Source organism: Myotis lucifugus, unplaced genomic scaffold (assembly GCF_000147115.1).
Source record: "Myotis lucifugus unplaced genomic scaffold, Myoluc2.0 scaffold_40, whole genome shotgun sequence".
In the NCBI taxonomy this organism is placed as follows: Eukaryota; Metazoa; Chordata; class Mammalia; order Chiroptera; family Vespertilionidae; genus Myotis; species Myotis lucifugus.
The window spans coordinates 1579299-1642879 of NW_005871088.1; the positions used below are offsets into that span (position 1 = coordinate 1579299).

Below are 63581 nucleotides of genomic sequence, written 5' to 3' on the forward strand. Positions count from 1 at the left end.
CCGCTTGGAGGCAGATGTCTGAGGTGGATTAGCTCCCTCCCAAAGTGGTGGGGAGCTTGAGCCCTGAGGGGACAAAGGGAGCCATGGCCACCTGGCCGCTGTCACCCTTGAGGAGCTGGGATTCCTCCTGGCTCTCCTGTGCCCAGTTTCTAGCTCTGGGAAGGCTGAATACAAGTGACTGCTGGGGGTGACTGGGCCATTTCAGACATGTCTTGGCTGCAAGGGCCAGTAAAAGGAAAAGCCATCTGAGATATCTCTGTGGATGCCCAGGGCTGGGCAGGGTCAACGTGCTGGACACAGCAGGACCCAGGAGCCCTCACCCCAAACACAACCCCTTGGCAGAGCAACCTATATGAGCTATGTTCATTGTTCCCATGGCCTCCACCTCCCCTGGTGTACCATGAAATGGGGCCCTGAGGAACCCTGGGAGCCCACCTATGGGGCCTGGTCTGGCTATGTCCGCCACCCCCAACACCCCAGTTGTCTCTGCAGCCTGGGAACCAGGCAATTTTAAGTCTGTCCCAGTGGGACAGAGATGCAATCCCCATCTGCACACAGACAGCCAAGGGGGTTCAAAAGGACTCAATGGTCATGGAGCCCACCCTGACCCCAACCAACTCTCCCTCTCCAGGAATGTCCCTGTACCCTCACTGCTACCACCCATTCGGCCTTTGCCAAGGCAGGCCCAGTGAAAGGGAAGTTCCCCCATATTTGCCCCTGACTGCCATTGTCCCAGTTACAGGTGATCACAAATGAGGCTCAAGAGGAAAAGCAGTGCCAGCCCCCTCTCCCCACCCACAGCATCTCCCACTTCAGCTGACCTCCGGCGGACCTCCTCCTCCTCCTGGCAGCTCTCTCATACCCAGCTCCCTCCCAGTGTCCTTCTTTCTCACCTTTCCCTCCACTGGAGTTTCCGTGTCCCCTGAGCTCCACTCTCACCTCTTATCACTGTCCTCATTTTTTTGGATAAAAACATGGAGACCCAGAGAGGAGAAAACATTTGCCCAAGGCCACCTATTCATTTATTCAAAAAGCATTTATGGAAAGTCAATGCCGGGCTGGGAGCTGATCAGACCGATAGGCAGCTTAGAGAAGCCTTGTGAGGGCACTGCCAGAGCGCTGCATTACCCAAGGAGATGCCCTGGGCTTGGATGCCCCTAAAAGAATGAAAGAGTGAGTAGGAGCTCCTTGGGCAGAAGTAGTGAGGCAAGTCCTAGTTTTTGTTTCTATGGTGTTGTTTTGTTAAAATATATTTTTATTGATTTCAGAGAAGAAGGGAGAGGGAGAGAGAAATAGAAACATCAATGATGAGAGAATCATTGATTGGTTGCCTCCTGCATGCCCCCCACTGGGGACCAAGCTCGCAACCCCGGCATGTGCCTTTGACCAGAATCGAACCTAGGACCCTTCAGTTCACAGACGCTCTATCCACTGAGCCAAACCAGCCAGGGAGGTTTTTTGTTGTTGTTGTTTTGTTTTGTTTTTGTTTTCAGTCTAAACCAGGCACTGCCCTGGTGAGCATTTTCACCAGGGACACCCATTCTTGTGATTGGAATTCTTGAGCCTCTCTCCATAGCAACCGTTGGCCACATCATGCTCTCTGGGAAACTGACCTAGTCATCAGAAAGTGGTGTTCTGAACCAACGATCACAGGTACCAGACCAAAGGGGCTGGGTGCATGGCTGAGGTGTGCCCACAGCTGGGGCTGAGGCCAGGGACCACCTTCCACAACCCACAGCAGTGTGGGGACTGCCCACCACTGATCCCAGTGACACAGGGTGTGGCCACAGAGTTCCACAGCCACCTCAGCGGTCACCACCAGCGACCCCAGTTCTCCACTCCCTCTTGAAATGGGGAGTGAGCACACTCCCCACGGGAAAAGCATAGACAATGTTTCTGCAAGTGGCCCTGGGTCCCTCTGGGACATGTGCTTAGGCTGCAGATTCCTGTCTCCCCACATCAGAGTTTGAGAATGACACCCATAGAGCCTCCTGTCCTTTCATTTTCCAGTCCCTTCTCCACCCAGGCCTGCCCCTCCCACTTCCCTTATCTCTGGCCTTCTCAGTTCTCAGTCTTCCCTGTGCCTCAGTGCCCAACACGGGCAAGGGATGAGAAGACACTGGCCAAATACTTGCGTGTGTGTATGTGAGATATGATAACCTGGCTCTATTCTTAATCCTCAAATGAGTCTTGATTGAGTTTCTCTCTGTGCCTCGGTTTCTCTTTGGAAAAATGAACTGACACCAGCCTTGCCCACCTCTTGACCCCTCCATAGCCACTCCTCAGTGGACGGTTAGTGTCACACAAGTGCCTCCATGTCAAATTTTCCCTTCCTGAAGAAAACCACCAGGAATGTTAACAGTGGGGAATCCAGATAAGGCTCCAAGGGAGTTCTTTGTATGACTCCTACAACTTTTCTGTGAGTTTTAAATTGAACCAAGACAAATGGTTAAAAATAAAAACAGTGAAAATTTAAAAAGCAAGTGAATCAGATTGTAATAGGCATCCAGAAATTACCTAAGAATGAAGTTTTCTTTGGCAAATCATTTAACTGTGAGTTTGATACCACGTGTGTCACCGGCACAGACTAGCAGTGATTTTTAAACAACTGTTTTTCCTCAGGTTGGGAGCCTACATTCCTCCCAACCTGCCCCAACCTCACCCCTGGCCACCACAGCTCCTGGAGGACCACAGTGTGGTCCTGGCTCAAAGGACATCCCTGACAGCACTGCCTTTGTGCCGGGTGCCAGCTGCTTGCCGCTATGTAGCAGGTGCTCCTGGCTTCAGCCTCCCTCCTGTACAGGTAACAAAATTCAGGCCTCCAAAGGCTGTGTGATGTGCTCAGGTTTGCACAACTAGATGGTGGCTGAACTGGGGTTTGAACCCAGCCTGACCTCCCAGCCGCTCTCTTACCCCGAGGCTGTAAAGGTGCCGCCCTGTCCCACCATTCACTTCCCTGCTGCACTTCAGGAGCCTAATGCCAGCTCTCTGACCCTTGGAAGCAATGATGCCAACCTCTCTTGAGCATCACTCTCAGGCATGTGGGCTCCCTGGGTGTTCTGCTCTTGTCCTGGCATCAGTGGGCACAGTGGAAATGCATTCAGAGTCCCTGATGGATCCCAACCACAAGAACCCAAAGGCCCAGGGCACCACGTGAGCTGCAGCTCTCCTCTTCCTGGGCCACGGTCCTGTCACATACCATGAAGGCCTGGCGGGCCTCAGGGGTCAGCTCAGAAAGCAAGCTGGATTGCACATGATCTGGCACCCTGTGGGCTGTGGCTTGAAGCAAGATCCAGACCAAAGAGATAAGTTATCCATGGAGGCTGAGTGGGGAAGGGAGGAGGGCTCCCAGCATTGAGCCAGATTGGGGACTTCCCTCGGCATGCGACTGAGGACAGTTCAGGGACCGGCTGACAATGCTTAGGGTGGCCAGGTCCTGGGCCCACTGCTGAAGGCCCGTAGTCTTTGCCCGCCACATCTCAGGAGGCCACAGAGACACTACACAGAAATGCGAGGGGCACAAGACAGGCTGAGGGAGGCTGAGGCGAAGCGTTGGCTGCCCCTGGGGTCACTGCCCTCAAATTAAGGAGGAACTGAGGTACACACTGCAGGTGGTAGCTCCTTACTGAGTGGCCTCTCTGTCTCCCAAACTGGACTGTCATTCACAATTTCTTTCCAGGTTCCCTCTGCTCAGCTCTGGGTGGAACATACAGGAGCTTAGAAAGAACTGGGTGGAACATACAGAAGCTTAAGAAAAACTGGGTTTGTTCTTTTGGTCACAAGGAGGAGGTCAGACTCAAGCAGCCCCAAAGGATGTGAGGACCTTGACCTGGTAACTGCTGAGCTCCTTCTCCTACTTCCAAGCCCTCCTCCTCTAGGAAGCCTTCCCTGATCCTCACAGTCAGAGCTGCTCCCTTGCTTCTGGCACCCAGGGCCCCTTATGCTTATGCCACTCAGAGCTGCAGCATCCAATGTGGTCATTGGCCACCTCTGTCACTGACTTGTGAGTGTCCCGAGGGTTGAAATGAACAGATCTGGAGCAGCTGCTCTGTGCCTGACCCTGGGCTGGGTGTCTTCCATCAGCTCACTGCAGCCGAGTATGGAACCCCCAGCCAGGCCAGGGCTTCCAAAGGCCATACCAGGAAGGGCTGGGGCTGGGAATTGATGAAAGAAGGGGGTAGAGCAGGTAACATCTCGCCTCAGAAAGGGGTATCATCTGCTTCTTTCCACACTGGAGTGGCCCAGAGGTGATGAGGCAAACAGCACATGCACCAAGGCCAGCTGGTAAGCTGGCCCAAGGTCTGTGCATCTGTCCTGGCCACTTGCTTCTAAGTGGAAAGCAAGGCCTCTGAGCTGTCCTTGATTTTTCAGATGAGGCAGTGGAGGCCCCAGGGAGGTAGGACCCTCCCTCCCCAGCCTCCCTCCACAGCTTTATGTGAGCTGGTGAGGAGGAAGTGGGAACCCAGAGCCCCTCCCCACTGTCCAGGCCTATCAGCCTATGGGACCCTGCTCCCTGTCCCCAGCCAAGTATCAAAATCAGAAGTCAAAAAAACCATGAAACCAAGGCAAGACTGGGTCTGGGTGCCAGAGGCCTCGACCACTGCTGGGTGGGGTGTGAGGGCTCTTTCTTGGGGTTCATAGACTGTGGTCCTGAGATGCAGCTGCACAACCTTCCACATTGTCAAGACTGAGTGTAAATGGCTGAGTGAGAACACAGACAGTTTCTACTGAACTTTGGATGTCCCAGAGCCCAGGCGCACCCACCTCTGACTGCATCTGAGCCCCCAGCAGCCCTGGGTGGCAGGATATCTGGCAAGTCATCCCCTTAGACTGACAGAACGGCCCAGATGCCCAGCTTGGAAGTAGCAGGGAAGGTGGACAGAGGAAGAAGCTGAGCTTTCAGTCTCTTTTTGAGTTGAGATATCACTCTGTCTTTCCAAAGAGGACAGACTCTTGGCTCCCCCTGCCCCCATCAAAACAATCCAGCCACAGAGTCCCGCTGGCTGCAGATCCCGTTGATAACACCCAGTGACACTTGATTCGGCGCCTTCTGTCTGAGCAGCTACCTTCTCCGTGGCCCTCCAGGAGACTGCCTGGGACTCACAAGCAACCTGCGAGCCCCCTACTCTGGGTCTCAGTTTTCTCATCTATAAAATGGACACATGGTGAACTAGTCAATCTGAGATTCCCTGATTCTTAGGTCTGCAATTAATTCTCAGAGCATCCTGGCCCCAGACACATTCACCAACAATCAAACCCTCTTACAGAAAGAGCGAGAAGGCAGAGGAATCAAGCCAGCCTTCTTTGCCTCTCTCAGTCTCTTTGCTCACAGTGAAAAGCAGAAAACCAGGTGCACTGTCTCCCCAGCGGAAGCCCAGGGGTGATGCTTGGAGCGCGTGAAGATCATGGATGGGGAAACTGAGGCCCGGAGTTGTCCCTGTCACCATCCTTGCTGTCACCAGACTGGGCAGGGGCCCGGTGCCCCCTGCTGCCTCTCTGCCGGGCTGCCCCGACGGCGACTCGACAGCCCTACCTGGCACAGGTGCCCAGCTCTCGTGGCGGGCGGAGGGTCGGGCGGAGGCGGGGCGCGGGCTCCCTCGGCCAGGCCAGGCGGCGAGCGCGGGGCGCGGGGCGCGGCGGGGAGCGCGCAGGGCGGCGAGGAGACACGGACTGGGCTCCGCCCGCAGGAGAACAAACAGGTTTTCTCCGGCGCCCAGAGCCTCGCCCCTCGCCCCTCCCCTCGGCCGGCCCCCTTCCTCTGCCCTCTCCTGGGGTAGGTAGATGGGCCTGGCACATTCCGCACATTCTCCTGCCAGTGTCCTGGCCCGCCCGCCCCTTCCCGGACCCGCCCTGCGGGGCTGTAGGAGAAATCAAGGCCGGGGCTCCCCGCACCGAGCCCAGAGCGAGCTCCAGAAAGCTCTGCCCCTGTGGAAAACTTCCAAGCAAATTCCTCCAGGCTCGCGGCCCCGGACTGGGAGGCCTCCGCCACGTGAAGGGCCCCGGCTGCCTAGTTGCGCCCCTGCCCGCGCCTGATGTGATCTGGCCCCTGCTCGAGGCCAATGACTTCCACAGATGCCGCGGGTTAATTCTGTTGAGAACTACTGTTCCTAGATCCATTTTACAGATGGAAATCCCAGACAGGGGCGGGGAGAGGGGCAGGGGGGGAACGGTGGCTGGCGGCTGAGATCATGCAGGAAGTCCCAGAGGCTGGGAAGAAGGAGAAGAAAGTGAGGCCACACTGGGGAAGTTATCCTGGAAGGCCATCCTGGAGGGACTTGGAGCTCCCAAGGCACAGCAGCAGGGAGCACTCCGTCAGCAAGCAGGGCCATGGCACAGGCTGGGCAGGGAGACACATTCAAACATCGGGGGTTAGTGCAGTTTGATCAGTGTCATCCATTCGTGCTTTTTGAGTATGTATCATTCAATCAAGCTTAGTGAATACTTGCTATATGTGCAAGGCACTGGATGTGGGGTGGGGTGAGGGGGCGGAGCTAGGATGGAGGGAGCATCAAAAGAAGCCGCTAACCCTACCTGTAGGGAAGTGAGGGAGGTTTTCCAGGCAAGGGATAGTTAAGCCAGTCTAAGAGACAGTAGAGTTGGTCAAGAGTTGCCCTATCAGAATGACAGAATCAAAAGGATGGACTAACAGGTTCTCCTTCATCCATCCCTAACAAGTCTATGTCCCAAATGGCCCTCCAATCCATGCATTTCTCTCCACGCCCACTGCAACCATCCTCACTGGTCTCTCTGCCTCTGATCTAACCTTCCTTCCTATGTAGTCTCCACACAGAAGTCTCTGTAACAGTTACACGTTGCTCCACATTTGCAACTGTTTGATGGCTTCCCATTGCTCTCAAGATAAAAGCCAAGCCCTGACTGGTTTGGCTCAGTGGATAGAGTGTAGGCCTGTGGACTGAAGGGTCCCAGGTTCAATTCCGATCAAGGGCATGTACCTTGGTTGCAGGCACATCCCCAGTAGGGGGTGTGCAGGAGGCAGCTGAATCAATGTTTCTCTCTCATCGATGTTTCTAACTCTCTATCTCTCTTCCTCTCCCTTCCTCTCTGTAAAAAAATCAATAAAATATATTTTTTAAAAAAAGATAAAAACCAAACTCTTTCAGGGGCCCAAGGAGTCTGCTGCACCAACCTCTCTGCAGGCCCAGCCACTCTCCCCCCGGATTCACTACATTCCAGCCATGCTGGTCTCCTTCTGCCTTTGTAATGCATCACAAGTCCCATCTCCTTGGGGCATTTGCTCCTGGCACTTAGACTCCCTTTATGTATTTTGTCCACTTGTCTGACTAGTGAACTCAGTCATGCCACAAAACTTATCTCAAGTGTCCATAATCCTTCCCTGACTGCACAGGCCACTCAGTCAAGTTGATCATTTCCTTCTGTGTGCTCCCCTAGTTTCCTCTGATAACATCCATTTAGCATAGTGGCCACCATCCTTTCTTGTCCTAGATGGTGAACTCCGGGTGGGCAGGGCCCTGTCTGAGTCATCACTGGGGCATGGAGACCAGCACAGGGTGTCAGAGAGGATTTGCAGAAGACAGGGTTGTTGAGATTCTGGAAGCTGCCTTTATTTTTCTCTTCCTGGAGGAGGTGACCCTGTGCCTGTGTGAATATGCGTGGTGGGTAAAGGTGGGGGGATTGTATATAAAGTCACTTCAATTCATCTCTGTCTCTTGCCAACAACCATTTTTCTGCTTCTAGTCTGGTGGCCAGCATCTATCGCCTTCCTGCCCGACTCATGCATTGAGCTGCTGGTGGCTGTGGATGTATCTGGCTTGGCATCCTAGCTCCTAAACATACCTACTATATGACTTAGAGTGTGTTGCATCCCCTCTCTGGGCCCCATTCCTCTTCAAGAGACCCTATCTTAAAGAGATAGAATGTAAAGGACACAGTGATGGATTTGATGTAGGGGTGAGGAAGAGGTGGCCGTCTCTCCCAATGCCACCACTGGGAATGGGCAAGTTCGCTCTAGAGCCCTAAGTCTGGGTGGGCCAGCTAGAGAGCACAATCAAGAGTGGTGTCTCAAGCCACCAATGGCCAGTCAGCAAGGGGAGGGCATCAGCTGGGTTGCCCCAGGGCCTCAAGCTCTTCCCATGTCCCAGGTGATTCAGCCCTGCCCAGGCCAGATCTGCCACGACAGCGTCAGCCAAAGGGACCAGCCTTTCCTCAACTCCTCCCTCCCTGCTACTCTGCCAGGCCCTGCAGCTGATCTCACTTGCAAACGGGTTTGACTCGAACAGTCACTGCCCTGCCCTACCCTGCCCTGCCCTGCCCACTTGTTCACTGCCCCAGTAGAACGCCCCCACCCCTGCCAGAGCCACCCCAGCCACCTCATCCAAGCTTCAGGGCCCCTGCCAACTTTATCAACCTCTTCTTTGACTCCTTGCCCTCAGGCACCTGGATCCAGACACACCAACTGCTCTCATACCACCAGGCCCCTCCAAAAGATGTCCAGTTTGTGGTGACCTCCTCCCCATTCTCAGTCACAACATTTGCTCCTTTATAAATTCTCCTTGGCCTACAATTTGAGGGCCAAGACCCTGGTGGTTGCTGTCTGCCCCAAGTCTGGGCTCTAGCTACCCTTGCCTGGCTTGAACTTGGCCCCATTCTTGTCTACTCTCAGCTTCTCTTGTGTCTTGGCTCCTATCTCCAGCTTTAAGGCTGGCCAGGCTCTGGCAGAATCCTCCTGAAGCCCACAGCTCAGGCAGTCTCCCCACTGGCACGAAGGCCCTTAGGTGCTGCCTCTAAGTAGGGTGGGCTTAAGGGTGGAGCTAAGTTTGACTGCCTGGGTAGGAAAGAGGTCTGGAAAGTAGAGGCAGGGGTGGAGAGGTCCCCTATGCCAAGTGAGGCTGTAGCCCATGAGCAGACAATGGAAATAGATTCTCTGGGAAGCCAAGTTGAAGCAAGCAGATGAGTACAGGGATAGGTGGCTGTTTAGAAAGAACTTGCCAGCAGTGCTCACAAGATCCAGGAAGGCCCCTCTGATCTCCAGGGCTGGGAACGATACTCAGGCATGCCAGTCTAGCTGAAGAGTTCCCAGGCTAGGGAGGGGGATGATGGATGGGGCACTGAAAGCTGTCAGGCCTCAAAGCCAACCCAGGCAGTCTCTCCACACCAGAAGGCACTGGAGATGAACAACTGACCCAAACTCTGCCATTGTGTAATTTGGGAAACATAAGTCCAGAGAGGGATGGCATCAAGCTGGGGTCACATAGCCAGCCTGAGGCATAGCTGGGACTAAAACCAGGGCTCCAACTGTTCTGAATGGAGCCCCCACCCAGTCTGGGTGCTCAGGTTCATGTGTGGGAAGGGCTGGGCTCCTGTTTGCACCCTAATCCCTTCCTTCCCTCCCTTCTAGGGCCCGCCCTGCCGCCTCATCCTTCTAAGCTCTTCAACCAGTTTCCACTTGCTGGGTGACTCCGCAGGCTCCAAGTAGGGTGGGTCCCCTGGGGGGCAGGGGTCCCCACGTGTGGCTGCACCCACAATGGCCCCAAGAGACCTGAACCTGCAGGGCCAGCACACTGAGTGAGACCCTGCCTGCCTGGTATTGCATTTAGAGCCCCCCTGCCCCACCATCAGCCTGCACTTCTGGCTAAGGGACTGGTCCCCCTCCCTGGCACTCACACATACTCTCAGTCACCAAATGCCCCCTTTGGGCCTCCTTCCTCCAACGCACTACCACCCCCAGTCTTGGCTTGGAACAACTCCCAGTCTGGTGCAGAAGGCAGACCAGTTCAGCTCCAAGGAGACGAATCCATGCTCTGTGGACAGTGGCTCCACTGGGAGCAGGGAGGTCATGCAAGCAGGCCTCCCTGGCCACTGGGACATCTCCCACCCCTGCAGCCTGAACTTCCCGCTGCCTTTTGAATCTACTACTTTGAATAAGCCCAGGAACTGCTCCACCATCAGTCTTGGCCTGTGTGACCTGATGCCCCAGAATGCAGACTGCTTTTTGTCTTTGGCTGTGAAGCAGCCCCAGGCCAGGCCTCTGGAGGACGAGTGCGCAAGCCGAGCCAAGGCCCCGCTGGCAGATAATCCCCACATGCCCTGAAGAATGGCTTTTTGCTGCTTTAAGAATCATCCACAGATCGGAAAAAGAATGTTCTAATTGGAAAACCTCCCCGCCATGGTTTTCCGGAGTTTTAGTACAGTTGGCCGGCACAGAGGCTCCTGGGATAAGGAGGAAGGGAAGGAGGAGACAGTAGGCTCCCTGCCCAGCGCCCCCTCATCCCTGGAGCTCAGCCACTCCCGCCAAGGGGCCATACTGAGGGTCTAGTCTGTCGGCAGCCTGGGGAATCAGCTGGCCCTGCTGGGAGCCATGCCCCTGAGTCTGTTCCAAGCCCCACCCCTGGGGGGCCCCAGCTTGTCTGTCTCAGAAGCAGCCTGGGCTCCAGGACCCTCTGATGCCCTCTAGGTATTGTGAGTCCAGGTCCAGAAGAGAAAAGGTGTGGAAGCCACCACCTGTTGAAGAAACAGGAAGCCTGAGTCAGTATTGGGGTTTGTGTGGTGCCCCAAGAACTGATTGGGGCCCTGGGTTGGGAGACCTGGCAGGGGGATGCAGTCTGCATGGGAAAATGGACTTCTGAACAGTTAGATCTGTCTGGAGAGGGAGGGAGTTTTCACTCAGGGGCCCTGCTAAGCCTAGCTTGGCAAAACCGCTGGCTGGGGAAGCCGAGGCCACAGAAACCTGAGGGTCTGTCCAACTCCGAGAGTTGCTGATTTGTTCCTTATGGTTAAGCATTGCCCTTGCACTTGGGAAATGCCCACCTGGGAAGGGGAAATGCAGTGGATCCCTGAAACTCCTTCACACAGGAGAGCCAGGCTACTGTGATTCACCTCTTACAGGATGTATGCTTCTCTGTTAGTCTTTTCTGGAAACCTCCCTCCCTGGGTGCTCAGCTGCCTTGATTTCCTCCAGCCTTTGAGAGAGTAGAGGGGAGAAGTGTTCAGAGGCTGCCTCCTTGTCCATCTGAGCAGGACAAGGGGCTGCTGGCCAAAGTCCCCCCTGGGTGGAAATTCAAATATTCTCAGCATAGAGGGAAGGACTGACTCTCATCACCTGGCCCCTATCCATCCCTCTTGGCCCCAGTAACCTGTATTTGAGGACTATGAACTCAACCAAATAGCTCTATAATCTCTGGAATTGTGCTCTCCTCCCTTCCCCCTCCTCCCCCACCTGCCCTGTTGTGACCTTGAGGACCGCAGCTCCCTAACCAGCACAGCTCCCTAACATATCTCTAGAACTCTACTTGCCTTTATAGTTGCCACTGGCCACACGTGACTATTTAAATTTAAATTAATTACAACTAAATAAAATGGAAAATTCAGTGCCTCAGTCACAATAGTCCAGTTTTAAGTGCTCAATAGCCCCCATGTGGCACAGCACAGATAGAGAACATTTCCATCAGCACAGAAAGTTCTGGGGGACAGAGGCACTCTAGCTGCTTCACTTCTTCCTTAACTGGAGCCGGACACCCTCCACTAAGCAAGGTACAGCCTCTCCAGGGGAGAGTCTTGCTTTTCCCACACCCCACCTACCTCGGATAGACTAATCTGCTCTTGGATGAAAACCTCACCTTCCTTGATGCTCAGGCTAACTGACTAACACATCCAACTTCCAGGCAAATCTTCACACTTGGCTCATTCTTCCTTTCCCTCCATACCTCACTGAATGTGAGGAAGTGATTGGGAGGGATGGGGGCAGGATAGCAATGAGTTGGAGCAGTGAATGTGTGACTTCAGCCTCCATGCCTGTGGAACATCCATTCACCCTCAGGCCTCCCAGTTCTTCGACCTTGACATCTCTGAAGACCTTGTCAACTACACTGCAGCCACTTTTTCCTATGGGTAGAGCCTGCATCCTGTCATCACCTCTGGAATGTCTAGTGCAGGCCTTCTACTGTCTGACTCCTACCTCCTCTTTTTCTTTCTTTCCCTCATTTCTCACATCCAATTAATCAGCAAGTCCTGGTTGCATCTCTACTTCCAAACTATACCCTACTACTTCTCCCTACTTCCATTGCCACCAGCATCCTAGTTCAAGCTAGTATCCTCTGTCAGCTCCTCCCTGGTCTCCCAGCTTCCACTCTTGCCCTGTTGCATCTATTTTCCATGAATCAGCCAGAATGATCTCCCCTTGTGTTCTCTGTCTGGGCAATAAGGTGATTCTATTCACCCAGCTGTCCAAGCTGGAAACTGGGGTGCCATCTGAGACTCATCTTTCCTTCTCCCTGACCAGGTTTGGTGCTTGCTGTGGCTCTCGTCTCTTCTCCAAACTCTCAAGCTCCAAGCTCCCAGCACACTGAAACCATACTGGACTTCTTGCTGATTCCCACATAAGCCTTGTTCTCTGTCTCCAAACCTTACTGTTGACTGAAGTCTTCTTGCCTTGGTTAACCCCTACTATACTCATGCATCTAGCAGGAAATCATCCCTAAGCACAAGACCCAGTTAAGTGTCTCTTCCTGGGCTGCACTTCTGCCCAGCACTCATTACCTGGCAGTCACTGTCTCCTGTCTGTCTCCTCCCTTCCTCCTGCATGTAGGAAACACATCTTGTGCTTGCCTGCTCCCCCAGGTGCCTGGTATGGTACTGAGTGGACACACAAGGGATATTTGCAAAATGAATAAGGGAAAGAATAAAATTTACTTTCAAATTCAGTGTATGATCAAGGTAACATTTAAAATCAGTGGATTAGAAGTGTATCACTCAATAGATGATGTTGCACTGACAGGGGGTGGGGGAGTGGGGTGCGCGGAACTGGATTTCCTACTTCATACTCCACACAGAAATAAACTCCAGATGGCTTAGAAATTTAATGTAAAAAATAAAATAAAACCATAAAAGTCCTAGAAGGAATCTTGGGGTGGGGACAGCCTTTCTAAGTATGTCATGAAAACCAGAAACCATAAAAGAAAAGAGAAATTAAAAACTTCTGTATGGCAAAACCCACCATAACTGTCATTAGACAAATGACAAATGAGGAAGAGTTATTTGTACCACATATGACAGCCAAAGGCTTAATCTTCCTAAAATAAAAAAGGGCTCCTTTCAAAGCAAGTAATAGGAAAATGGGCCAGCAAAACAGGGAACAGACAATTCACAAGTGAAGACTTACTGAAGTCCATTAATATATGAAGGAAATGCAACTATTCCTACCCCTCCATCAGATATGCAAAGGTTAAAATGGATCTGAAAAACCTGGGTTACGTGGGATGTGGGAAAATGGTTACTCTCATGTCCCAGGAGCCATAGGGGTGGGAGTATTAATTGTTGTGACCTTTCTGGGATGGCGAAATATGTAACAAAAATGAACAGAGAGGACTTCCTTTGACCCAGCAATACTGCCATTTAAAAATTACTTTTATTATCTGATATATAAATGGTATACATGGATAGTATATAAAATGTGATGTATATAAACATCTACCCACCAGCCAGCACCATTATCTATGACTTCCATCTTCAGTCTTGATACTCAGGATGACCTGTCCTGGCTTGAGATGAAAGGAAAATTTCTCTGCTTGTGCCCTTGATCACATCTCTTGCCACCTACTCAGGGACATCTGGCTAACATTTTTCCCTTTCTCCCGAGTCATCGATAATTTCCTCTTGGCTGGATCATTCTATAATTCTTCCCACCATAAAAAAAAAAGCTTGCTCTCGGTGTGCGACCTAGTTCACGGCGACATGGATTGGAATCGTCAGTAAATACGGACCCATTATGACACCTCCCTCAGGAAAATGGTGAAGAAAATTGAAATCAACCAGCACACCAAGTACACTTGCTCCTTCTGTGGCAAAACCAAGATGAAGAGGCGAGCCGTGGGGATCTGGCACTGTGGTTCCTGCATGAAAACAGTCGTTGGTAGCGCCTGGACCTACAACACCACTTCTGCCGTCACAGTAAAGTCAGCCATCAGAAGACCGAAGGAATTGAAAGACCAGTAGAAGCTCCACAGTTTGAAACATTATGAGCCTATAATAAATGGGTTAATTTATATAACAAAAAAAGCAAAAGCGTTTTCTTGATCCCACCTTCCCTTCCATTTATTTATTTATTTCCCTTTCCCCTTCTTAGTAACAATCCTGAAGATAATTATCTATACTCCTTGTCTCTGATTTCTTTTCTTTCTATCTCTTCTAGAATATCACAGAAATGGCTCTTGCCAATGCCACCAGTGCTCTCATCTTGTTAAATCCAATGATCAGGTTAAGTTCTCATTTTACTAGACATGTGAACAGCATTTGACATAAGAAAATACTCCTTCTGGAAACACTTTTCCCTTGGCTTCCAGGACTCCTTACTCTTCTACTTTCCCTCCTATCCCACTGGCCCCATTTAAGTCTCCTTTGGCCTCTTTTCATTGTCTGAATCTCCTGTCTTTAAATACCATCTGAAGGCTGGTGACTCCCAAACTTACAATTCCAAGTCAGCCTTTCCCCTGAATTTCAGATTCCTATTTCCCAAGGTCTATTCGATATCTCCACTTGCATACCTACTAGGCATTGTACTTGGTGTCCCAAACCAAACTCCTTACCAGCCCTTCCAAATCCATTCTTCCTGCAGCTGCCCCACCAAAATTGATAGCCACATATCCTTCTATATGGCTGGGGCCAAAAACCTTGGTGTGATCCTTGACTCCTCACTTTCTTTCACTCCTCACATCCTATCTGTCAGGAAATCCTCCAGCCTCACCTTCCCAATAGATCCAGAAATCTCCCTACTTTTCCCCAACTCCACTACTTGTTGAATTTCTAGTGGTTTTGCTGTTAACAACACTGCTCTAAACATTTGTGTACACATCTCCTGATTACATGGGCAAGAAATTCTCCAGATGAATGGTTGTCAAACTTTGGTGGGCATCAGAATCCCCTTGAGAGCTTGTTATAGTGCTAGGCCTCACTCCCAGGTTTTCTGATTTGTTTAGGAATCGTTTACATTTCTAACAAGATCCCAGCTGATGCTGACACTACTCGTTAGGAAATCACACTTGGAGATCCACTGCTCTAGGGGTATATGATACCCAGGAGTAGAAAGCCTGGGTCATAGGATACGTGCATGTTCAAACTGATAACAGAGCATTGATTTTCTTTCCTGTCAGCAATGTCTGAGAATGCCCAGTGCTCCATATTCTTGCGAACACTTGATGTTGTCAGATGTGTTATTGTTGCCAATGCAGTGGATGCAAAGTGTTAGCTCATTGCAGTTTTGAGTTGTATTACTAGAATTTATGCTCAGGTGGCAACTGCATGGGGTAGGTGAGAAAGACAAATACTAGATGCTCATTGCAATATTTTTATGATATTAAAAACTGGTAATGCCCTAGCCGGGCATCAGTTGGTTGGGTGTCATTCTGTGCACCAAAGGGTTGCTGGTTCCATTCCTAGTCAGGGCACACGCTTGGGTTGCAGGTTCGATCCCTGGTCCCTGGTACGGGGCATGCAGGAGGCAGCCAATCAATGTTTCACCCTCACATCAATATTTTTTTCTCTCTCTCCCTCTCCCTTCCCCTCTCTCTAAAAATCAATAAGAATATTTTTTAAAATGCTAACATTTAGGTTACATTTTTATCCATAGTGTGTTCAAAATTTATCACAGGTTAATATGCAGCTGATCAAGATGATGATTATAGGTCTCTAGTTAGGGACCTGGGAAATGCGTATAATATGTTCTTAAACAAGTGGGGAAAGCAGTTTACATAAGATACATGACAGCAGGTATAGCATTACTTCATTTCTGTAAAATTGTCCGAAGGCATTGAGAAACACCTTTCATAATGTTAACACTTGTTATCTTTAGGAGATGGATTTGGAGTTACTTTTACTTTTTAAAAAAATGTTTTCTGTAGTGTTTGGTTTTTTTAAGTATACATATCTCTTTTTCTTAAGAAAGTGATATTTTAAAAGTACACCCTTATATTTGTGTTTGTATATGCTAGAAAGTATCTGGAAGGTTTCATATAACACTGGTTTGAGCAGCTGCCGCTAGGCAGTGGGTTTGTGTGGGCTGAGTGGGAAGGTACTTGTACTTTGAGTTTTCTCTTTATTCCATTCTCCACTCTTTGAATTTTTATGACAGTATTACTTTCGTAATAAAAAAAACACACTAATGAAAACAAAAAAGAAAAGAGAGCTATTCTTAACACCCAAGCCTGCCCTGTCAACCCCTGCCAGCCCCTGCTGCTATTGGCCCAGCCCAGCCCACCAAGCCATGCTGAGGCCCCTGCCGACTTCACAAGCAGCCCACTCAAATCGTGCCAGACCTCCTCTGGCTGAGGAGCTCTGGAGCTGCGGAGCCAGGGCCAGTAGTTGGGCTGCTCAAGAGGGAGCTCCTCCTGCTTCTGGGTGATGCATTGAGCCAAGAGTAATATGTTACCCCCACAAAGCCTGCAGCTGTGGGTTCCCCCACTGTCTGTGCTGGAAGGAGAGGCCAGGCCCCCAGGGGTCCCAGAGAGAAGCCACTAACACAGCCATGGAACTGACTGACTGTCAGAGGCGGGAAACTCCAATAATGAACCGGTGTTTATAACAAAGCACTTTTAAGTCTGTAAAGGTCAGTGTTAAGAAGGAATAACTCTGCAAAATCAGAAAATGTAGAGATGGTGAACGTGAACTCTTCTACAACAAACTTGTACGGCAGAATCTGGGGTTACCCAAAATTGAGAAAGAATTAATTTGACCTAAAACAGAGACTTCACACAGAAGGAATTGGATGCACATGAAACTGTCTACAGCTTTTCTCAAAGGCCACTTTTCTCAAAGGTGAGCTTTCTCCTTACTGTAGCCCCTCTGAGCTATCAGCGATCGCCATGTCAACATATGTGCTCCCTTCACAGAACACATCATGGTTTTTCTCTGTCTCCCCCACAGCCCGTGACCTCTAGAAGGAAGAAACTGGCTCCCATTCCTCCCCTCCTGGCACACACTAAGCACTCAGTTCATGCTGGAGCAATGGAATGGGTTCCTCTCCAGTATAGAAATAAAATGGAGATGACATTCTGTAAATGCGACAGCTGTCCGAGAGACAGCTGGTATCTCAAGGTAGAGGATGACAACTGGGTGTCCCCTGGCATCACTGTCCAATCTGCAGTGGCCCAGCATGTCCATCAAGCAGGTGGCACACGGGGCTCACCTCACACTGCTGGATTCTAGGCCAAGGCAGTCTCCATGGACAAGTGGGTCCCTCCCCAAGGAGTAACTTGGAGGTGACAATCTCTTGGATATATTCTTTCTCGTTACTAAAACAGCTGCACAAAACAAAAACTTAAACCCAGTGGTGGCACTCGACCCTCCCCCACCCCATCACACCGTGGATGGCAGGGCAGCCAGCGTTTAGCTGTCCTCACACAATTACTACATTTGACCACTCTTAACATTTGTGTAATAACATTTATTCACAAGTAAATATGTGGTGTTTTATTTCTTTTTCTTTTTTTTCCATTTTGTTTCCTCTGACAGGATACAAGAGAAACACCCAGTTTGCTTGAGTTTTAAAAGGTATTTCCTTTGCCCTACATGAATGACCAATAGAGTGGGGCCTTGACTTATGAGTTTAATTCCTTCCGAGACCGAGCTCGTTAAGGAGCTCGTTAAGGAGCTCGTTAACTCAAATTACTCTATCAACTCAATGCAAAAAATCGCCCGAGAGACAGCTGGTATCTCAAAAAACTCGTTAGTCGGGACACTCGTAAGTCAAGGCCCCACTGTAAAGACATAAGTCCAACTGGCAAAGTAAAAAGCAGGTAATGTGGTGTGCTTTAAAAACAGGTTAAACTGTGCTTTTTAAATTTACATTTTAAAAGTCAAAATTATCAAAATATCAAGATTACATAAAATTCCATGAAGTCACCCCAGAAGGTGTCCCCTGAACCCCAGACCCTACTGTCTCCTTGTGATACAGGACAGAGGAAAATGACACCTGGAGGCAGGCTTCAGGTAGCCCATGTATATGTCCCAAGTGCCTGCCTGTGCCAAGCCCAGTTCCCAGGTGGTTCTGTCTGGTAGGGCAGAACAAATGCCCAAGAGGCTTAACAAGTCACTGAGTCCTGAGGGAAGAACTAGTGTCAGAGGGAAGAGGAGCCACTGGCATGGGGTGGGAACCAGTTGGGAGAGGGAAGAGGGACATTGGAGGAAAATTGAAAGAGATGGTCCTGGGAAGAGTAAGTGGGAGGGGAGCCTGGATATGGCAGAGACTGTACCCATTTAAAGGGGATTTCCATGATTCCTTGAGCTTCAGGTCTAAAGGAAGGAGGAGGCAGAGGTGAAAGGTGAAATCATGTTGTTCTGGAGTGGCTGAGTGCTCCTTTGGGTTACAGGTTAATGACTACAAAAAGGAGGGAGAGAGGGAAAGAAGGAGGAAATCTGCTGTCAGTGAAATGCCACCATCAGGTCAAGACTTTTTGTAGCTTATCCCTACATGTAAAAGTTGGATTCACAGCTTTTTTTTTTTCAAGACAAATGTCTTTATTCCTTTATTATATTTCCCCAGGGGGAAAGGCAGGGAGGGGGACAGAAAGTCAGCATGTGCTTTAAAATAGAGAAAAGAATATCAAATGCCATAAACCAACCTTAAAGTGTGGGGGGGGGGGGCTCTTGCTCCATGAGCTTGGGAAGGAGGGGAAGAGGTCAGCAAAATGGCATGGGCGGGGCCCCTCCCTATGAAGTCAAGACTCCACATCAAGCTAAGTAAACGTGGAGTCACATTTGTCTGTCTTCTATTAGCTCATCTTGTGGCCACTTTGATGTAGGTTTCTTGCACCAACAAAAATGTTCCTATGTGGCTGGAATATACTTTCATCTCCCTTTTCCCTGGCCTCCACTCCCAGCTTCGGCAAGGAAGGCCCCCACTGGCCCTCTCCTCCTTTGGTCTGAAGGGGTTAAAATGTTTGACCCATCCATAGAGAGAAGGATAGATGCTTGGTGTGCATTAGAACAAGGAATGGGAATGGGGGGGGGGGAGAGAGAGCCTGTTTGCTTTAGTTACCTGCACAAAGGTTTTATTCAGGAATTAGAGAAGCCATGGGAAATAACTGAGGAAGGGCATGGGGTAGGAATATAATCTGAGGGGCAGGTAATAAAATTGGTTTGGAAGATAATGAGACTCTCCAGGCCAGTGTGGCTCAGTGGTTGAGCATCGCCTTATGAGCCAGGAGATCACAGTTCCATTCCTGGTCAGGTACATGCCCTGGTTGCGGGCAGTGTACTGGCAGGCGGAAGGCAGGCGATCAATGATTTTCTCTCATCATTGATGTTTCTATCTCTCTCCCCCTCTCCTGTCCTCTCTGAAATCAATAAAAATATATTTTTAAAAAAGATAATGAGACAGAAGGACTGTTGAGGACAGAGGCCAAATGTGCCATGGCAGAGGCAGCTTTTGGTGGACCCTGAAGGCCACAGATGGCATGGCCTCACCTAGGCCATATGGGAAGGGTTGTGTGTCTGTAGAATGATAAGGAGGGCCAGGGAGGAGCCCTGCCCAGCTCCATGAGGAAAGAGCCTACAAAGAAGGGGTTAGAGATCAGGCAATAACAATTACATTTGTCAAGATTCATCTGGTTGCAAGGAGCAGAAACCTACTAACCCAGCCTGAGCAGGGAGCAGAGGGGAAATGGGATACCCACTGGGGATGACCTGCTTGCTCCCCAAATGATACCAGGAGCCATTCGAAAACAATTGTTCCCACTAAGAGTCAGGTACTTTTCGAATCCCTGGTTGAGAACCTGAGGTATTAAATGCTCTTACAGTCTAAAGACAGCCAGAAACAGTTGCGGCCAGATACCTTCCACCAGGATGTACGAAAGGTGGCAATACAGGCCTCAAAGCATCCCTATGAGATAAATGCTATGATTATTCCCATTTTACAGATGAGGAGACTGAAACCCACAGTCACACAGCTAGCATGAGGTTGATCTGACTCTGGCTGTCTTGCTTCAGAGCCTGGACTCCTAACTTCCATGTCTATTACCTCACTGAGCTCAGACTGCTCAATTAGCAGGTTACATGCAGAATCAGGAACCAGGGGGAATCTGTGGGAGTCGTGCTAGTCATACTAATAGTGAGGCTAATACTTATTGTAGGATTATTATGTGCCAGGCACAATGCTAAGTGCTTCAGTTAGTGGGTGTCCTGAGAAAATCCTTTAGGGGGCTTGGATCCCCTTTTTTTCTGCCACTTTGTAAGGAGGCTTTCTTCCTTTGGTCAAAATTAAATTATTGGAATCCTGCAGGCTTTAACTGTAAGAGAGGCTGGTGCAACCTGCTGCTTATGCCAGAGTTTAAACATCTGTGCAAGATACCACATTGGAAAAAGAAGCAAATGATTGGCTTTTAGCAGGATATTTCTAAACAGATCAGGGGATGACTTGCATTTGGGCAGCCTGACCTTGAATATCTGACTGTTTACAAAGAGAATGAGGACTACACCTCACCAGCCCCTCCAAGAAATGGCCCATGTCTGTCTGTCTTCGGTGAAGAGGCAGGGGGAGATGGTGGCTCAGCTCCAACTGAGCCCTCTAGCAGAAGCATTGCTACTTCTGGGAATGAGCAAGCCAGAGCTGACCCTGTGGACTCCAGGCTTCCCAAGGGAATCCACCTTTGTTCCCCACAGGTCTTCAGCACATTTTGGGCCCTTCTTGGAAGCCAGAAAAACAGTGACCCTTTCCTCTCCTACAGGCCAGAATGCTACCATGGTCAAGATGAGGACATTGGAGCTCAGAGCCATGAGGTCATTTGCCCAAGGTGACACAGCTGAGGAGTGGCTGAGCTGGGACAGCAGTCCAAGGCAGCCAGAGCCTTTTAGGAAAATAACTAGCTTGCCCAGGAGACACAGCTACCTGGCTCTGAAAGCCCTAGAAGGCACGAGATGTTAGGATAACTTTTGAAACATACACATGCCCAGGATCCTCCCGCAGAACTCTTAATTCTCAACTTAGAAATGAGGTCTAACGATTCCAATTCACATCTTTAGCAAATGTCCCTGAAGACTCAGATACGCGGCAAAGATTGAGGACTGTGGCTTTCAAGTGAGGTGGGGATTTTCAGGGAAGTAATGCAGGGGTAGAGCCCAAGCAGTTGTGAGGCCAAGAACCTTCCTCAACTCAGATTCTCAGCCTTGGATCCTGTGGCATAAAGGCATCAAAGGTACCAAGGATATGAAGGTAATTGAATGATGTGCACACTGATTTAAAATTTCATGGAGGGTGGGTGAATGGGAAGAGATCAACCAAAGAATTTGTATGCATATATGCATAACCTGTGGACACAGACAATGGGGTGGTGATGGGGATGGGCTAGAAGAGTTCAATGGGGGTAGGGGAAAAGGGACATGTAATACTTTCAACAATAAAAAAATAAAAAAGCATTTCATTAGAAAATTTGGCTATTGGTGTGCTACTATTCTCAAATTGAATTTCACCATTTACATTAAGGCCATTGTCCCTCAAAGACCTGGTTTGCAATTGCACCCCTGCACCGATACCCTAGGTTCTGATATAAGATCCTTTGCCTATGGTCATTTGGATAATATTTTTGTTTGCCTGCTTTGCTTTGTTGCTTTCTGCATTTATGCTTATCAGTGGGATTGGTCTGTCATTTTCCTTTTCCATTCTGTTCCTATTAGGGAACCTTCCTTCTTTTTCTAGTCTCTACAGAGTATTCTTTTTGTAAGACTGGAATCTTTTCCTTGAATGGTTGGTGGAATTCACCACTGAAACCATGTGGGCCTGGAAATTTTGTTTTGGGGGGAGATGTATCAGTCAGAGTTCAACCAGAGAAACAGAATCAGTAGGAGATAGAGAGAGATATATTGCCAGGAATTGGCTACATGATGGTGGGGACTGGCTAGGAAGCCCGGAGTCTATAGCACTGGCTGTGGAACCCTCTGGCAGGAGCTGAAGCTTCCATCCACAGGAGGAATTTCTTCATCAAGAAAACATCAGCTCTGCTCTTAAGTCCTTTCAATGAACTGAATCAGGGCCACACTATTCCAGGGTTATCCAGGATAATCTCCCTTAAAGTCAATTGATTATGGGCTTTAATCACATCTATAAAATACCTTCTCAGCAATACCTAGAAGAGTGTTTGATGGAGTAACTGGGGACTATAGGCTAGTCAAGTTGGCATGTAAAATTGACCATCATGGCCCTAACCGGTTTGGCTCAGTGGATAGAGCGTCAGCCTGTGGACTGAAAGGTCCCAGGTTCGATTCCAGTCAAGGGCATGTACCTTGGTTGTGGCCACATCCCCAGTAGTGGGTGTGCAGAAGGCAGCTGATCGATGTTTCTAACTCTCTGTCCCTCTCCCTTCCTCTCTGTAAAAAGTCAATAAAATATATTTTTTTAAAATTGACCATCATGAGGTTGGCGGAGGGGGGGGGGGTGGCGGAGGGGAGGCTTTTAATTGCTAATTAAATTTTTAAAGAGTTCTTACCAAAGAATAAATTTTGGTTTTGTCAATCCTCTCTGTCGTATTTTTTCTTTTTCATTAATTTCTGTCCTTACCTTCATTAATTCATGTTTTCTTTGGGTTAATCGCTCCTCTCCTAATTTCTTGAGATGGATACTTAGCTCATTAATTTTAGCCTTTTCTCTTTTTCAACCACACACATTTATGGCTAAAATTTCCCTCTAAGCATGATCTTGACTATATCCCACAAGTTTTGATATGTAGTATTTTCCTTATTAAAATACTAAAAATATTTTTAATTTCCCAATATGATTTTTGAACTGTAGCTATGTAGAAGCATGCTGCTTAATTTCCAAATATGTCAATATTTTCCAGCTATCTTTCTGTTATCAGTTTGTAGCTTATTTTATTTTTGTTAGAGGGTATACTCTATATGATTTCAGTCCTGTTCTCTGTCGACATTTTATTTTGAAATCTCATTCATTTTCTTAAACATTGTAAATGTAGCTCTTTTATAATATGCATCTGATAAACAATGGTGTTTGGGAGACATTGCCACAAGTGAACCTGGGAAGGTGGGTGAAAGTTGAACTGGGAGACAATACATTTTTGTTGTTTAAGCCATTCAAACTGCAGTAGTTTGTCACGGCAGCCCCAGCAAACTTATACAGGTACACACATTCAACACAATTGCATATATATGTTCAACAAAGACATGTGAAACAATAGCCATAGCAGCGCTATTTATAATAGCCCAAAGTAGCCACAGTGTCTGTCAGACAGAACAAGAAAGTTGCGGTGTCCTCATGTACTATAATACTCCACAGCAGGGAGAATGAGCTGCAAGTACAAACACACACAAGAGCACCAAATTCGGAGTTTCATTTTTCATATTCTGAAAGATTGGAAGAGAATTATGCAGGGATGGCCTTCCTTCCTTTGTTATTGGACAATGATGGCCTTTGTACCACAGATGATGTTCCAGCCCTCCTGCTGGGGCACACAGATGAGGGCAAGAGCCCCTGGATGTTGAGTAGAGGATGAAGGGGAGTTTGAAAGGAGTCAGGGTAACCTGGGACAGGGCTGTTGCTATCGTCCAGGTTTACTTGTGGCAGAGTCAAAGGCAAAACTCCAATCCTGGTCCCCTGATTCTGTGCACTACAGCCTGTGCAGAAGCCCAGTGCAAAGCCCCATCCCTGCCCCTCCTGCCATGACCTGCAAGCCTTGGTCTGAATCCCTCCCCACTCTGACTTGGGACAGGCTTCTGCCTCCAGGCCTTATAAGCAGCTACTTGCCAGTTCAAGTCTTGCTCACCCTCTGGGGTCCTGAACATAAAGGGCAGATAAATTCTTGTGTAAGGCAAGAGGTGCACAGATCCTGAGGGCCACAGAACTTGAGGGTCATTCTATGGAAGATTTGAAGGTACATCTTTTTGTAGGCTTTTGTTTAGAGCTGCCAGTAAGACCATCGCAGAGGTATGTAGTACACACACACACACACACACACACACACACACACACACACTCTTAATCACAGAAACCACTTGGATTGTGTGTGCTTGATTGGTGAAGAGTCCCCTACAGCTGGCCTTTCTGAAGCCTGTGGAGCTGAGGGGGGTTGGGGGGGCCTCCCTGACCAATGATTCGTGGAACAGTTGTGAAAGGCACAACATGTTACCACAAGACAAGGCTCATAGCCCAGCAGTCACCAGACTTCACTTGTGGCTAAATCTGGGCACAGAATGGAGATGATGTCACTATAGCTTCACATTATTTCATCCAATTAACCAAGATTTAATTAGTATGTCCAAAGTACTTTGAAGCTGAGGAGCTCTGTTTATTCATGACTGGATGGAAGCAGCAGGCCAGGAGAGGCAGCACAGGGGCACTGCCATTGGAATGGGAAGTTGGCCAGGCCTCTGCCTCTGACTTGCTGTGAGCCTACTAGGAGACGCTTGGGAAAGAGTCTGCAGATTGTCTTGGGGCTGCCACAATAAAGTGCCATACACTGGGGGACTTAAGACAACAGACATTTCTCCTCTCCCAGTTCTGGAGGCCAGGAGTCTGAAATCAAGGTGTCAGCAGGGCCACTCCTTCAGAACCCTCTAAGGGAGGATCCTTCCTGCCTCTTCCAGCTTCTGGTGGCCTCAGGCATCCCTTGGCTCATGGCCACATCACTCCAATCTGTGCCTCCGTCTCCCCATGGCTTTCTCCTGTGTCTGTGTCTCTGTTTTCTCTTCTCACAGGGAACCATCATATAGCATTAGGGCCCACCTGAATTACCTCATCTTAACTTGATTACATCTACAAAGACCCCATTTCCAAATTGGGTCACATTCACAAGTATCTTTTGGGGGGACACAATGAAACCCATAACACCGCCCATCTGATCTCCGGTGGCTAACAGTGCTTCATTCCTATGAGTTTCCCTCCCTCACTCCTTTCCTCAGCATAGGAACCTGGGATTAACTGAGAAGGCCAAAGGCTTCTAGAAGGAGCTGGACAGAAGACTCCAGGAGGGGATTGTCATTGTAATAGCTCTTCTTTCATGAATGGGCTTTTCTTTTTTTAAAAAAAATATATTTTTATTAATTTCAGAGAGAGGAAGGGAGAGGGAGAGAGGGATAGAAACATCAATAATGAGAGAGAATCATTGTTCAGTTGCCTCCTGCACACCCCCTACTGGGGATCGAGCCCACAACCCAGGCATATGCCCTGACTGGAAATCAAACTGTGACCTCCTGGCTCAACCACTGAGCCACATCGCTGGGCTGGACTTTTCTTCTTGAAATAATCTCAGCTCTCCCTAAGTCTTGGTCCCCTTATCTGAACAATGAGGGTGCTGGCCTATATGCCCTCACTGAGTTCAAACATTGGAGGAGGAAGGTTAGCCTGAGGGGTTGCTAGAGTTTGGCTCCAGAAGTATGCTGGGTGGGGCTTGACTATTCCCAATGAACTTGGGTCCTGGAGAATTCCTTCAGTCCCCGGTCATTACAGTTTTCTCATTGCTGGATTCTCATGCTAGCGGCCTACCACAGTGAAGGATTACTCTGGTGAACCCCCAAGGCAGCTTTTGCTTTCCCTTCCATTCCCTTCAGTTCAGCTCTGTGGAGCATTCAAGCTGAATGGGGAGAGGCAGGCTCCAGGGTGCTAATGCCTGTGCTTGGCACTGCAGGGTTCTCAGGGAGGTTATGAACAGGTCCTGCTTTAGAGGACTCCTCAGTCTGGAGGGAGGTAGATACAAGAGCCAGGCATGTTGGGCTGGTGTCATCAGTGGAGGAAGCTCTGAGCAGGCACAGTGGGAGGCTAGAGGAAGGCACAGTGGGAACTTTACCTGGCCTGGTTGCCAATCCAGTAGAGACTTGCCAGGCAGAGGGCAGGAGGCATTGCAAGGAGAGCCCCCAACATGCTTCCATTAGAAATGGGCCTCCTAGGCTAGTAGTTTTCCTGTAAATGTTCTGAGCAGACTGCCCATGGATCCCCAAGTCTACAGAGGCTATAGATGTCAAAGGTTATCTTGTGCCCTTCCACAATGAAATCGGCCCCTCAGCACCCAGTGGTCTGAGCAAGAACTAGCTTTGGAGACCTCTAGAGCCCTTAGGTCTACAGTGGCATGGGGTGACCTCTGCTGAACTACCAGCAGAGCCTTTGGAGCCTTGGGTTTTATCCCTGCCTCTCTTGCAGGGCCCAGTCTCTTCAGGCTTGGTCTTGGTTCCACTTGGGCCCATGTTGGGAGCCCCTTTGGTCGGCTATGAGTAGATGGCCTTATTTTGAGCAGCCTTCACTTAGCCTCAGAGCTTCACTCTTCCAAAAGCTAATCCCAGCCCCAAACAAGGCACAAAGAGGTGTGTCCAATTTCCAGTGCCTCCCCTCCCAAGATGAAAGTCCCAGGATCAGAGGTCACAGCCCTGGGCCTGGAGGCAATGTTGAGACAAACACTGGTTCACCTGGGCCACAGGCTTCTCAGGCCTTTCTGAACCAGCCCTACAGACCCACCCACATTTCTCAGCACCTTCTAAGCCAGCATCATTCTATTAGTGACCTCTGTACAAGTTTTGCAATCATCAGTTGGTGCCAAACTAGCCATGGAATGATTAGAATAGTATTTGGCAGATGACTGTGGGGATCCAGCACAGTTTGCTCAAAGCATTTGGCTTGTCAGAGGTGAGTTGGAGCATTGGGTAGACAGTCCTTTGGCACTCTACCCAGGGGCTTGCCTCCCCCAGTGAGCTTGGCAGAGGCTGCCACACCCTGGATTCATGGCTTTAGAACTTGTTGGGACTTGTCTGGTCTTTGGTCCCCCTTCCAACAGGAGGCCTGCTTTATACCTGTGCCTTTCTTCCATGCTTAAGCAGCTTGCTTAGCACCCTCTTATGGTGCATCTGCCCATATTTATCAGGCTTCAGGTGTGACTCTACCAGGCTACCTACTCAGCTAGTTGCCTCACTACCTTGTACTGAGGTTCAGATATAACCTCATGCCTGACTGGTTTTGCCAGGACACTCCCACCCTGCTGACTATTGGCCCAGAGGGGTCCTTTTCTAGATATTATGTACATCTAGCTATTGTGGTAGGTTGAATAATGGCCCCCAGAGGTGTCCATGTTTTGAGGAGATATGACAATGAAAGCAGATTAGAGTGATGCCACAAAGCTGAAAAAGTCAAGAAAAGCCACTCAAAGCTGAAAAAGTCAAGAAAATGGGTTTTCACCTCAAATTTTCCAGAAGCAACCAGCCTTACTAACACTTTGACTTTATCTGAGTGAAACTGATTTTGCACTTCTGACCTCCAGAACTATAAGAGAATAAATTTGCATTGTTTGAAGCTATTAAGTTTGTGGTAATTTTTTTATAGTCACCACAGGACTCTCATACATCCAGTGTTCCTACCCAGTGAAGAGGTAAGGAAGGGGCTTAGGCCACTCAGGATTACCCTGGGAAATTGAAAGGCCATTGGGAAAAAATAATGTTGGGCCAGAGGGCTGCCAGCCTGGGGTTAAGGCCCAGTTCTGCCCCAACCAGCTATATGTCTTATGAAAGCCCTATCTCTAAAGCAGCGGTTCTCAACCTGTGGGTCGCGACCCCTTTGGCGGTCAAACGACCCTTTCACAGGGGTCGCCTAAGACCATCCTGCATATCAGATATTTACATTACGATTCATAACAGTAGCAACATTACAGTTATGAAGTAGCAACAAAAATAATTTTATGGTTGGGTCACAACATGAGGAACTGTATTTAAAGGGCCAGAAGGTTGAGAACCACTGCCTAAAGGCTTCGGGCTTTCCTGTACAAAGTGGAGATCATAATAAACAGGCTTGTTGTGACAATCAAAGGAAAGAACACTGGTCCATGTGTCTGTCCATCTGTATATTTGGAAATGTGTTGGCTGAGGAGGTGTTGAAAAAAAGCCAGCTGTCTGCCAGCCTTCCCATAACTCTGCTCCTGTCATCTCGCTCAGCATTCATCTTTGGTCTTTTCTCTAATCCCCTCCTACCAAAACCATTCAACAAATCTGGAGTGTCTACAGCATGACTAGTATTGTCTGGGGCGGGAGCTGGAGGGGTTCCCAAAGTCTAAGAAAATCTGCCTTTGAGAAAGCAACCATCAAAGAAGAATATGTAGGGGAAGATGAAGAAAAGATACAAGTTTCATAAAGAGTTCATGGAAATCTGCCTTGAGCACCAGTGTACCACAGCTGGGATGGCACTTGCTGCCTCATTCTATAGCTTCCCTGTGACCACATAGCCCAGGTGAATAAATTGTGATTCTTCCATTAATGACTACCTCCCCTTCCCTTGTTGGGTCATTAGCTCCACAAGGGCTCTTATCTAGACTGTTCACCACAGTGCCCTTGCCCCTAGCACAAGGCCAGTTACACAGGAGGTGCTCAGAACATATTTGTGACTGTTAGACCTTAGGGACACTACTCTATTCACTGTCTGGGCATCTACTCTTGGCCTTCAGCCTCCTCAGCTTCTCCGAACTGGCTGACACCACTGACCACTCTTCTCCCTAGCTTTCCTTGATGCCTTAGTTTTGAGTTCACCTTTTAATTCTCCAGGTCCCATCCTTCATCCTCCTGTGTTCCCATGACTTCAAGTAGCAGCAGTATGCCAAGCCCCCTCAAATATCAATCTCTTGCTTTCTAGAACCCCAAGGTTCCTCAGACTCACTGTGGCCAGAATGTAAACTTTCTAGTTCTTTGATCCCTCCCTGTCCATTAGCTCCACATCCTATCAATCATTGAGTATTGTCTATTCTAGCCCAGAACCATCTCCAGATTATTTCTTCTCTGTATCCCCATAACCAGTTTCTTCAGACAGACACACTCTCACCCTCTCTCCTGGACTGCAGAAGTAGCTTGCCATTGGTGCCTGCCTCCAGTTCCTCACCTTGCACTCTCCCCTCACCATTCAAACACAAATGTCACCATGTCACTCTCTAGGGGGTGATCAAGTCCAAGCTCCTTGACCCCTGCAACTTCATCTTCTACCATTTCTAGCCATAGCCCACAGTGGTTGCCTCAGCCAAAGGTAAGAATGCCATTCCTTCTCTTCTCAGGTTGGCCAAATTGATCTCATCTTGTTTTTTTTTTCCTCCTTCTTCTTTTGGTTCATTTTGTTGTTGTTGTTTTGTTGTTGTTAGTAGGCATTCTAGTGGGTGTGAGGTGTATCTCACTGTGGTTTTGATTTGCATTTTCCTAATGACTAATGGTGTTGAGCATCTTTTCATTTGCCTATTGGTTTATCAGTCACTCTTAAGCAGAGATTGGGAAACTTTCTCTGTAAAGGGGAAGATAGTAAACATTTTAGGTTTTGTGGGTCACACAATAACGGTCAACTCTGCCATTGTAGCATGAATGCAACCATAGACAATATGCAAATAAATGAATGTGGCTGGGTGCCAATAAAACTTTATTGACCCAAGTGGACAGCAAGTGGGAGTTGACCCTGAGTTCACCATTTGCAGAACTCTGCTCTTTTTTTTTTAAATGTTAGAAAACTGCTTTATTGGAATTGTGTATTATGAAAAATTTCAAATGTACAGAAAAGTGGAGAAATAGTATATAATAAGCATTTGTATACTCATTACTTAGGTTTAACAATTGTTAATTTGCCATCTTTAGTTTTCTGAAATAGTTTAAATATTTAAAATGAAATTTTATATATATATCTCCTGACATTTTGCCAGTTTAATATGCATCTTTACAAAATAGGGATTTTTTTTTACATAACCCCAATACCATTAATTTACCTAATGATTAATAATTTCCTACTATTATCTAATATCAATTCACACTCAAATTTCACTATTTTCTTCCAAATATCTCTCAAAGTCCCTCTGGTCAAACCAGGATCTGATGAAGACCATGTATCACGCTAAGACCTCTGCCCTTACTCTTAAGTCAAGGAGCACTTGGATTATTACTTTCTCTGTGGGATTCAGAGGGTAAGGGCTCTATCTTGGTCACTTCTGCATCCTTTTGGACTCAGTAGGTGCTCAGTTAATATTTCCTGAATTGATGGTCTCCCCCCCCCGCAATGGAGAACAAAGCCAATAGTGTATGTGTCTCCCAGAAGTTGATAAAAAAGGCATCTTGTAAGAGTTGCTGGGAGACAGGCTGCAGTACAGAAAAAAGGCTGATAGGACTTCACCCTCTTCTCTCTCCTTTTATTCCCTATTCATGTCACTCTAGAAAGATCTCTGGGCCGAAGGAGCAAATGTGAGCAAACCTCCTGGGGTTGAGAGGCAGATCTGACAAAAGGAAGGCTCTAATTTGGCTCCATCATCATTTTGGGTTTTCTATGATCAATAACTAAGCAGTGCTGGTGAGGGAAGATTGTAGTATCTCCCAAAGCTTTGTTTCCGTTCCTTTCCTTTCCTTTCCTTTCCTTTCTTCTTTTTTTTTTGTAAATATATTTTCATTGATTTCAGAGAGGAAGGGAAAGGGAAAGAGAGAAACATCAATGATGAGAGAGAATAATTGATTGGCTGCCTCCTGCACACTCCCTACTGGAGATCGAGCCCACAACCTGGGTATGTGCCCTTGACCAGAATCGAACCCGGGACACTTCAATCCTCAGGCTGATGCTCTATCCACTGAGCCAAACCAGCTAAGGCAAAGCCTCTTTTCTTTCTCTCCATTCCTAACTATTTGTGCTCTTCAAGCCCTTCACGTTGGAGAGCCTCAGATCAGAGCCCATGTCTCTCCCTCCCCACCTGGGCACCTTTGCTGCATTAGGCTGCTTGAATCAAATGGGTAACCTGCAGTGCACTGGCCTCAGAGGTCAGGGCCCAGGGTCTAGCCAGGGCTCTGCTAACTGCCTGAATGTCCTTGGCTGTGGCTTCTCTCTGGAGCTCCCCCAGCTGGTCAATGTGGGTGTTGGTAGCTTTCCCCTCTAAATACCCTTCCAGTCTGGTTACACTTACTGGGCACCTTCCCAGGAGCAGGCATTGTATATGAATCCAGGGACAGAGAAATAAATCAAAAGCCCCTGGCCCTTGACAAGTGGGCATAGGAGAACTGGGCAGCTAAACTGATGATTACCTTATAACTGAGGAAGTGCTTTGATGGCGACCAGGCTTTGTAGGAAGCCAAAAGAGAGCGACCCTTTTGAGAGAAAGCTGGGAGGATGAAATGCTGTTGGAGATAAGGTTTAGAATGAAGTGGAGGCTGTGGGCCTAGCAGGAGAAGCTTATAAGCTAGCTTGCTGGGATTGGATAGAGGGAGGGAAGGCAAGGGAAGTCACATCAAGAGGTATTTCAGTTTAGCAGAAGGGAGAAATTTCCACCAGCAAGGGCTATTACACACCAAAGAGAGAGGAAGCTTCGAGCTACTTGTCAGTGCATAGAAATGCATACCAGAGCTTGGAGTGCTGTGGCCAGAGGCCTCAACCATTCCTGTCCTGTCTGCTGAGCCATCCTCCGCCTTGGTTCCAGTCCTTCCCTAGTCACAGACTCTACAGATGGAACAGCTGGCCACAAGCACTTCTGGTCTAGGAACACATGCAGATGGGAGTGCTGATAAGGCCTGGAGGCCCATTCTGTCCCTCAGTTTCTCTCTCTTGGACCCTCTCTACAAAGTGGGCTTCTCCACAGCTACTGGCCCCCACTCCACTGGCTCAAATGTTGATTGGGCCACAGTCATGTTTGAAAAGCAGATGACAGCTATGGGCCTTTCTTTTCCTGCCAAAAGAAACACACTCACAGGTGACCCAAAGGCTGCATCCAATTTATGTGGTTCACAGACCTCCCAAACCACACATGAATGCCGGGCCCAGAACCTCTGCTCCAACCAGTCCCACTGGCTGCTCCATTCCCCAGGCCTTGCATTGTTTCCTTCTGTTGCTGCGGTTACTCTAGGATTCCAGGCCAGTCAGGTGGTTGCACGTGTTTCCTGAATGCCCATGCTGTGCTGTGGGGACATTGGTTGGCTGCGCTATAAGAGCTCCTGGCCTGGTGGGGGTGGGAGAAAGTACACAGAGGGAATACACTAAATGAGGCAAAGATTGAGATTCCCAGGCTGGAAGCCTAGAGAACAGGCACTGTTTTCAATTGGGAGGATCCGGGTAGGCTTTTGGGTGAAAGGAAGCTGGCCATTCTGAACCTGGAGACATATGGAGGAGAGGACATTGCAGGAATCCAGGACAACCTGAGCAAAGGGATGTATGACAGGGTATGAGCAGTTTGGGTGGAGCACAGCAGGTGTGAAGCCAATAGAAGAGGCTGGAAAGGTGGGCTGAGCACAGGCCATGATGGACTGGCCGTGGAATGTGTTCAGGAGAAAATCAGGACCCACCGAAGCGTTTTCAGTAGAGGAGAGGGAGGATCTAGGTCTGTTTTAGGAAGGACTCCTGGATGTGCATAGAGGCTGGATCAGAGGAGACAGACAGATCAGCTGGGCTGTCCCAGTACACCTGACCCAGGTGCGGACAGAGCCAGGTGCTAAATGAACTAGGTCGACGTCAATGGGGTGGAGAGATGACTGAAATGAGAGATCTCCCCAATGAATGCACAGAACTGGGCATGGACTCTTTCAGCTGTCTCCTTTCCCTTGGCCCTGATTTTTACAGATGGATGTGCCACAGGAGGGGCACAGGCCCTGGTAGGTTCTCCAGGAAGTCATTTTAGGGAGGTGTGCCTCCCTATTGGCCTTCAGCAAAGGAACAGGTCAGGTGGCCCAGGGACTTGGGCCTGTGAGGGGGCAAGTTCAGTCTTGCAGTGGCTGAGGCAAGGTTCTAGTTAGACTCAATGACCTGGTGGGAGGCCACTTCAGTGGTTCAGACTATTGGCAGGGCTTGGGAACAATGTGCCAGGCCCACCCCCAGAGTGTCGGTTCAGTAGGTGTGGGGTGGGGCACCAGAGTTTCTAACAAGCTCTCAGGGGGAGGGGCTGGAGGCTGTGGTTTCCTGGCAGTCAGACTTTCTACACACAGATTGGGGGGCAGGTTACTTGGGTCTGGGTCAGGACTGCAGGGCAGAGCAAGGAAGGGCAGCAAAAGTCCTCACCAGGTGGGGAGGGCAGCCCTTTGCCCACTTGGGGCTCAGGGTCTGTCTGGAGGGCTCTCTCAGCCACTTAATGATCTGTCTCACCTTTCTGATCTGCATGGACAATGCTTCCTTGGGAAACCTTTGATGGCTGTTCTGCCCCATTTCCAACCTGGCCAGGTTCACTTTCAGTCACTCCCACACCTTTCCTTCTTGGAACTTTCAAGTTTCCAATTATGTATTGATTTGTACGAGCCCACTAGAATGTCAGCTGTGGGCTGTGTCTGTTTATTCACTCACCACTGAAGCCCGGACAGCGCCCAACAAACATGTGGAAACATGTACAGTTCAAGTTTGACGAGGGACATCTTTGGTCAAGGCGGCTGCTAGCATTTCCCCAGGGAAGCAGAGAGGACAAAGCTGAGGAAACTTTGGCCCTAGATGCTTCTCGGTGAGGCCTGCCAGCCTCAATCTTCCAAGCAGAGACCCTCCTCCCGGCAGCTCTGAAAGCAGAGTCCTCCCATTCCATGCCTCAGTCTCCTCACTCCCTCTCATCTCCCCGAGGAAATCAGGTAGGGAGCTCTGATTCCTTTCTAGGTGCTTCCATGAAGGCTTCATTTCTATTTCCGGGGCTGCATCACTTCCTAATCTGACCTCCCAGGCTCCATGCAGAGTGGCTAAAATGAGTTTCTTGATTTCAGCCCAACATGGTTAAACTGGCAATGGTTTCCCCTGCCTACAGGGTAAATAAAGTTCAGTCCCCTTGGCTTTGCATCTGAGGCCCTACCTACCTCTCCAGCCTGACTGACCTCCCACTGCTCCACACCTCCCACCCCAATCCAGGCTGGTCACTTCTGTACTTCACTAAATCTGAGGAAGACCACACACTACTAATGAAACTATGACAAGCCAATGACTGTGAACCTGACCTTTAAGCCTGAAATGCCACCTAGTGGCCTCTACCTACTGACTCTTATCCATCCTTCAAGGTCCAACTCAATACTGTTCCCTCCTTCACAAAGGTGTTTTGGATGGTCTTGGCTAGAAGCCATGTCTCCTTCCTCTGAATTTATACCACTTTGTCTCCAGTGTATCATTTCCTGCCTGGTATTACACAGGATTGTGAACGTATCTTAACTCCTCTATTTTTAAAGTGCCTTTGGGCAAAGACTGTCTTATTTCTGTTTATACTCCCCCTACTCTATCGGCGTAGCAGTTTCTCCACAGGTGGGTGTCATGCTCATACTACACAAACCAAATGGCACGTGCAATGTCTTTATTCCAGCCTCCCCAACTTTGGACAAAAGCAGAAAAGAAAATAGGTCTTGAAGATTACATGTCAATTAGTCTTAGAAGAAACCAGGTTCTGTAAGCAGAACGTCACCAGGAAAGAGAGAACACTGAGTCATTATATGTGCTAGGCCTTCTGGAAATTGGCCGGAAGGGTTCTGCGTGAAGGGTTCTATGAGTGAAGTGCCCTTTCTGTCCAAACTCCAAGCAGATAAAGGAGACTCTTTTCTGTCTGACCTTTCCCATACCACACTATCAAGCAGTCTGATGTCAGGAGAGTCGCTAAACAGCTGAAAGAGCATGCCACGGGTCAGGCCACTGCTGTGTCACTAAGGACAACAGGAATCTGTTGATAAAGTGAAATGTGACCATGACAGAATGTTTTATGAAGAAAAACAATGCAGACAGGCACTGCAGCTGGGCCTTGGAGAACTTGGAAGCATGTAAGGAGGGGAACCACGAGGGATGGAGGGGGAGGGTTACAGTTGCTTAAGCTGTTTGGAAGTGTTTGCTTGCTCTAAACTCTATTTGAAATGTACACTTGCAGTCTCACCATGTGTTTCTGTTTCTCCTCTAGGATGTTTGTAATATGTGGCTCCTTGAAGAGTCTGTGGCTTCTACTCTTGTATTGGTTTGCATGGAAATGAATCTAGTTCTCCATCCTCAATTAGCAAAGAGGTCGGTTCTTTGCTACAGCTCCCTTGATTATGTACAAGGGCAGTGGGATGATAAGGACCCCAGGATAGAGGGGGGATGGGAGAGAAAACACAAAACAGAAGAATACAAAGCTGCCCGCTAAAAGTCCAAATCTGATCCTGTGCTTCCACTAAGGCTTCACTTGTGGTCATGGAAAGGCCGGGTGTGCTCCTATCTAACTGGCAGGAGGTACCTGAGCTCAGAAGAAAGTCACTTGAAGGAAGTTAGTTTCTTGATCCACGAGGAGAGGTATTGGAGGAGGAATGTGGTGAGAGGGCCCAGTCTCGGGGCCTCACTTGACCCTCCGCAGGTGGTGGAAGCTCTGCACAGTTCTTTCCACAGCGTCATCCATGGTGACCAGTGGCTGGTAGCCCAAGGCCTTTTTGGCTCTCTCACAGCTGTAGTAGTGGAATGTGCCAGCCAGCGCGACCCGCATCGGAGTGAATGTGGGCTGGAGCTGGATGACAGGACTGATCACCATCACAAGGAGGGATAGCAGGAGGGCCAGGTAATAGGCCACCCAGTAGGGAATGTGGTACTTGGGGGCTTCGTAATTGAGGCCTATCAGGATGCGGGACAGGAATGTCCAGAAGGGGATGGGTTCGTCATTGGTGATGTGGAATGCCTGAAGACAGAACAAGAAGTTAGAGACTGCTCCACAGCCGGAGGGGTGAGCAGGCCATGCTCAGAGCTCAGCCACAGCTGTTGGCTCAGCCTAGGACCAGTGGTCACTCCTTGCCCGCCTGCTCACCCCAGCTCCTTTGCAGGGCAGCTCAAAAGTGAGGTGGATATTAAGTGCATGCAGATCGCAGCATTTCCGTGGTCCTCTAATCCACAAGTGTCAGCCACTGGCAGACAACCTTTGGATTCGCAGCTATGGGCCCCTTTTAGGAGCAGAGGGAAGGCAGTGAAAATTTCCTCTGTAAGTCAGGTTTTTCAGTGAAGTTAGATTGCATTCGGGAAGGCACGTTTGTTAATTTCATTTGGTAACTGTGTTAAGCATGGTGACACTCATCTTCTTATCTTCAGGCACAACGAATGGGTCATATTAAGTTTCTCAACTGTGCTTTGTTTGGTCTAAACCAAGCATGCCAAACTCACGCCCCGCGGGCCACAACAAATATTTTTGCAGCCTAGCCAATATAACGGTATGTAAGAAATGTTTTAATAAAAATTTCATAACTTAATTTTTACAATATCCTTTATACATATTAATAACAAACTACAACGTTCACTAATGACTGATTACTATAATCGTGTTGCATTCATTTCCCTTATGTGCCTTACACGCAGGCGCACCATTTCTCTCCACTAATACTAGCAGTGAACATTTTAGCAGCCGGTTGCCAAGTTAGTCTTGTACTGACTTGTTTGGTGTGCGCAACAGGAAGTATTTCGCTTTCGGAGAACAAGAAAAATAGGTTTATTTGTGTTATGCTTATTAACGTGTGCAGTTATTCAGTGTCTGGTAAGTTAATGTTCAAGAAAAATATTACTTTTTATTAAAGTATTCTATTATTTTATGTGAATGATTGCTCATTTATTTTAGCCCTTTGTATTCAGCATGTCTCTACAGAAATAAACCAACGTTTCTATGAAAATTAAAGCTTTTGTTTTTTTGCAGCCCACATAAACTTAAACCTTGTTTATTTGGCCCGTGTTAGCCTTTGAGCTTGACATGCTTGGTCTAAACCAAAAGCCACCCTAAGAGTTATATGAGTGGGAAAATGGAACAAGTCCAGGAGAAACAAATGAGGCCCAAATAGGAGGGATTCCAAGGCAGGAATGAGAGGAAAGGATGAGGGGCCAAATGTGCTCTCCCATCTCTGGGTGAGTTCACCTCCCCCACATGCCCAGCCTGCCCACTGGATACCAAACACCAGGAGGTTCAGATACATCTGCACCTCAGGTGGGGTGAGAGGCATGAGCATGGCTGGATGATGAGAAGAAAATGGAGACACTTGGAATGAGTGGAGGAAGGGTGAATAGCACACACTCTGGCCAATGTACACGGGACCCTGCCTGGAGTAGCCACGTCCATGGTAGGTAGTCAGGTTACGTTCATGGAGAACCAGGCCCTAAAATCAGAGAACCAGGTCCTGAATCTCTCAACCACAGCCCACACCTCTGGACTTGGGCTGCCCTGTGGGATATGGTACTGCCATGATGCCATACTCCTGACCATAGGGGCTTAATCTCAAGCCCACGGGATCCTAAAGCAGGTCTACCAGGATACAGAATCACGGAGGGAACGTGCCAGTGCATCCAATCACACAGAGAAGAAATCTGAAGATGGAAAAACATGCAGGGGGAGCATGTGGTGGGCCAGCCATTGCCGAGTTGAGAGAAGCAGGTGCCTTACCTTCCCACCCAAGGCCGTGTCTTGGGAGAGGTGCTCTGCAGCCAGAATGTGTCCGTGAACCACATTCTCCACGAAGGTGAAGTCCACCAAGTTCTCCCCGTTTCTGTGGGCATACAGATGTGGTTACACTGGGCTGGGAGCACTCAGCTGCACGCTGAGACACTGCACAGAAACCTGGGGTTGCTTCCAAGTCCCAGCACTTTATTTTATTTTATTTTTATTAATCCTCACCCCAGGATATTTTCCCGTTGATTTTTAGAGAGTGGAAGGGAGGGGGAGAGACACAGAGAGAGAAACATGGATGTATGAGAGACACATCGATTGGTTGCCTCCTGACCAGGGCCGGGGATCGAGCCTGCAATTGAGGTACATGCCCTTGACCAGAATCAAATTCGGGACCCATCAGTTCACGAGCCAACGCGCTTCCACTGAGCCAAACCGGCTAGGGCCCAAGTCTCAGCATTTTAAAAGACTGCTACCTGCCTTGGCAATGCCAGCCCAACACACCTTGACATCTGTAACAGTTAAAGATGTGCAAGGGGCCAGGGCTCCTGGGATACTTAAGGGCCAACTAATGTATCAGAAAGCTTGGTGCCCTGCCTGCCCCATCCCAGTGTGGCCAACATTGGTGTTGTCTGCCCTCAACTCCACTTTGGGCAGCAGCCTTTCACTCCTTCCGGGACACTCTGGGTTAATGCCTTGCTCTGGCCTCATGTGTTTCTACCATCTCTGTGTAATCCCTCAAAGCAATAGGACAGGGCAGCCAAGTGAAAGGCAGGGAGGCAAGGTAGCAAGAAAAAGACAGGAAGAAAAGGGAAAAAGGAAGGAAGGAAGGAAGGAAGGAAGGAAGGAAGGAAGGAAGGAAGGAAGGAAGGAAGGAAGGAAGGAAGGAAGGAAAAGTAAATGTATTGGGGAAGACAGCCAGCCACACTGCCACCACCTGCTAGGCCCCGCCACCTGCACCTTGCTCAGAAAGGAATGTTAAAGCCTCCTCCTATCTTCATGGATGCAACAAGAGCTGAGGGCCTGGCCCCTGACCGTGCATCAGGCTTTCCCCTCTGAGCCTGTTCCCTCAATTTCCAAACAGGGACACCAATATTTTGCCAGCCTGTCAGAGAGAGTGCACCAGGTTGAATAGTGTCCTCCCCAAATTCATGTCCACTTGGAACTTGTAGATGTGTTCTTATTTGGAAATAGGGTTTTTGCAGATGTAATCAAGGTTAGGTGAGGTCATACTGGAGTAGAATGGGCCCTAAATCCAATGGCTGCTGTTCTTTTTTTTTTTAAATATATTTTATTGATCTTTTACAGAGAGGAAGGGAGAGGGATAAAGAGTTAGAAACATCCATGAGAGAGAAACACTGATCAGCTGCCTCCTGCACAACCCCTACTGGGGATATGCCCGCAACCAAGGTACATGCCCTTGACTGGAATCGAACCTGGGACCCTTCAGTCTGCAGGCCAACGCTCTATCCACTGAGCCAAACCAGTTAGGGCGTGGCTGCTGTTCTTACAAACCAAGGGAAATTTGGACAAAGACACACAGAAAAAGAAGATCATGCAAAGACGGTATCAGAGACTGGAGTGATGCATCTATCTAAGCCAAGAAATTCCAAGGACTGCCACCCACCACCACCAGCTGGGAGAGAGGCCTGGATGAGACTGTCCCTCAGAATCTTCTGAAGGAACCAATCCTGCCCCTGGCTGGATTTCAGACTTCTGGTCTCCAGAACTGGGAGAGGATTCCTTTCTGTTGCTGTAAGCCCCCCGCCCGCTCCCCCTGCCCCCCACCCCCGTCTGGGTCATTTGCTATGGGAGTCTCAGCAAATGAACGTAGAGGGCAGTAGAGAAGGCCACATAAGAGAATTGGCCCTAGCCAGTCTGGCTCAGTGGATAGAGCATCCAGCCTATGGACTGAAGGGTCCTGGGTTTGATCCTGGTCAAGGGAATGTACCTCACTTGCAGGCTCAATCCCTGGCCCTGGTCTGGGCATGTGTGGGAGGCAACCAATCGATGTGTCTCTCTTACATCGATGTTTCTCTCTGTGTGTCTCTCCCTCTCCCTCTCTCTAAATATCAATGGAAAAATATCCTTGGGTGAGGAATAACAAAAGAAAAAAAAAAGAAGAGAGCTGAAAGTAACTGATCTTTGTTACATGGGTTCAGGGGATCTCGCTGAAAAGCAACAATGGGCTGACTTACCCGATCATGAACTTCATCTTGCCTTTTCTGGCTGCCTCAATGAGGATGGGGACCAGCTGGGGGTCCCTTGGGCCGAAAATGCCATGGGGGCGGATGGCTGTGGTTAAGAAATTCCTCTCAGGATCATTGGCACCCAGGACTTCCTGAAGGAGAGCAGAAGGAGCAGTGGACGTGCTGTACCGGCTAAGCAGCACCTCCCACAGGGGACACGGGTACTGCCCACTGCCCGGGGCTGAAGACCTGCATCAATGAGTGGTATAATTCTGGATACTTCTCTACCCCTCCACTCCCACCATCAAAATTGGAAAATGCAGGAGACAGCTGGGTCAAAACCAGTGAGATCAAACAGAAAGGCCTGGGTTTGGGTTCAAGACTAAAATGCACAAATGCAGCCAGGGGAAGATGAGCCTTGGCAGCCTTTTGTGGGAAAGATCCGGGGGTTACGGTGAGCCAGTCAACCCTGAACCTCCCACGAGGCTGCTGCCACCTAAGGGGCTCTGGCTTTAAGCTCTATGTGCTGACAGCACGTTTCTGCCAGTCTTGGGCTGCCCTGGCTAGTGCTGAGCACCACCTCCCAGTAAGGGGCTCTGATGAATCCACGTGGGTCACGAAGAAGGGCCTGAGAAGGTGAAGGATATGGGAGAAACAGGGCAGTCAGTACAGGTCAAGTCCTCAGAGCAGTGCCTAGTACCTAGTAAGCACTCAAAGGGAGGCAGCCACTATTCCTGTCATCCACTGTCAGCAGGAGAGGAATGCTACATTCTGTGTGGCTTAATGGACAAGCTAGAACTTAAGGGCATAAAGTACAGAGAAACAGGTTTCGCCTCAAAAGTTACACAACTTCCTGAAGGATTTGTTATGTTATTGGTAAAAATAGGGAACGTGCCAGTGCCTACCCTGACAGGGCTGCATGCTAATGAAATGAGATGGCCCTGCCAATTGTTTCTGTAAGTACACTTGGTAAGTATCGTTATCACCTCACCTAGGATCTCTACTCTACAGTGGCAAAATTTTTGTATATATTTGGGTGCCAGAGAGTTGAAGTGACTTATTGATTGAGTTTAGAACCATTGTAGCTGCCCAACAGTGAAGAATTGTCCTCGCATTAGATTCCCAGAGCTGTCTCTCCTCTTCCCGCCAGGCCCCTGGTCCCCATGGCAATGGGGGAAATGACTAAATAAGCCTTCCAATGCCCTCTACCAAGGCTCATCTCTGTTACTAAAAAGAAGAGAGGTGAAGGGGTCCTAAATCAACACCACATTCATTTTCTATGTTGGGAGGTCTGAACACCGACAGTGAGTTACTGTGCGCTAACAACGGCTGACAGGACGCTTTAGGGGGTTACTTCTGGGTGTTTTCAGGCTTTGCTTTTTCCCAATAAGCACCGAAAGTCAGTGCAAGTGACACACCAAAGGTCTGGGCCATAGCTGCGGCTTGCAGCTCCTGAGCACAAAGGGTGGGAGTCCCAGGCACCTTTGGTGAGTGCACAGGGCCCATTGGATGCTTCGGTGCTCTCTCGGTCAAGTCCAAGAAGGTGGGAGTTCTGTGAGGCTCTCTATGCTTAAGGGGCAGGGACAGGACTCCAGCTTGCAAAAGGCTAGGCCTCTACTCCCTGGAGAGGGGAGGACCTTGTGTCTCTCTGAAGATGAGTTGTCCTGGGACTTTCTGAGCTGGAGTAATAGCAAACAGGCAGCAGGCCCTCAGGTAGTGCGGGGGCACTCATGCCAATTGGACAATAAACTCTGGTTTAGTGGCTGTGGTGTGCTACAAACTCCTGGGAGAGGTAAACCCCCAGCACCCCAGCTAAGGCAAGCTGTCTGTGGCTGATGAGCATTCGTGGCCTTCAGCCAAGGCTATCCTCACGGCAGTGCCCTCCCTGGACATTAACCCCGGAACTAGCTGCTGTCAAGGTCCCTGGAGCTCGGGAGTCTGAAGGCTTGGTGCCTGTTACTCAACTCAGACTTCTGCTAAATCTGGGTTCTCGCAGAAACCAGGCTGTCAAGTAGAAAAGTACTTTTCCTTAAAATAAAGCAAGATCCTTCTGCCATTTAATTTTACGAAGGGAGGGGAACAAGAGTGCCACCAGGAAGGTGTTTCAAATGCAAACACACTCCTTGTGTGTGAAGCCCAAGTTCTGCCTGCATACTTTGGATCACCATAAATTGCCTACTTTCTGATTTCTATAGCAACTGAGTAACCAACCCTGCATAGTGTGAGCTGGAGAGCAGGCTCTGGAGCTAAACTGCCTTGGTTCCACCACCTACCAGCTGCATGGCCTCAGGGACCTTCTGAATCTCTGGGCATCAACTGTCCTCACCTGTAATCTGGTGATGATAATAGTACCTACCTTAGGGCATCTTCGTGACATTGAAATGAGGCAGTTCCTGTAAAAGACTCAGAACAGTGTCTGGCCAGCTTAAGCTAGTTTGTTATGATTTTTTAAACTGAATTTCATCCACAAATTTTACTTCCCAAGTTAGGTACTTAGGCCTCAGAATACTAACTTCACATGTTCACAGATATTTCTCTTAGGAATCTAAGCCCTGCAGATGGTTCCTGGCACTTGCCCGTCACTCACTCAACCAGCTCTCAGGTACGTACTCTCTCCTGCAAGATCTTCGTCTCCGTGTAGTAGTCAATGGGTTTCATGGCATAAGGGAAGTCCTCAGTTCCATTCTTGATGTCAACGCCCTCAAAAATGACACTAGCACTGCTGGTTAAAATGAGTTTCTGGTAGAGGAGAAAGGAAGATGAAAAAAAAAATACAGTCAGGAATGATCCCTAATTAAACACTCCAATGGTCGTGAATGCAAGAGGATCAAATGGTACCTGTTCATGACCCTTGTATGCAAGGCACTATACAAATTATTGACTGTAGTGCCTTCACTTTTCAGGCTTTCTTAAAATCCAAAGATCACCATCTTTTGCAGCTACAAGGATCCCAGGCACATTATGGCATTACATGCTAATATAGTAGATTTCACATTTTTTCTCTCCTATCACAACTGAGGGATAGAACAGACTTCCATTATTCATGGTATCTCACTGTGGGAGTGATTCTCCATGGCAGAAGGATAGCCCACAAACTCTGAGGGAGCTCTGTCTGAAGAAGACCCCTGCTGATTCTGACACAAACCTTGGCATGTCAGCACATGCAGGCACACACCCATGCCCACTTGAGAAATACTATTCAAAAGGAAGATGCTCTCTTATGAGGGTCTCCAGCTCCCAGCCCATCTAGTTAAAGGAATCTCATCCAACACTGAATATCATTAGCTTGAATCATATCTTTTTTTTTGTGTGTGTGTGTGTGTATTGATTTCAGAGAAAGAGAGGGAGAGAAAGAAATATCAATTTTGAGAGAGAATCATTGAACTGCTGACTCCGGCATGCCCCCTATTGAGGATCGAGCCCTCAACCCAGGCATGTGCCCTGATTGCTAATGGAATGTGACCTCCTGGTTCATAGGCTGATGCTCAACCACTGCGCCACACTGGCCGGGCTTGAATAATAACAACCACTTTTATTCAACACTGTCCTGGAGTCCTAGGATAAGACAAACAACAAAGTATAATAATTTGAAAAGAAGAAACAAAACTATCACCATTCACAGATATGGGAAATGTGGACACAGAAAACACGATGAATAGACAGAGAATATTAAAGTTAAGGGTTCAGCAAAGTTGCTGAGTACAAAATCAATACACAAAAATCAAACTGTGTTCCTATACACTAGCAATTGAAAATGTGATGTAAAAGATATTTCAATAACCATAATGAGTCACATAGGGATAAATTTGACAAAAGATGTAAAAAACCACTATGAAGTATAAAACTCTACTGAAAGGCATTAAAGAGAGAGATAAAGAGAGATCACATATATTTACGGATAGGAAGACTCAATATTGAAAGCATGTCAATTCTCTCCCAAATGACTTTTAAGTTTGATGCAAGTACAATAACAATTCCAGTAGGCTTTATCAACTCAACAAGCTGATCCTAAAAAGTATATGGATTAACCCTGGCCAGTGTGGCTCAGTTGGTTGGAGCATCGTCCCATATACCAAAAGGGGGCGGGTTTGATTCCCAGTCAGGACACACACCCAGTTTGCGGGTTTGATCCTCGGTTGGGGCATGTATGGGAGGTAACTGATGGAAGTTTCTCTCTCACATCAATGTGTTTTTTTCTCTCTCTCCCTTCCTCTCTAAAATCAATTTTAAAAACATTAAAAAAAAAGTATATGGACGAGGAAAGGGCTAAGGTTAACCAAGCAAATTCTGAAGAATGTGGTTGGGGGTGACTTGTCCTACCACACACTGAGATTCATCCTTAGACTCACTGAATTAAGGCAGAGCACAGTGGCCTGAGCACAGACAGAGGCCAACGGAGTGGAAGAGAGAGCCAGGGACAGACCCATGCACAGAAATGTGTGACAGCACTCACTCCAGCCTTCCCCTTACCTGAACCCCAGCCTTTTTGCAAGTTTCAATGACGTTCCTGGTGCCAATGTAATTCACTCTATAAAAGAGTTCCTTGTTGTTACTGGATGGTGGGGGTGATGCGCAGTGGAAAACTGTGCTTACACCTTTCAGAGCTGGGTACAAGTCCTGGAAAAGCAAACAAAGACAAAACAAATCACTCCCGCCTTACACAAGTAAACAGCCTCCTCACATTCCCACTCTCCAATCTGTGGCGCATAGGTGTCTTGCCCTTTTAGAATTCTACAATTAACAAAGAAATGCATTCTCATTGTAAAAGATTCAAACAGTGCAGCAGTACATGCGAAAGAAAAAATGCTGTCCCTTTAATCGCCCCCTCCCCATTAACTGGTCCCTAAAGAAGCCGGTGGGACTCGGCCAGAGGCAACATCTGTGCCATGGGGTAAGGGCATGATTCAGGACACCTGAGGGTAAAACTTCTGGGGAAGATGAGCTTATAGACACAAATTATAAATCATATGAAAAAGTCCCACAACATGACAGTGTAAATGGCCAATATACAGGAGTATTCTTTTCTGTGAAACTAGACATAAAACAACAACCTTAACATGTTAAGCACCCAGCCTGTTTTGTCTTCCGGACAGAAAGTATAGTGTTAAAGGGGTTGAAAACAGGTATGTTTAATTTACTGCTAAGAGGAACCAGAGCTCCCCAGAGCAATGCCTGATTGCAGATCTGGGGCAGGAAATAGATGAGATAAGCCAGCAACACCTTGTCATACTGGAAAGTGAGAAAGCTCGCCAAGACTCTTGGGGTCCTGCTAAAAGGACTAAGAGCCAATTTATAAAGGCTCCCACTGGCCAAAGAAGGGACAATTTGATCACCAGTAAAATACGAATTCCTTCTGCAAACTGGTAAATAAAGGGAAGGAATCACACATTTAATCTGCATAAGTTACAAAGATCTGGGGTAAGAAACAAAGTAAGAATGATAGCATGTCACCATTTGGCAAAGCCTTAAATAAGTAATAAGATCTAAGAATGACCATCAATAGATGCTAACATTACCAAGACAAAGACGCCCATGATTTATGTGCCTAGATTCACTGATGATTAATATTGTGTTGCAATGCCCTCTATGTAGATACACATAGATATATGATTTATGTGCCTAGATTCACTGATGATTAATATTGTGTTGCAATGCCCTCTATGTAGATACACATAGACATATGATTTTTTTTCTGAAACGATTAGAGAGTAAGTTGCAGACATCAGGTTACTTTGCCTCTAAACTCTTCACCTAGCATCTCCTAAGAACAAAGCCATCTTCCTAAATAACCAGAAAACAATGATCACATGCAGAAATGTAACAGAGAGGACACTCTTGTCCAATAATTAGTCTATATCTAAATTTCCCCAATGGTCTCAATAATGTCCTTTATAGCGATTTTCATATTTGGATCTAAAATCCAATCATAGATTGATCACACGTTGTATTTAGTCCTCGTTCCTCTTCTAAGTCTTTGAATATGGAACAATCTCCCTATCTTATTATTTTTTTGTCTTTTGGAACACTGTCACTTTTCAAGCCAGTTATTTCAGAGTGTCCCTCAATTTGGATTAGTCTGTTTCCTCATGATTAGATTCAGGCCTAATACTTTTGGCATGTTGGCTTTGATCACTTGGTTAAGGTGATGGCTGTCAGATTCTGGCCATCAAAAAGGTACCTCTTTCTTTGTGTAATTAACAAGTAATCTGTGGGCGCTGGCTGGCGTGCCTCAGTGGTTAGAGTGTCGGCCTGCACACCGAAGGGTCAAGGGTTCAATCCCAGCCGAGAGCATATACTGGGGTTGCAGATTTCATCCCCGGCCTCAGTCGGGGCATGTGTGGGAGGCAATTGATGTTTCTCTTTCTCTATCCCCTTCCCCCTTCCTTTCCACTCTCTCTGAAAAGCAATTGAAAAAATATCCTCATGTGAAGATTAAAAACAATTTTTAAAAGTGATTCAGTGGGGTGATCATTTGAGACTGTGTGAATAGGTTCCTCCCCAGCAACCTTCTACCAACTGATTTCAGCATTCAGTGATGATCTCATTCTCACTCCCAAACAGGGAGGACATGTGATTAAGCATTGCCCAACAGTGACTCCAAAAAGACTAACTGTACCAAGTGTTGGCAAGGATATGCAGCAATGGGAGTACTCCCACACTGCTGGTGGGGACGAAAAATTGATGTAGCAGCTTTGTCAAGCAGTTTGGCAAAAATCTAACAAAATCCAAAATATTAATACTTTGTTGACATGGGTAAAGCTTGAAAACATTATGTTCAGTGAAAGAAGCTAGTCATAAAAGGACAAACACTGTATAATTACACATGTATGAAATGTCCAGAATAGGCACATCCACAGAGATGGGAGATGAGTGGCTGGGTGAGTAGGAGAGGAAATGGGAAGCTAATGTGCCTGGAGTTTTTCTTCTGGGGCGATGAAAATGTTCTGGAATTAGTAGTGATGGCCGCCCAACTTTATAAATATACTAACAACCACTGAATTGAATACTTAAAAAATAGAAAATTTATGGAATGTGAGTTATATCTGAATAAAAATTTAAACAATCCCTGGCAGCCCGCTGGTATGGCTCAGTGGTTGAGCGTCAACCTATGAACCAAAAGGTTCAATGGTTCAATTATGGTCAGGGCACATGCCTGGGTTGCAGGCTCAATCCCTAGTGTGGGACATGCAGGAGGCAGCTGATCAATGATTCTCTCTCATCACTGATGTTTCTCTCTTGCTCCCTCTCCCCTCCTCTCTGAAATCAATACAAACATTTTTTAAAAATAATAGAAAAATTAAAAAACCCCAGAATTGTACTTTTGGGTACACACTGGAGTAGCAGCTTACCAGCTACACTACAGTCCATGATCAACTTTGTAAATAAAGTTTAATTGGCACATGGCCATGCCCATTCATGCATGTATTGCCCAGGCTGCTTTTGCACTACCATGGCAGAGTGAAGTAGTAGGGACAGAAATGACAGTTATTTATTTGAGGAGTAAGAATGTGGGTGTGTGTCAAATTCTTTCCTCTAACTTTAATATTTTTCAAAATAAAAATTTTTTGGAACAACAATGTGCCTGGCTTCTGAGTAGGGGAAGTCCACCGCTTTCCATTTGGGGCCAATGGGAAATAGGTAAGGCTGGTTGGCCCATTACCTGTTGGTTGCAGAGGTCCCCCAGAAAGAACTGCACCTGTGGGTTGTCGAAACCCTGCCGCATATCGAACACATTGACGGTGTAGCCTCTTGCCAGCAACTGCTCCACCATGTGCTGCCCCAGGAACCCAGAGCCTCCAATCACCGTGCACTTCTTAGCCTGTGGAGAGAGAGGGACGGCAGGGGGCACAGATACGGTGAGAACTGGAACCTACAAAGAGCCTGAACTCACATGTCATGAACCACTGAGAGGGCAGGTCCATCTCTTTGTTTGAAACCCTTCTTGAACCAGGTTAGAAGCTTTATAGAATTCTGGTATTCTATCCCCGGTGGCAAGCTCCTCTCCCGGGATCAGTGAGGAGGGAAGAGCGAGAGCAAATGAGACTGAGAAAGACTTTGGCTGCACTGATGACCCAATATCTGCTGTGTGTTCAGTGAAAGGCAAAGGAGGCAGCTCTGAAAGAACATAAACGCCTTATGATCAAAACTGAACAATATGGCCCAGGTGGTATGCCTCAGTGGTTGAGCATTGACTCATGAACCAGGTAGTCGCAGTTCGATTCCTGGTCAGGGCACATGCCCGGGTTGCGGGCTCAATCTCCAGTGGGGGTCCTGCAGGAGGCAGCCGATCCATGATTCTCTCTCATCCTTGATGTTTCTATCCTTCTCTCCTTCCCCCTTCCTCTCTGAAATCAATAAAAAAAATATATTAAAAACACACACACATAAAACACTGGACAATATGAAAAAAAACCAAAAGTGATATCTTTGCTTCTGGTAGCTGATTTCTGGACACTTATAAGGCAAAACAAACAAACAAAAACAAAACATGCTCCCACTCAACATCAGAGTGAACTTAAAACATGAGAAAGAGGAGAGCCCAGTCTTCATACTTGTAAGAGAAAGTCAGGCCCTTTTTCTCCCTGACCCTATCGGGCTGAGCTGGGTGGCATTGGGCTCACTGTCTAACCATTTCTCGCCTTAGTATGCCCAAGACTGTTACAATCCAATGGCATTTGCTGGTGGGGCTTCCGTGAAGATGGGTGATCTGTTAGCCAGGCCCAGGGCTTTGCTTTCCCTTCTCTGAGCTCTGAGGTCAATGAATCCGGGATAGCTCTAGTATTTTTTTTTAAATATATTTTTATTGATTTCAGAAAGGAAGGGAGAGGGAGAGAGATAGAAACATAAATGATGAGAGAGAATCATTGATCGGCTGCCTCCTGCATGCCCTGCACTGGGGATCAAGCCCACAACCCGAGCATGTGCCCCGCCTGGGAATTGAGCTGTGACCTCTTGGTTCATAGGTTGACGATCAACCAGGGAGCCACCACGGTCGGGCAAAAGAGCTCTATTTAATCTTTACATCTCAGCTCCTGCAACATGGACACTTTCTTAGCTAAATTCCAACTCTGGTAAATAATGGAAGGACAGAGTACCACGTGTAAGCACTTAAATATTCTCACTCCATGGAGTCAATGCAAAATTGTGGCTGCTGCATGTTTATTATGCTGGCTACAAGAATCCCCAAAGGAGGACCTGTGATATCCTTCCTCTCTCTCAGGTCTTTCTAAAACCAAATGTGGACTTCCTTAAGATGACAAACCCCCATTTTTCCTAAGCTAATGTATAGTAAATCAAAGTGGGGTCTAGAAAGTAAAAATCTTAAAGAAATTCTGTTCCTGATTAAGCACAAACAAGCAAACTCACCTACTTATTCCTTACATACCTATACAACTGAGATGCAGGAGACTCCAGGGGTGCCAGGGCCCCTTCTATAGACCCACCCCTGCCACCCTGGTGTCCCATTAGGAATGACATTTTTATTGGGGTCCACTGGGCATCTGCAGATGGTTCTGGAGCTTTGGCATCATTTGTCCAGGTCTCACTATGCCACTCCCACCAAATGATCTTTTCAACTCAGTCTTGCCTACACTGTTTTGATTACTCCCACATACATGTAATCATATCATGCTCAATAACTTACACCTTGACTGAAATTTCTAAGATATTCCCAGGGCGTAGGCAAATTAAACACTAATCCCATTCAGTCCTGTTTTTGGCAATCCTCTCTCGTCCCCTCCTCCCAAGTTCAGTTTTTTTTTTTCAAATAACTCTGACCCGCCCCGCTTCTCTAATTGATTTCTCTAGGTTTCTGCAAAGTCTGACTGGGTCTAAAGCGGGGCTGATGTCTTTCATCACACCTATAATGCCATGCAGTTAGAGATCAGGTGAAATAACCCCTCTTCATGGCCATGAGAAACAATGCAGGTGAAGTGGGCACAATGGACAAGGAACATGTATTAGAAGGAAGAATAAAACTCCAGACTGGAAACAGGTAACGAAACTCAAGAATGGGTTACTGAGGGGAGTTTTAAAATCAACATCTTAGAGAGTATTTTTTTCTGATTCACTGTGATATATATTCTCAAACATTCTTAAAAAACGTAAGCAAATCCAGGTACATATCTTTTAAATTTACAAAAAGAAAGGTTAAATGTAATAAGGCAAACCAAGAAGGGGCCCATTTTATATATATACCATATTTTCTTTACTCATTCGTCTATTGATCGACACTTAGTTTGCTTCCATATCTCAGCTATTATAGATAATACTGGCTACAGCATAGGGAATACAGTCAACAACATTGCAATACTTGCGCATGGTGCCAGATGGGCACTTATTGGGGTGATCCCCCCATAAGTCATATAAATGTCCAATAACCATGCTGTAGACCCACAACCAACAGAATATTGTATGTCAATTGTAATTGAAAAAAAATATATAAGTGCCCAATCTTTATCTGTCCATCTATATATCTATTTCTATCTACTGCTTCCAACTACTTAAGTATACATTTCTTTCACATTTCAAAATATATTCTTTTTTTAAAAAAATATATTTTATTGATTTTTCACAGAGAAGAAGGGAGAGGGACAGAGAGCTAGAAACATCGATGAGAGAGAAACATCGATCAGCTGCCTCCAGCATGCCCCCCAGTGGGGATGCGTCCGCAACCAAAGTACATGCCCTTGACCAGAACCGAACCCGGGACCCTCGAGTCCGCAGGCCGACGCTCTATCCACTGAGCCAAACCAGTTCGGCTCAAAATATATTCTTAACCTAAAGTTATCTAGTTCAGGATCACAAGTGATTTAAGGATTTCCAATTTGTATTTCAAAAACAAAACTCTTGCTCTAGAGAGAGTGTTAATAGGAAAGGAATTCATCTAGACAAGCTATTTTAATTGCAGTATGATCTTGAGATAAGAGAATGTTTAGGCCACTGGGTTCCTTCCAACCTTTTGTTTTCCTGTTTTTCAGAGATGTCTCACACAGAATATATAAATAAGTTCAGATGAAAGTGTTCTTTTGATCTTAGTAGTTTAAATGTATTGGAACAACCTTTGATAGAACCATTGGAATCTAGGCTTTTTTTTTTGGTTGCTGAGTATCAGTAAAATACTAATTTATTCAAATGAGGAAGTCTAGCTGGCACGTGACTCTGCTAGTTCGTCTGAACACAGAATCTCAGATGAACCTTCAACTCCAGGGCGCAGAGGAGACTTCACTCTGAGCTCGACCCCCCAACCAGGGGGATGCGGTGGCCCACGGGAATTCTCCTTTATTAACATTTGATATAAACACAATTTAGTTGGGCATGATTACATTTCTGAAGCATCAGCATTCATTAAAAGTGAATGGAAAAATCTCTGAGAGGCCTTGCTATTGCCCCTGTCGCCCCTGAGGAAGGCCTCTGCCATTCTACCCAGAAGCCTAGTCTAGCCTGCTGGGCCCACATGAAGGCAAACTGAGGCACCCAGCTGACAGCCAGCAGTTCCTGCCAGGCGTGTGAGGCCACCTGGAACATACACCTTAGGAAGTTCCCATGACTGCAGCTTTGGGAGTGAGCCCAGGGGAGACTAGCCATGGACTTCCCACTAGGCCCAGCCCAAACCATAGAATCGTGAACAAAGAAATGGGTGTTGTTTTAAACCACTATGTTCTGACACTGGTACACAGCAGTAGCTGGTACCTCAAATAAAGATATCTATCTTATCTAGAAAAACAATATTCAACATTAATTGATTTAATAAATGTACCAAATATAATGTTTAACCCACAGCTAATTATCAATGGCTTACTGGTATGTATGTGCTTGACTTTGCCCTTATCTGGTTTGGGCTAACCTTTTTTGTGCCAGTACTCACTTTTGGAAAGTCTTCTGTCAAACGTGTCCCTGTGACCTGGTCTTTCTTTGGTTCGCCAACTGCTGGTTCCATTTCAGCTCCAAAAATGGTCCTGTTTGTGATGAAGCCTTCTTTTTCTTTTTTTAAATATTTTTCAGAGAGGAAGGGAGAGGGAAAGAGAGAGAGAAACATAAATGATGAGAGAGAATCATCGATTGGCTGCTTCCTGCGTGCCCCCTACTGGGGATCGAGCCCACAACCAGGGCATGTACCCTGACCAGGAATCCAACTGTGACCTCCTGGTTCTTAGGCCAACATGCAGCCACCGAGCCATGCATGCCAGGCAGAAATGTCTGTTGTTTTAAGCCCCACAGTATGTGGTCATTTGTTACAGCAGCCCCAGGAAATCCACACCAGTATTCTTCACAGTCCTGCAATTCAAATAGCACAGTTGTCAATTCCATAGCCCACCTGCCCTACTAGAAAAGCAAGAAGCCTTAAAGCTGTCTCCCCTCCATCTCTAGGGGGGGATCTTAGAGGGAAAAGAAGAAACCCATCCTGCCCACATGGATCCACACCATTCAAACAAGTCTCATGCGATGCTTAGCAAACCAGCCTCTTGTGAAAACAAGAACAAAATCAAATCTATGTTGTATCAAATTATATACAAATTATTTTAAAGTGTATAAATACTATGAGCCAGGTAAAAACTTTGGTGATACTTTAGTTGTCTCTAGGGGCTGGGGTACCCAAGACTATCCTGGGGAATGAGCCAGGTCCCACTGACAACCCATCCCCCTTAATCCCCTAATTGCTAATATGCTCAGGTTAAAATGAACACCAAGAATAGGTCTGATTGAATAGACATTTTTCCAAAAAAGACATTTCATTGCAGATGGCCAACAAGCACATGAAAAGATGCTCAACATCACTAATCATTAGGGAAATGCCAATCAAAACCACAATGAGATACTACCTCACACTCAGTGGGATGGCTATTATAAAAACAAACAAACAAACAAACAAACCCAAAACAGAAAATAACATGCTGATGAGAATGTGAAAAAAAATGGAATCCTTGTGCACTATTGGTGGGAATATAAAATGGTGCCGCTGCTATGGGAAACAGTATGGAGGTTCCTCGAAAAATTAAAAACGGAATTTTCATATTATCCAGGAATTCCACCTCTGTGTATATACCCAAAAGAATTGAAATCAGGATCTCAAAGAGATGAGCCCTCCTAAGCTTTATTGCAGCATTATTCACAATAGCCAAGATAGAAAATAACCTAAATATCATCGACAGATAAATGAAGAAAATGTGGCCGAAACCGGTTTGGCTCAGTGGATAGAGCGTCGGCCTGCGGACTGAAGGGTCCCAGGTTCGATTCCGGTCAAGGGCATGTACCTGGGTTGCGGGCACATCCCCAGTGGGAGATGTGCAGGAGGCAGCTGATCGATGTTTCTCTCTCATCGATGTTTCTAACTCTCTTTCCCTCTCCCTTCATCTCTGTAAAAAATCAATAAAATATATTTAAAAAAAAATGAAGAAAATGTGCTATATATATAAAATGGCATACTACTCAGCCTTAGAACGAAGGTAATTCTATAATATGTGATAGCTTGGGTGAACTTTGAGGACATTATGCTAAGTGAATAAGCCAGTCACAGAAAGACAATTTTACTTATCTAAGGTATCTAAAATAGTCAAATTCAACAACAACAAAAAAATAGTCAAATTCATAGAATCAAAGAGTTACCAGGGGCTAGGGGAGGAGGAAATGGGGAGTTGCTAATCAGTGGGCAGAAAGCCTCAGTTAAGCAAGAGCAATAAGTTCTAGCAATTCGCTGAACAGCATTGTACCCATAGCCAACAATATTGTAGTGTACACTTACATATTTGTTAAGAGGATAGATCTCATGTTCAGTGTTCTTTCCACAATAACATAAAATTCAAAAAAGGAGACATTCTGACATTCAGAAAGTAGAATGTTGGGTGCAGGGGCTGGGGGAAGAGGGAATTGGGGAGCGACTGCTTAATAGATATAATAGAGTTTCAGTTCTACAAGATGAAAAGAATTCTGGGAGATGGAATGTAGTGATGGCTGCACAACAATGTGAATCTACTAAATGCCACTGAACTGTAGAATTGAAAATGGTGAAAATGGTAAATTTTCAGTTCTACTTTACTGCACATTCACTCAGAACAGTTCTGAAGGGGAAAATAAGTCCCCAAAGAGCAACGTGTGAGACGCTGATTGTTAAAGTTCACAAATCAGAAGCCTGAAGTCTTTCTCCTTTAACATGGCAGATCTCTGAATCCATTAAAAACCAGTATATGTGTGCTCTTCTATACACTGGGACAAAGTGTTAGGCTGCAAAGAATCTAGGAAAAGAGAGCTACCTTCTATTGGTGAAATCCAAGTGCTTCACTCAACTTCAGGGCAAGAGGAGGAGGGCTGCTGACAGGATCCAATGAAGAGAGGAGTGAGTGAAGCCTGTTTCTCCTTTCTGCTGGGACAAGTTCCACACGGCTGAGTCCTGGAGAGAAAAGGAAGGGGCAGTCTGTCCATGTCAAACCAGACAGAGAAAGATGAATATTCCGTCCTTGTCCTTTCACAGATTTGAGTTATCTGTATGTTTCTGTCAGTCATCCATCTCTCTGCTTATCTATTTACTTTTAGGACACAGAAATATGGTGGCCACTGGGAAAGCCAACAGCATGCCTGTGAGCTTTAGCATATGCGGTCTCCTCTCTCCTCTCTGCTCCATGGTGAGTTCCTCCTCATCCTTCAAGGCCTAGCTCAACTGTCACCGCTGTGAAACCCCTTCTCCCTCCCTAAGAAAGGTTAGCAGCTTCCTTAGCACCATTCTATCACTTTGCACACTGGTTTATACCTTTCCTCCTCATCTGTCTTGGCCCACTAGGCTGTGAGCCCCTGGAGGGCCAGCAAAGAGCCTGGAATGGAGTCTGGGTTGATCTGCGCTGCTGCGGCTGGTCTAAGAGACTGCACCTGTAGGGAAGCCAATCTCTCCTACTGACCCCGGAGCTGCGGTGGGGCCCAAACAAGCCCCAGGGATAAAAGGGAGCTGCAGCTTGTAAAAGAGCACCCAGGTGTGTCAGCTCACTTGTTCCTACATTCTCTCCCTCACAAGACACCACATGCTGGCCACTGCTAAACAGAACCTGCAGAAGGAGGAGCCCACCACCTAGTGTGAGAGACAGACCTAGGAGAGCATTGCCAAAGTGCCTTTGAGCTCTGCTGAGGGTAACCCCAGAGCAGGAAGCCGGGTCCAGAAGGCAATCCCTGAGCTGAGCTCTCAAGGCCGGAAGGAGTGAGTCAAGTGGCCGGGGTGGGTGTCCTAAAAGACATTCCATGGCTCAGGGTGAGAATGATGAGGTGATGGCACAGAGCCAGCATGCTGTGGCAATTATGACAAATGTCATGGTGAGTGTGAAGCAAGATTGGGAGCAAAGTCCTGGCTGGGTGACTCAGTTGGTTGGAGCATCATCCTGTACATCAAAAAGGCTGTGGGTTCGATCCCCAGTCGGGGAGCATATGGGAGGCAACTGCACGATCTCTCTCTCTCTCTCTCTCTCTCTCTGTCCCTCCCTTCCCCTCTCTCTAAAAACAAACAAACAAAAAACAACAACAAAACAAACCACATCAGTGACTTAGGATTGTAAAAGTTAATAAAAAGATTGGGAGCAAAATGGAGAGCATGCAAGGTTAAGAAGTTACTTGAGGAAATGGGGTAGCCCTTGGAAGTTGTAAGCCGGGGTGAGTGTTAAGATCAAAAAAATCACTCTGGCTGCAGTATGGAGAAGGGATTTTAGCCAAGTCTAAGGCTCCAGGCATGCTAGGTAGGTGGAATGACAAGAGCAAATCAGAGAAAAGAACTTATATTGTCTGAAAACCTGTATCCAGTTAGGGAGACGGTACTGGTCTCATTCAACAGAGGACAAACTGAGGCTCAGAGAGGTCAAGCGACTTGCCTAAAGTCACACAGCTGGTGCACAGTCAAGACAGAACGTGTAGTTGTTTCTTGTCAGTCTGCCACCTACAAACTGACTGGGAAGTAGGGTGTGGAGGGACACGAAATAAGAAAGACTAGCAGGGGCAAAACTGGGCAGGAGGCTCAGATGCTAGGCTGAGTCTGGACTTTACTCTGTACCCAGGGGAACCACTGAAGGTGTAAAAGTATGGGGGTGACCTGACCAGAGCTTTTCCCTGGGAAGATTAACCTGATAGAACCGGGTAGACTAAACAGGTAAGAAGCAGGAAACAGGGGGATTACTCACCAGTTTTTCAACCAAGATTTATTGAGCACCTAGTATGTGTCCCCTCTCACTGTTGCAGGTACTGGTGTGCTGGTAGTGAACAAAGGTTCCTGCCTTCAAAGAGCTAACCTTCTGCTGGATGGGCAATAAAGACAAAATAAATAAGTAAAAGGTACCGTAGGTTAGAAGGTGATAAGCACTGTGGGGAAAAAAGTAGAGCAAGAGGTGGGGCTTGGGTGTGCTGGGGGCTTCAGGGCTAAATAAGGAGCTTAGGGTCGCTCACTGAGAAGGTAATAGTGAAGCAAAGTCTGGGGGGTGGGGGGAGAAGTGGACCAAGCAGGCAGAAGTGACTGTTGTAGCAAAAGTTTTAAGGTAGGGGTGTGCCTGTGCTTTTGAGGCCCAATAAGGAAGCCAGTGTCCCAGGGCTGGGGGGGCTGGGGAGAGGAGGGGGTGTGTCATGCCAGGCCTTGCAGACCAAGGTGAGAACTTGGACTTAGACTAGTTGGGAGGCTGATGCTGAAGGCCCACATTGGGAGTGGAGCAGCAGAGGTGGAAAAGAAGAAAAGAAATAAATGGCACTTAAGGGTAGAACTTAGAAGCTGGTTAATGTGGAGGGGACAGAAAAAAAAGGAATCATATATAACCTGACCAAAAGGTCTGGACCCAGTTCATGTTCAAAGCGGAAGAGGGCAAAGGACAGGTGTGTAAACACTCTCATTTAAGGAATGCTAATAAACCTCAGGCCTTTCTCAGTCTGAAAAACTTTTGCTCTGGGCCCTGCCTCCCTAAATACTGCCCCAATGTCCAGAGGGGAAGCAGGTAAGGGCTCAAAGCTACGTGGAGCCCTAGAGCTCTTAACACAGGGCTGGTTGAGGAGGGTGGACCCCGCACTTGCAGCTCCTCCGCTACAGCTTTCCTTTGCATACACCCGCCCCCTTATACACCTCCAAGCATGCCTCACACTTCTGAAACTCCTCTGCGACTTGACTCAAGAGAATGTCTCCCCTGGAATGCTCCTCCCTATCTGCCTTCAAGTGTCTGGGTGTCAAAAAGAGTGTATTGTGATGCCCTCTCCCTCTCATGCTTGCTCATATCTCCTTCATTCCCAAGTCCGTTCCCAGGCCCCCAACCACCTTCCTGGGCTGCTTTAGCCAAGGAAGAACTCAAGTGATTCTCACTTGGAACCTGGTCTGGTTGTGTGTGTGTGTGTGGGGGGGGGGGGGGGGGGAGGGGCGGGATACTCTCAAAAGGACACCTTCAAAGAAAGCCTCAACTGGATTCGGCTTCTAAGCCCCAGTCGTTCGAACCTGTGCGACAATGCTCCGCAGTCCCTTCCCTTCTTTGGGTCTCCTCGTGAATAACCTGCACTCCAACACATAAGGTGTGAGGCCCTCTAACCCTAATTCAGTCTTAGGCAGTGGTTCTCAACCTTCTGGCCCTTTAAATACAGTTCCTCATGTTGTGACCCAACCATAAAATTATTTTCATTGCTACTTCATAACTGTAATGTTGCTACTGTTATGAATCGTAATGTAAATATCTGATATGCAGGATGGTCTTAGGCGACCCCTGTGAAAGGGTCGTTCGACCGCCAAAGAGGTCGCGACCCACAGGTTGAGAACCGCTGGTTAGGCCAGACTATAAAGCCCGGACCTGGACCGCCCCACCCAGCCTCTTGCCTTCCCGCCCAGTCGCCAACACAAGGCAGCCTCCAAGGGAGAGGTCGCGACCCTTACCCGTCCGTAAACGTCCCCCCTGAAAGTTTCAGCACGGCTGCAGCCGGCACCTACAGAGCTTCGGTCGCTGGCCGCCACCCTTTTCTTGGAGCCCGCGTGAGCAAAGAACAGGCGGAGGCTCCTTTAAGACCGGGACCTGCTCGGCTAGGCGCGGGCTCACCCAATCTACGCACGAGGCGTGGCCCTGCCCAATGAGGTCAGGGTTGCGCCAGGAGCGCGCGCTCCTAGACTTGGGCGGGGCCTTTGTCAGTTGGTCCCGCCCATTCAAGGTCTACGCCAATGGCGAGCGGCGGTGGCGAGCGGCGTTGGCGAGCGCGTCACCAATGGGGAGCGGGGCTGCGCAGCGTGGCGCGACGGGAACCGCGCCCAGTTAGTGAATATTCATTGGTTACCTTAACCGGGAGCGGGAGTCGGTTGGAAATGGTGAGTGCCGCCCTCTGCCGCGCCCCTTTTCTGGAGGCTTAGCCCTTAACCAGGTCTAGGCCTTCCCTCTGTCTTTCCCGTGCGGTTCTTGGCTTCAGCATGTCCCTCCTTACTCTGTTATCTTTCTCTGAAGGGTCCGAAGAAACCCCAGCCTCCTCGCGGTGGGGCCTGTGCCTTTTCGCTGCCTCCTCTTAACACGCAGCCGGCCCGCAGCCGCCCCCCGGGCATGCGCGGCCCTCTTGGCAAGCTGTTCCAGGCCAAAGAAGACTCGGAACCTCCACAGGTCTGACCCCTCTTAGACTCACAGTGTTTGGGGGGAGGTTTATGATATTTGTTAACGCTCATTTTGAAATTTAAATGTAGGGCCATTCGGGAGACGCTCTGACCTGCTTGGGGAAGGCAGATAGAGATGTGCCCAATGGATTGAGTTTTATTATTTGATATTGACAGAATGTACATCTTATTAATATTTGGCCAAATCTAGAAGTAATCAGAACTAATACTTAGAGGGAAACGGAGTACCGCGAGTGGCGGTTGTAAGGACATTCTAGAATTAGAATTCAGGGAATGTTTGTCATCTGTACAGTTATCCACACTCTGGTTCTTAGCTAGCTTTTGGTCCTTGCTTCTAGAAACAATAGTAAACAGAGGGAGGGATAGAGGTGCATGGAAAGATTGTTATTCCCAATAAACCTTATTATACCTCCAATTAAGCAAAGCTTTGGGATTGGTTGGTATAAAGTATTTTAAAAGCATATATGCTTGTCTTTATTTTATGTAATATATGGACTACGTTACATAATATTGTGCTTATGTGTTTGTAAACCATCTAAAGGCTTCTTCTAGCCATAAGACAAGCGTGGCATCATCTTCCCAGCCAAAAAGACTGAGTCCTAAGCTGGAGCTTAATTCACAGCAGATACAGGAGCTACGCCAAGCTTTTGATCTCTTCGATACTAATTCAACTGGGACCATTGATGTTAGAGAGCTCAAGGCAAGATCTGTACATTCCTGCTCTGCCTCCTTTCCTTTCCTGTGCCTCGTTGTCTTCTTTCCTTGTCACCGTTCTACTCCCGTTGTCCTCTTCTCCCTGAAAAAAGTAACAAGGGAAGAATACATTGTGCTGTTTTCCTATCTTTACTTCAAGTGTGATTCAATAAAATGAGTGCAGATGCTGGCTTAATGCTCCCAACACTGTCATTTTTGCTCTTGCTATATTTACATGTGTATATTGAGATATTCCTGTTTTCATTGTAGGTGGTGATGAGAGCAATGGGCTTTGAACCAAAGAAAGAAGAGATTATGAAGATGATAAGTCAAATCGATCCAGAAGGTACAGGAAAAATGAATTTCAATGACTTCTTGACTGTGATGACTCAAAAAATGGTAAGTTAGCTCTTTAAGACCACAATCACAGGAAAAGTCATGTTACCCTCTGTAGTGAAGGTACTACTGCTGTCACTTTTTTGCTATTGTCTTTCTTTAACTGGTATGTCAATATGATAACCACAAGCAATAAAACCTATAAACACCAACAATATTACAGTATCTCACATTTTGACAAGGTGCGGCCCTATATTTTCCCTAATTTTAACTGCACCCCTCTCCTACTGTATTTTAAAAACAAGTCCAGTTTCTCTTTGGTTTGTATAGAAAGAATGCGTTAAGTGCAGTGTTTTATTAAGTTCCTTTTTAGCTTCTAGGGTTTGTAATGTCATTGAGTTTGTCCTCTTTTTCTACCCTGAATGATGTTTGATCTCCTAGGACCTATGTCACAAATGCTGTCACCAAGACCAAGCAATGATGTAGGGGAGGGCAGAGGGGTTATACAGTAATGAATAACTGCAGTGTTTCATTACTCATGTATTTTATGTTCTACTTGTTAAGTGCGAGAAAGATTCCAAAGAAGACATCCTGAAAGCTTTCAAGCTCTTTGATGATGATGAAACTGGGACCATATCGTTCGACAATCTCAAACGTGTATCCAAGGAGTTGGGTGAGGACATGACTGATGAGGAGCTTCAGGTTTGTAATGCACCAGCCTGGAACCCAGAATTCCTGGTTGGAGCTCTGGGTGACTCTTCTGAGTTACATTTTGTCTGATGTGAGCACCACTTTGAAGGAAAACTAGTGTTTTTTCTTGTCCCTCTGTTGACCACTTAATTTCCCTTTTGTAGTGTGACAAACCTATGCACCCTGCTCTCAGAAAAATATACACATGGACAGTTTTACTTTCAGTGTTAGGCTTTGGGAATCCACTCGAGCTCCCTTCTAGGTGATATATATGACAAAGTATGACTTAGATTTCAGATAACTTTTCAGGAACCTTGGACAATTGTCTATTCATGTAGTATTAGAAAAGCCTGTTGCTTGCTCACATTTTAGCTTCATTATGAATTAATCTAACCTGAATCCTTACTGTCATGCAGGAAATGATCGATAAAGCTGATCGAGATGGAGACGGGGAAGTCAATGAGGAAGATTTCCTGCATGTCATGAAAAAGACCAGCCATCGTTAAGAGTATTCTCTCTTGTTGCAAGCACACACAACTAGTTTTAGTGCCTGTTATTGTGTGAAACCTGGTTTTTGAGAACACAAGTGTTTTTCCCCCACTAACCTCCCTATATACCTTTAGTAACAACCTCACATCCATTTTCAACTTTTGTAAGTGTTTTTTGACAATATAGTTCTTTGTGAGGTGACCTGCTGCTTTCTTTAATTCTTCAAAACAGAACAAGAGCACATTAGAGCATTTACCCACTTGCCATTCTACCTTGTATTGCTTCACTCTTGTCATGCAGTCCCACATTTATGCCACCATAGAAAGACTTCTCAGGGAAACACATGTTGTAACTGTCACCACAAACATCAGGCATCTCTACAATGGTTCTGGTTTTAATTGACACCTAAGTGCAGCTTTCTCTTTTAAAAAATACAGTGAACTCTCTCACTTGCATTTGGATGTCTTTTTCCTGTTTGTTTTGTCTTAAAATAAAGCCTTTCTTAGTTTGAGCTTTTGTTCTCTAAGAGTGAGTTCTTTGGCCTTGACTGAGTTAATCTTCTAAACCAGTGGTTCTCAACCTGTGGGTCTCGACCCTTTTGGGAGTCGAACAACCCTTTCACAGGGGTCGCCTAAGACCATCGGAAAACACATATATAATTACATATTGTTTTTGTGATTAACCACTATGCTTTAATTATGTTCAATTTGTAACAATGAAAATACATCCTGCATATCAGATATTTACACTACGATTCATAACAGCAGCAAAATTATAGTTATGAAGTAGCAACGAAAATAATTTTATGGTGGGTGGTCACAACATGAGGAACTGTATTAAAGGGTCGTGGCATTGGGAAGGTTGAGAACCACTGTTCTAAACCATTGTGTTGAAGGCAGTCTGGTAGATCCCAAACTCCTTACCAGCCTGTGGGCAGAAAATGAAATAATCCTTTACTATTGGCATGAGTTGTTTCTTTGCCTTGGAAACCTGTCAGTGGTCAAAACTAGAAGAATCCATTTCATGTAACCCTAAATGATGCCCTAAAAATGGTTTTGATGAAGTGTAAGGCCAAAAAACAGTTATTGGCAATTCAGGGAAATCCAGGTTCTTATGACAGTAGGTTTAATTCAGCCAACCTCTGGTCAGTTTATTTGCTGGATGGTTTCTTAGAATATTGGCATCAGGTTGCACTGGGTGACCTTGCTCAGTTCCCTTTTGGTCCCACAAGGGATGACCTGTAAGAGAATCCCTGGCAGATGGCATTAAGTCTCTGCTCTAGGCTGAGGGTGGGAGGATGAAGGGCTGGAATGGAAAATGAATAAGGATGTAATGCTCCTTTACCCACACAGGGTGGGGAGAGAATGAATTTCAGACTGCTGAGGGCATCCTAGTTCCAAGATAGGGTTGCCTGATTTAGCTAATTAAAAAAAAAGAAACATCTAGGTCAATTTGAATTTCAAATCAACAAATTGTTTTTAGTACAGGTTTGTCCCATTCAGACTTTGTTGTTGTTTCTTTATTCATTGTTGATCTGAAATTCCATTTTACCTGGGTGCCCTATATTTCACCTAGCAACCCTAGGTGGGGAGCATGTTAAGAAGCATGGCTGTGGGTTTCAGTCCCTGGACACTGGCATCCTGGTGGACTTGACCCCCAATCCCCTGAGTCTCCTGTGCCAAGCAGCCATTGTAAGATAGGTTGTCAGTTACTCAGTGGAGGGAATAGGGACAGAATAAGTGGATGAGGGACTAGAGCAGAGAGTTGCAGGGGATTCAGGAAGATGGAGACAGGGAGCTGGGGCCAGTTCATGTGGAGGCATAAAATAAAGCTGCAAGAGGATGGGAGGATGTGGATGGGGAGAGGGCTAGGGTCAGTTTGTGTGGGACAGGACCAAATAAATGGATGGAGAAAGTGAGAAGGATGGGGAGGAAATGGTTGGAGAGGTCAGTGCAGGTGCAGATGATGCAGAAAGTTGTAGTGCAGTGGTTCCCAATGTGGGGTACACGCCCCACAGGAGGGCAATTTGAGAATGAGTAATTAACAGTGAATTTTTTGCATTTCTTATGGTTCTCAGGGCCTCATATACAGTATATAAACATATACTGTGACATTTATGCATTTCACTTCTTTATTATATGTTTTGAAACTTTTTTGCTATTTTTTCATATCACTTCATATTATTATTTTTAACAATTTCTTAATGATTTCTTCCTCAGTACTTCAACTCTCCTTTTCCTTTATTTTTCTCTTTCATGGTTGCCACGTTTTTTAGAAACTGTTTACACCAAGTTAACGGCCTTTTAGGCTTCCTCCACATGAATAGGAGTTCACTTTTTGAATAATAAGAATTATATGTCATGGGGGGGCATTAGGATTTTAGAGATGCTTAGGTGGGGCATGGCCAAAGAAAGGTTGGGAACCACTGTTGTAGAGTGAGTGGAGGGTGATGGTGAGGGAAGGGAGCAGAGGTCATTTCATGTGGGACTGGACAAGAGATGTCAGGGAGATGGGGGACAGAAAAAATAGAAGAGGTTAGTTTTTGTGCAGCTGGACCAGGGAGTTGTAAGGGGAGTAGTTGGGTAAAATCTGGATGTGTGTGTGTGGGGGGGAGTGATTCGGGAGGGAAAGGCAGGGTAGATCAGCTCATGGGGATTGTTTACAGAGCTGAAGTGGGTGGATGTGATGAGCACGGAGGGAAAGGGAATAGGGGTCAGCACTTGTGGGTGGATTAGAGCGATGTAGGGGGTGTAGGGTGGAGTGGGGTGGGAAGGTAGCAGAGTTCAGTTCAATTAGGGATGGATCAGCAAGGTATTGGAGACTGAGATGGGACTGGGAAGTAGAGGGACTGAAGTCATCTATGTGAGCAGAAAAGAGTGGTTGGGGGGAGGGGAGGAAAAGAGGGCAAAAGTTAGTTCATGTGCAGAACTAACTAAAGTTAGTTCAGGCTTTAGGGACTTTGAGGGTGATGGGGAAGAGGAGAGAGTAGTTTTTAATTCACTCAGCCTGAGCAGAGAGCTGCTGTGAGATGGGGGTGATGGGAGGGAAAGGATACAGAGGTAAGTTCATGTTGGACTGCACCAGAGAGCTTTAGGGCAGTGGAAGTGGGATTTTGACACAGAGAGCACAGACATCTGTTTATGGGAGGATGAACCAGAGAGCTCTATGGGAGTTGTGGGTAGGGGGAGAGGAGGGAGGAAAGGTGTCTTCATATGGGGCTTGACCAGAGAGAGATATGCAAGTGTAATTGAGGCGAATGAGAGTAGAAGTTAGTTCCTGTGGGTGGGATAGAGAAGTATATGCACATGGGGGATATGGAGAGCAAGAGGGGGGCATTTTATGTTA

The 63581-nt window shown here is 47.2% G+C and overlaps 3 protein-coding genes and 1 non-coding gene across 33 annotated transcripts in view; 1 reads left to right on the forward strand and 3 right to left on the reverse strand.

Annotated features, from left to right (window-relative positions):
* The window catches only part of ZNF185 (zinc finger protein 185 with LIM domain), a 68174-nt gene extending 62511 nt beyond the window's left edge, over positions 1-5663 (reverse strand). For all 26 annotated transcript variants that reach the window (XM_023753025.1, XM_023753030.1, XM_014454914.2 and 23 more), the window contains exon 1: positions 5534-5663. The gene's annotated coding sequence lies outside the window, so the exon portion shown is untranslated. The remainder of the gene's footprint in view (positions 1-5533) is intronic.
* An 11797-nt stretch (positions 5664-17460) lies between these two features.
* On the reverse strand, positions 17461-17573 carry LOC111825801. The gene has a single exon (XR_002828972.1). It is a non-coding gene; the product is annotated as a small nucleolar RNA SNORA27 (small nucleolar RNA).
* A 16594-nt stretch (positions 17574-34167) lies between these two features.
* On the reverse strand, positions 34168-57484 carry NSDHL (NAD(P) dependent steroid dehydrogenase-like). Of its 5 annotated transcripts, none has more exons than XM_023753037.1 (11): positions 57312-57479; positions 55597-55710; positions 53698-53834; positions 51572-51724; positions 51315-51436; positions 47109-47267; positions 43919-44065; positions 42059-42187; positions 39458-39600; positions 37257-37359; positions 34168-35519 (listed from the first exon to the last, which is right to left on the reverse strand). In XM_023753037.1, exons 5-11 carry the CDS (start codon positions 51384-51386, stop codon positions 35187-35189), a joined length of 1086 nt encoding a protein of 361 aa, XP_023608805.1. In that variant the 5' UTR covers positions 51387-51436; positions 51572-51724; positions 53698-53834; positions 55597-55710; positions 57312-57479; the 3' UTR covers positions 34168-35186. The 5 variants fall into 5 exon arrangements, with proteins under 5 accessions (XP_023608805.1, XP_023608804.1, XP_014310405.1 ...); XM_023753036.1 differs by having other exon boundaries at positions 51566-51724; XM_014454919.2 differs by lacking the exon at positions 51572-51724 and having other exon boundaries at positions 55597-55707; positions 57312-57478.
* A 201-nt stretch (positions 57485-57685) lies between these two features.
* On the forward strand, positions 57686-60747 carry CETN2 (centrin 2). Its single transcript, XM_014454924.2, has 6 exons — positions 57686-57734; positions 57868-58017; positions 58570-58728; positions 58992-59120; positions 59622-59759; positions 60164-60747. The coding sequence occupies exons 1-6, from the start codon at positions 57732-57734 to the stop codon at positions 60251-60253; spliced, it is 669 nt and encodes a 222-aa protein (XP_014310410.1). The 5' UTR covers positions 57686-57731; the 3' UTR covers positions 60254-60747.
* Positions 60748-63581: the final 2834 nt, after the last annotated feature.

Bases quoted from the DNA above. Each gene is read 5' to 3' on its own strand.
- NSDHL (XM_014454915.2), bottom strand. From the start codon at position 51,386: ATGGAACCAGCAGTTGGCGAACCAAAGAAAGACCAGGTCACAGGGACA. The intron at 47,268-51,314 runs GTGAGTACTGGC...CTCTCTCCACAG, and splicing joins TGACAGAAGACTTTCCAAAA to GCTAAGAAGTGCACGGTGAT. The intron at 39,601-42,058 runs GTACGTACCTGA...GCTCTCCTTCAG, and splicing joins CGAAGATCTTGCAGGAGAGA to GAAGTCCTGGGTGCCAATGA.
- CETN2 (XM_014454924.2), top strand. The intron at 58,018-58,569 runs GTCTGACCCCTC...AACCATCTAAAG, and splicing joins AAGACTCGGAACCTCCACAG to GCTTCTTCTAGCCATAAGAC. The intron at 59,121-59,621 runs GTAAGTTAGCTC...CTACTTGTTAAG, and splicing joins CTGTGATGACTCAAAAAATG to TGCGAGAAAGATTCCAAAGA.